At 42.9% G+C, this 70,555-nt stretch overlaps 5 protein-coding genes and 1 long non-coding RNA gene across 9 annotated transcripts in view; 1 reads left to right on the top strand and 5 right to left on the bottom strand.

Moving 5' to 3' along the window:
* The window catches only part of LOC133897682 (transcription initiation factor TFIID subunit 2-like), a 14,888-nt gene extending 9,626 nt beyond the window's left edge, over positions 1-5,262 (bottom strand). The window contains exons 1-8 of the mRNA XM_062338479.1: positions 5,028-5,262; positions 2,146-2,635; positions 1,901-2,052; positions 1,740-1,806; positions 1,307-1,506; positions 1,045-1,198; positions 356-440; positions 175-266 (exon numbers count right to left, since the gene is read on the bottom strand). Coding sequence (XP_062194463.1) covers positions 175-266; positions 356-440; positions 1,045-1,198; positions 1,307-1,506; positions 1,740-1,806; positions 1,901-2,052; positions 2,146-2,635; positions 5,028-5,134 — 1,347 coding nt within the window. The 5' untranslated portion in view covers positions 5,135-5,262. The remainder of the gene's footprint in view (positions 1-174; positions 267-355; positions 441-1,044; positions 1,199-1,306; positions 1,507-1,739; positions 1,807-1,900; positions 2,053-2,145; positions 2,636-5,027) is intronic.
* Positions 5,263-16,764: 11,502 nt separating this feature from the next.
* LOC133897572 (cysteine-rich receptor-like protein kinase 43) lies at positions 16,765-22,746 on the bottom strand. The gene is made up of 3 exons (XM_062338343.1): positions 22,098-22,746; positions 17,442-17,863; positions 16,765-17,336 (listed from the first exon to the last, which is right to left on the bottom strand). The coding sequence occupies exons 1-3, from the start codon at positions 22,549-22,551 to the stop codon at positions 16,917-16,919; spliced, it is 1,296 nt and encodes a 431-aa protein (XP_062194327.1). The 5' UTR covers positions 22,552-22,746; the 3' UTR covers positions 16,765-16,916.
* Positions 22,747-31,820: 9,074 nt separating this feature from the next.
* LOC133897433 (uncharacterized) lies at positions 31,821-34,569 on the bottom strand. Its single transcript, XR_009905904.1, has 3 exons — positions 34,247-34,569; positions 32,282-32,711; positions 31,821-32,186 (listed from the first exon to the last, which is right to left on the bottom strand). It is a non-coding gene; the product is annotated as an uncharacterized LOC133897433 (long non-coding RNA).
* Positions 34,570-34,990: 421 nt separating this feature from the next.
* Positions 34,991-37,466, top strand: LOC133897809 (dihydrolipoyllysine-residue acetyltransferase component 4 of pyruvate dehydrogenase complex, chloroplastic-like). The gene is made up of 6 exons (XM_062338637.1): positions 34,991-35,962; positions 36,059-36,250; positions 36,365-36,452; positions 36,539-36,609; positions 36,715-36,798; positions 37,144-37,466. Exons 1-6 carry the CDS (start codon positions 35,138-35,140, stop codon positions 37,246-37,248), a joined length of 1,365 nt encoding a protein of 454 aa, XP_062194621.1. The 5' UTR covers positions 34,991-35,137; the 3' UTR covers positions 37,249-37,466.
* A 1,647-nt stretch (positions 37,467-39,113) lies between these two features.
* On the bottom strand, positions 39,114-48,448 carry LOC133897405 (DNA mismatch repair protein MSH6-like). Of its 3 annotated transcripts, none has more exons than XM_062338134.1 (21): positions 47,331-48,448; positions 47,157-47,253; positions 46,519-46,621; positions 46,385-46,438; positions 46,227-46,301; positions 46,059-46,127; positions 45,895-45,978; positions 45,519-45,716; positions 44,876-45,381; positions 44,673-44,802; positions 43,383-43,474; positions 43,028-43,203; positions 42,672-42,874; positions 42,482-42,583; positions 41,661-41,823; positions 40,775-41,064; positions 40,564-40,701; positions 40,400-40,479; positions 40,182-40,278; positions 39,974-40,100; positions 39,114-39,837 (listed from the first exon to the last, which is right to left on the bottom strand). In XM_062338134.1, exons 1-21 carry the CDS (start codon positions 48,217-48,219, stop codon positions 39,593-39,595), a joined length of 3,918 nt encoding a protein of 1,305 aa, XP_062194118.1. In that variant the 5' UTR covers positions 48,220-48,448; the 3' UTR covers positions 39,114-39,592. The 3 variants fall into 3 exon arrangements, 2 of the variants coding, with proteins under 2 accessions (XP_062194118.1, XP_062194119.1); XM_062338135.1 differs by having other exon boundaries at positions 43,028-43,200; XR_009905902.1 differs by lacking the exon at positions 39,114-39,837 and having other exon boundaries at positions 40,400-40,445.
* A 19,129-nt stretch (positions 48,449-67,577) lies between these two features.
* Positions 67,578-70,555, bottom strand: part of LOC133897225 (probable ubiquitin receptor RAD23) — a 4,837-nt gene continuing 1,859 nt past the window's right edge. The window contains exons 3-11 of one of the 2 annotated variants that reach the window (XM_062337869.1): positions 70,238-70,291; positions 69,862-69,935; positions 69,390-69,452; positions 69,071-69,248; positions 68,638-68,775; positions 68,430-68,543; positions 68,220-68,338; positions 68,063-68,138; positions 67,578-67,934 (exon numbers count right to left, since the gene is read on the bottom strand). In XM_062337869.1, the coding sequence (XP_062193853.1) occupies positions 67,788-67,934; positions 68,063-68,138; positions 68,220-68,338; positions 68,430-68,543; positions 68,638-68,775; positions 69,071-69,248; positions 69,390-69,452; positions 69,862-69,935; positions 70,238-70,291 (963 nt within the window). In that variant the 3' untranslated portion in view covers positions 67,578-67,787. The remainder of the gene's footprint in view (positions 67,935-68,062; positions 68,139-68,219; positions 68,339-68,429; positions 68,544-68,637; positions 68,776-69,070; positions 69,249-69,389; positions 69,453-69,861; positions 69,936-70,237; positions 70,292-70,555) is intronic. The other variant, XM_062337870.1, reaches the window with a different exon arrangement.

Here is a 70,555-nt window from a genome sequence, read left to right as displayed (position 1 = left end):
ACAATTATATCATTTTGGCACAAAATTGGATGGGAAATGGAAGAATATTTACATGATCATTGATTACATTTACATGAATACGCAATCAACATATCTGTATGACTGGTGATTTAATAACAACAAGAATCTTAACAACAGGTGCTTTTTTTTGGGGGGGGGGGGGGGGGAACAAACCTTGAAACGCCTATATCGTGCCTCGTTATTCCCAAGGTAACGCTTGATAAATAGATCAGTAAGAAAACCAGCCAAACCATCCAACAGCCATTCTGCTCCGGCAGTAAATTATACTGTCAATATCATTTATCATTTTAACTATGTAATAACGTACACAAATTGGCAGGTAGAGATGAATTACCATCATTGGGCTCCTCTGCACTTGTGTATATTCCAAACCATTGCTTTGCAAGGGCGTAAGCTAATTTGATTCTTGTGCCAATTATCTGAACTATTTTACAAGTTAGTAACAGCAGTGCAAGATATATCTCAACAAGACAGGTTTCCAGTCATCTAACAAACATGTTAATCGAAATGTTCTAAAAGGACAGCATAATATGCTAAACAATAGGACCCGAAGCAAGTCCTAATCATGGTTCATGGATCTGTCCGTACTGGCATGAAAGTTTATGAAGAATTATACAACAAACATACAAAATAAAAGGCACACAGACATGCAGAAGTATTACACATACAGTTTCTCACAAACATATTCACAGTGTCTGATGGGGGTAGCAAGCTAATTGATCAAATTAACAAGCATGAAGTGTCATACTGGCAAATCTAGTGAAAACAGAAATTCTGATAGAACAAGGACTTCCACTATAAGCAGAAGTTATGCATCGTTTACTGATGTTATATGCTCTTGGTGAACAAGAAGGGATTGAAAACAAACGGCTAACAAGCAAAATAACTAAATACAGAATTTACCACAATTGAAAAGTATGTTCTAATAATCAACACATACACATTCATATCTCGTGAAAGTGAAAGATATCAAATTGTTGGTAAATCGGAGAGGGGAGCAAAATAAGAGAAACACAGACGCACCTGATCTATAACCTTCTCATCATGCAAGATATCTGAACTGAAGATGCACGTGGAAGCTCCTAAGCTTGTTGGTAATACTGTCATTTCAGATGGAAGAAAAATCTGCTTGTACAAACCAAAGGGAAATGGTGCAGCAAGATAATCTTCATAACAGCTGCAAAAACGACAAGAACAGAAACAGTAAAACAGAAGCTTATTCAGATATGTTAAAAATCAACTCCAAACTAGTATTTTTTTAACAAAATTTTGTTCTGGTTAGCACCTGTACGCATCATGGAAAAATGAGATTGTGTTCTCAAGCTTTGACAAAGCAGGGGATAAACATATGTGTGAGACACTTATGTCATTCCTGTCAGGGAGAACCTCAAGTGGACCAACAACCAAGGATATCCACTGTGCACTAACTGGAGTGTTCAATTTATACACGTAAGTTTTTCTTGAAGGATCTTCCTTGCATAGGACCTGTATGATGTAGCATCAGCAGAATGTGAAAGAAAAAGACCTTCCAAGATCAGGAAACAGTACAGAAAGATATCATCATGTAAAGTTTACAAAGAACATTTGCTAACAAACTACAATACCAAGTGCATAAAAAAGCTTCCTTGTCATTTAACACAAAACTGGTTCTTGTTCCAAAAGGAGGAAGTTATTGTGTATTATGCCTCCATGCATCGTCAATCAAGATTGAATCATACCTGGAAAAGCAAGTCACCGTTGCTGACAGCAACTAAATTCGTGCTAACTGTAAACTCTAGGTCAAATCTGGGCATAGCATGATACAAAGAGAATTATTAACACGCACCAGAAAATAGAATATCAGGATTTACTAGCAGGGCAAAAAATAAACTTCACTTACGGACAGCGTTGTGTGGCACTATCAATGCAAGGAAACCAACAGTGTGCACGTCTTATCTGACTACTACTATGCAGGACATTGCCGACGAAGTGAACGCCAGTTTCAGCCTTTTCCAAAATATAATCTATGTGAATCAGTTTTGTGTTCTTCACCTATAATTTGTTACAACGAGATATCATGTCTGTAGATATCTAAAAACATAAATAGCTTGTAACTAATGTGTATTAATGAAAACTTTATTTTACCTCTTCAGTTTCAGTTTCAATTCCATTTTCCTTGTTCTTTTCATTTCCATTTCCATTTCCATTTTCCTCTTCCTTTTCCTTTTCCTCTTCCACTGCAGAACCATTGCAACCATTAACAGCTTGATCATCAGAAGTTTGAACAGGCTTTCCACCAAGTTCTTCAAGCCTTCCACCATTTTCTTCATGCTTTTCACTGTTTTTGTCAAACTGTTGCTCAGTTATTGATTTGACTGATCTCTCAGATGACACAATAAGATTAGGTACAGCTTCTCTATTTAGAGACGAAATATATGTTGAACATGCAGCATCAGCAGCAGTCTTCGAACATGATATCGAAGACCAATTCGGTTGGTCGCCATCATTTTTCCAATGAGGGGAATAGTCAAACTCGACAGTTTCACCATCCACCAGTATGCTCCTGATCGTCATATTGTCAGCATGTAGAGCAAAAGTGCCATTCTCGGCTAGAAGAACTTTTATCTCGGTATACCTTAATGAATGAACCAAAAACATAAGTTATGTCAGTTCACCCACAGTGTTAATCAAAGGTGTTTATAATATGGATGCTGGATAGAACAGGGGTGGGAGGAAAATGATAACATTGTATTCTCTAGGATGACATGTATTTAGGAGAGAATGGAATATCAGTTACAGCATAGTTAATAAAGAAGCTATTTTTTTTACCAAAGATTCACTAAGTTTTGAGAGTTAGGACCATGGACCACCCAAGTGATTAATTTGGTATATATTGGTATAAAGAGCTTTTATTGTTTGGTTTCCTCAATATTATTCTCTAGTAAACTCTCTTATGCTTAAAGGCACATGCATTGACAGCAGATCACATGTGTATGATTTGAGAGTTTATTACTACAAGGTTGTCAAAAGAGGGCAGAAGGGGTGGGATCTTAATTCACACTGTTAGGAGTATAGAATCCTTTTCTGATTCATTGAGATTCCACCTTGCAATCTTTCTCACAGCAATTAATGGGACAACAACAGTTCATCCAGACTAGTCTATACAATAAATATCCGAACTAAATCAACTTGGTCAAGGGGGGGGGGGTACCCAAAATCCCAAATCCCTCTCCTTTTTTCAGCAATTGATGGACAACAATAGTTCATCCAGACTGGTCTACACTAAATATCTTAACTAAATCATAAACTTGGTCCTCTATGGTTATGATAAACTAAAGACTTGTTACTCTATGGTAATGATAGGATAACGATGAGTAACCATATCTTCAAACAAAATGCAGGTGGTATGTGTATGCTCGTATTATGTATTATTACTTTGTACATAGCTTTAGTGCAATTCACCGAAAGAACAGGATGCTAATGTGCTACTATATTTCAAGTCAGAGTGTTCAGTTGGCATCCTTTGCCCCATTACCTAATGCACTATTTGCATAATCCCAAGCAAAAATGGATCTACATTCAAATGTACAATCTAGCATCTGAAAATCAGCTGATAAATCCATCTGCAACAGGCCTGGAAGTAAATGACTTGCATGCTACAGCATAGGTATAAACCGAATTGCTAATGCCGTCAAGCAATACTAACAGACAGCTAGACCAACTCTGCTAGTTAGAAAAGGCTGCAGTGGACTTTCAATGTGCACAAAAGCTGCAATTTCTCCTAGTTTTCCACCAAACATTTTTGGGTCTGTTCACTCTATCAAGAAACAAGAGCTTGAATTCAACCATTTCAGCTCATTTACTAAGCCTACATTCGCTGTTATTATCTCAATAAGTATTACAAGGAATTATATGCATTTTTTTCTGACAAATAAAGACCTAACATGAATATTTTTCTAATTTCTCAATACGTTAGCTAAGAGCCAATGCAATCCCTCCACTTAGATTGCTCAAATCAAGCGAACTAATTTCAAATGTGAAAGCTAAAGATATCTTCTGTGGACATATTGAACCATGGAAACACATTTTAAGTTCAAGAGAAGTAGAAAACAAAACACTACTACAGAAAATCCAGCTTTCACAAAAACTGCTGATTTCACAGGTACGTATAGCGGACTACAGTGGTAACCAAATGAATTCACTTGACTTTGACGGCGATAACTTACGCTGTGATTTACAAATAGCAGCTCATGGTTTTGCAGGGTGCCAGCAGAGTCAGGTAACACATATAAAATTTATGCAATGATAAATTGGCTGTTTCAGCAGTGTCCCAGTAATTAGCGTCCTCTATTACATGAATCTAGTAAGCATGAGGAAAGGAAATGAATTGCTAAGGAGGAACAACCATCAAAACATGTAGCTAATAAACCTCGCAGGTAACTATCATGGGTTCATAGTAAGGATGGTTATATCAGCTAACCAAACTTCCTTAACAAAAAATTCAAACCTCTCAGGTAGCTAATGGTTGTTGTCCACAGGTACGAGCAGTGCCACTTACTTTCAGAAAAAATACACTTGTTTCATGAATCCAATCCACAAAATTTTGACAGTAGGAGCAATTATCGCACAAATTGAGCAACCAAGCACAAGTTAACAAGGCTACACCAGATACACTGTTACGCAATCACATTGCACAGCTCACTACTCAGGCAGCTGCACCAACTTCAATTAATATCCAGCAATCACATTGCACTATCGGCGACATTTGGTTTTAGGACAGCAAACTAATTCAGCCAACTGTCTTACAAATCAACCGAAGCATTTAAACTCCAAAACGCAAGCTCAAACGCTCGCAGCATCAATACGCTACTCCACGGCAGACCCCAAACCCTAATCCTCGCGCCTCAATCCATCCCCCGCTTAGCACCCCCGAAGAGCAGCTAAACCCGCACACAAGGTTAGGGCACGCGCATCAGGGGATAGGATCGGAGCTATTTCGGCACATTTTAAGCGGCGTCGCGGCTCACCCGTAGATCAGCTGGTTCTCCATGTCGATGGAGAGGCAGAGCTTCTGGTGGAGCACGGTGGCGCCTCCGCCGCCGCCGTCGCCCTTCTGCTTCCTCGCCTTCGCCATTCCGAAGCTCCTCCTCCTCCTCCTCTAGGGTTTGGAAGCTTCTAGAAGGGGGATTGGTCGGAGCTTAGTGAGGTGGTGGTGTGGCGCGGCGCCACGTCATCTCGCGGCTCGGGGGCGGGGGCGGGGGCGGGGCGGGTCTCTGAGACGTGAGAGGAGGAGCGGGGGCGGCTATATAGGCCGGGTTGGGCGAGCGCTCGAGCCCGTCGCGTCCCAGATTCTTTCGCCGCCCGGCGAAGGGAGTCCTGCGTGGACCCGGTGCAGGGGGTGCGGTGGGGACGGGGTGCCTCGGGCCGCGTGAATGACTGACTGGGTGGGATTGTGTCTTTGTGGTCTATGGACTCGGTTTATTCCAGGGTTTGGTAGGCATCTATCTTTTCTTTTGTCCATTACAGTTCATAGCTTGGAGAGTTGGGCTTTTTTGCCCATTTAAAAATATGGCTTCGTCCCACTCAAAACAGGCGTTCCCACCGGCGATGTCTTATCTTTCTCCTCCGCTCTCACTCTTGCAGCGCTCTCTGGTCGTGGCATTATCGTTAGATTCCCGTCTCCTCCGTTGTATATATTATTCACATGATATCTTTTATTATGTGATATCGGTTATCTTTCACTATCTATGATTACGTGACGTCGACTATTTTTCACTAACTATGATTGTATAGCGTCTTCATCTGTATTATTCACCAACTATCTTTCACGGTCTATGATTGCGTGCCGTTTTCACCACCCCATCCTCACAACTGTCACCATCACCAGACCAACCTACTTACTTAAGTATCCTTCTCAGTTTGGAAGCACACTGGTGAACTCTGTAATCGCCACCACTACCTTGCCGCTAACCCCTTTAAAATCGTCATCATTTGAGAAATTAAGCTTGTTTTTGTACGTATGATAATTAGGAAGTATTTAAAAATATGGGTTATGGACTCAAGGGCTTAAGAATCTAACCCATATTCCAGTCATAAAAACAAAGGTGAATAGCAGCATCTCGTTTTGCTCACGGCCTTTACGAATGGGCTTATGGCCTGGTACATTTGTTTGCTCGCGACTGAATAGCTTGTGAATTGGCCGAGATGCAGGAGTTTTTTATTTTTAAATTTGTTAACATTAATATTAAAATAAATAGACCTCTAATGAAAAAAAAAATTGATGCAGGTCGCTCTCTCATAGGGCGGTAAGCACAGTGCGGGGTTAATAGTGTTTTGTCAAAAAATTCATTAATATTAAAATTATGTGATTGACTAATTTCTAAAATTATTTTCAGCCCTAGCCTATACGGTGAAAAAATGAGTTACTTTGTAATGCGCTATTTATATACATTTTATTATTTCATGTGAATAGAGCATTGTAAAAGAACTCACCTTTTCATCATATGGTCTAGGGCTGAAAATAATTTAGAAATTAGTCCATCACACAAGATGAATATTAGTGAATTTTTTCAGATTTTTTAAATTAATTTGGGTCCTAACAATTGTTAAATGTTATAAAGGTAGTCTTTTTTTTTAGAATTTTAGTATAAATTCTACCCATACTTTTTAGGTGAATCTAATTAAAACGGGTTGCACATGAATTATAAGACCACAATTCTGCATAAAAAAAGATGGGAGGTTGATGAAACACTGTTCACATGAGGTAACCGCCCGATCACACTGTTCACATTTGTCGGAGGGTGAACTCCTATCGCAGGGATCCCGAGAGATCCCCTTTTAGAGATTCGGCCGGGGGATGATCCTGAACGAGCTTGTTTTGGGAAATAAGCGGGAAACGGAAATAAATGCAGTGGCTGGTGGGAGATGATCGTCCTAGTGCGAGAAAGATGGGTGCACCGGGGTTTAGACAGGTTCGGGCCGCACGGGGGCGTAACACCCTACTCCTGTGTGAGTGTTATATCTGTCCTTGAAGGGAATTCTTCAAGGATGTATCTGGTTACAAGAGAGAGCCACTTACTGAGAGCTTGAGGCTCTCGTGTTCTAGCTTGGCTTGAGCTGGTTCGAGCGTCTGCGTCCTCTTTCTTTTTCTTCTTCCGGTCTCCTCTTTTACGTGTTCTCCATCCTTTCCTTTTATAGGCGCGCCGACCTCGACATATCCTGAATGGGAAAGAGGGGGTGCCAGTGCCAAGGTGCCACGGAGAAAGGCGTCATCATTCCGTCTTGGCGAAGTGACAGTGGCGGTGGAAAAATGAGGCGCGCATCCGATCACCCGCCACTGTGGATGCCCTCGGGCGCCATTAAGGGGGCCCACCGGGCAGCCTCAGAGGTGCCCGGTGCGCCCACCCTGTCTTGTTCTTCTGCCAGGGCAGGGTGGCAGGCGGAGCGCTTCGATTCTGGCAACGTTATCCCGAGGCACCCGGATGAAACGGGACGGGACCCGTGCATTTAATGGACCCACGCCCCCCTGCCAGTGTGTGGCAGGGTCTGACACTGGGGCGTGGGCAGCTGAGAATGTCAGGATGTCAGGCCGCGCGTGCCTATTAAATGCGGCATTGGGCCTTTGACTGGCTGACACCCCGACGATGGGACCCTTCGGGTCGTCGGACGATCTTGCGTGAACCTTCGGGGAACCGAGTCCTCGGGGGCTGCCACGTGCAGCCCCGAGCACTCTCTCCCGAGCACTTGGGTGAGACCTTCGGGGAACCGAGTCCTCGGGGGCTGCCACGTGCAGCCCCGAGCACTCTCTCCCGAGCACTTGGGTGAGACCTTCGGGGAACTGAGTCCTCAGGGGCTGCCACGTGCAGCCCCGAGCACTCTCTCCCGAGCACTTCCTTCCCGATATTTGGGCTCTGCGGATCATCGGGGAACTGGGGTGCTCGGGGACCAGAGGCGGCGGCTCCGAGCACCTTCTCCTGGGACTTAGCTTCTTCTTATCTTGCAGGGTGGTGACATGTGGCGGATGGCTGGCCTGGTCTCGGGACTTAGGAACCCTTGGTTCCGAATACACCAATAACATTATTCACTGGAGGGCGTTAAGAGCCTAACTGTTTCATAAGACGACGGTAAACGCCTATTCTTATCGTTGTTTCTATCAAGACTATTTATTTAAATATTATATTAATGTTAGAAAATAAAAAAATAAAAATAAAACTCTAGATGCAACGCCTTATTATTATACGGAGCACAAGCCTAGAAGATGGGTTGGTCCGATGTTATTGCACATGGGCCATCTTGCTGTGGTAGCAATTTAACATTGAGCCCCGTACATCGCTACATGATGGAAGCCCAAGGCGCACCCAAGTGAGAAATTTTTTATTTTTATATTTTTTAATTAGAAATTGCAAATATATACGTCCGTTTTAAAAAATTCTAAATCTAGACTTCAATGCTCTAAAAATTTAAAACACTATCGAAATAGACATAAAAATCTAAACAAATTCTATAGTGTAGAGGATATTATTATCTCGCTCTCCAAAAATTTCAGACCACAAATAATTATTTGAGTTGAATTTTTTTAAGCCAGATGATATTAACCTCTACACCACATAATTTGTTTAGAAATTTTCATGATTATATATGTAGTGTTTTGAATTTTGAGAGCATTGAAACACAATTTTTTTATTTCTTACCCACAAGAGTCTAGATTTATAATTTTTTAAAACAGACCCATATATTTTATTTTTTTTATTTAAATATGTAAAAATAAAAAAGCTCCTCAAGTTGTGTGTGAATCCTATACTTGGGTCAGTCGGGTGGGAGCATCATATAGGCCAATCTATGGATGGCAATCGGGTATAATGAGTACGGGTAGTACTCACCTATACTTGTACCTGCCAGGTTTTATACGCCCGCAGGTATATCCGTGAATGTCCACAGGCGTAGAGCTGGAGTCAGACGCCCATGGTGGGGATGACAGGTGACGGTGGTGTTGGGATTGGGAGGCAGCGGCAGATGGACGGGGCTAGGGTGGGCGACGGAGTGACGGGGTTGGGCGGCGGTGAGACTAGGAGGCAGTGGCGGTGCTAGGATGGGGAGGCAATGACATGGGGAGAGGGAGACGAGGACTGGTTGCTGGGGAGAGGGAGACATGGACCGGGTCGCAGACTCACGAGGTAGACTAAGAATTGGATCGGTTGGCTATGGGATTAAGGTTTGAGAATTGGGCCCACGTTATACGGTAAACATCTTTCACAGTATGGGTATGCATTACATATACCTATAACCATTTATCCATCAGGTAGTATTTTTCACCTACGAACGTACCTGTGGGTACCAAATACAACTCATACCCAATCCTATTAGAATATTTACACGTGAGTAATTAGGTTAAATTGTCATCCCTAGGTCAGCCCATGTGTGGCTCCCAGCTGGCTTGCGGGAAGGCTAGCCAAATGAGATTTGGGTTATTTAATTTACATACTTTAAATGTATTTTTCATGCTCAGGTAGCTGATTTTCTTATAGTTGAAGAACGGGTCCTTCGAACTGCAGATGGATTGTTGTCTGAGAGCCATAGTCGTATCGAGTCCCTTACGTTTGTCACCGGGTTTGGTTTTCTTTCCTCCACTTTTCGATGACTCGGATTTGTCCTTACTAGATTGAAGGTTTTTAGTGCGCACCTATGCTTCTATTCGTTTTGCGCACTTGTCGGCTAACTTCAAGAGCTCTTGACCATACGGATCTTCCAAGTAGTCATCTTTCCATGTAAATCTGTGTCCTGAATACCTCGTTTAAAGGCGATGATTATCGACTCGTCGGAGATGTCAGGAATTGTGTTACGCTTGTCGTTGAATCGGCGGATAAAATCTCGAGGAGATTCACTGCCGCCTTGGTGTAGTTGGTGGAGATCGTTCTCCGTTTCTGGTCTCTCGAATGTGCCATAGAAATTGGCTATGAACTGAGCCTTGAGTTCCGCCCATGAACTAATCGACTTGGACGACAAGTTTAGCAACCAAGACCTTGCGGGTCCATCGAGGGCGGTTAACAGGTAATTAGCTATTACTCGATTGTCACCACTAGCTGCTCGAATAACAATGGTGTAGATCTGCAAACACTCGTTGGGATTGATTTTCCCGTCATATTTATGGATCGGGCCCGCTTTGAACTCGAAATGACGTCGGGGAGATGGTGGCTGGTTTGAGGAAGAAGAAGAGGTGGTCGAGGGGCTCAAGCTCGACGGGGACGACAACCTCCAGTGGGTTGCCGTGGAGGAGCTCACCGGGAACCTCCTTCTTGGCCTCCCATTACTCCTCCTCCTTTCTTTGGCTCGATTGGGGAGGGAGAGGGTGTAAGAGAGAGGGGCTGCTGCCCCTGTTGTTGGCGTGAGAGAGGGAGAGAGAGCAAAGGTGGAAGAGAGAGGGAGGGGAGTGGTTGGCTAACTCTCATGATCTCCATGTGTTAGAGAAACTAACCCGTTTTAGTTGTGAATTCTATTCTTTCTCTTATGAATTACTTTCTCTCAACTGATTGACTTTATACGAAATGCTCTAGCATTCTAAAACAAAATTACACAAAATTAAACATAATGTTTAAGAAGCATGATTATGCTTAATTACGTGATTACGGTTTTCCTATTTTGTAATGTGTGTTTTCATGTTGTATAATATGTGTTTTCCTCTTTTTTTTCCCGTCGACGAGCCCGTTGGGTCACTTCGGCAAGTTGAATTGGTCCGAGCATCGGCACATGGAATATTATTTAAGATGCAACATGTTATATGTTATATATATATAAATGGATTCTGGAGTAACATTTAACAAAAGATATATCCCTCGGGGTGGTACTCTCTCTATTTCATAATATATCGGGCCCTGTTATGATCAACCTTCGTATTAGAGCTAGAAATAAGCCCCACAATAATCCTATAGAATGAAAGAAAAGAAACCTAAAATTCTTTCAAAGAAAATAGAAAAGGTTTTACACTATTTATTTTCATGGGTCTTACAACTCAATGAAGCATGGTATCACAAATAGTTACTGATGAAGATTTAATAATTAACAGTATATCAAGAGGATGGAGTACTATCATACACATATCAGTAACATTATACAATAGGTTTAATAACCGTTCTAAGATATGTGCAGGTATTCTAAACAGTTCATCATGTTATATGTATATGAAAATAATCCCCCAGATTATAAAAAAATTCTCTAGACAATACAATCTAGAAAGTTACATTGGATACTCCGAGTACAACACACCTGCACAACCGACTGCATAAGGTGGGGTAGAGAGAAGAGTAAAAAAAAGAAGGAAGCAGATGTACGATAGAAAGCCAAAACAAATTCATTGAGGTCTATTATTCTAAAGTAGCTCTAAACCTATATAAAACATTGTTTATCCTTATTTTAAATAAATATTTGCATAATTGATTTTATTAATCGGTAACAGTTAAATTACATATATAATTATATTTTAGATCATATACTCCGGCCATAAGCATTATGTTAGGGACCATGCACTGGGTTACAACCGTGTGCCGTTGGATCGATAGGATGGAGTCTACGGCCCATGCGAGCAGATTGGAAACAATATGGAAGGAGCCTTGCAGTAGCTGAAGTGAATATCGAACAGAACACTGAACGGGCTGTGTCTCCTTCCCCTGTTATCTTCCTCCTCGGTTCCTCGTGTTTCTCTATCATGTTCTTCTTTCTCTAGGTCTCCCTACCTCTAGTCTTCTTCGATTCCCCTTGCTTTGCTACCTATCCCCAACTCCAGTCTGAGTTGTAACAATCTCATTTGTATCGGGTTCTATTTGAGCTGTTGAATCATCTACGGAGAGAGTTGCTAACACATTACAGCTGAGTGCCAAATACGATTGTATTATTAAGATTATCCGCACAATTATGCAGGCAATTAGAACATAACTTTGGGATGTGGCACCTCCTAGCTGTCCTCCAGGATACGAATCGAGTTAACATATACACCTAAGTTAATTATCACGTATTGGATCGATCGATATGATATATATTTTATGATGCTAGTAGGATACGCCTCACACGACGTGAGATCATGAGAAATGAGGCAGCTAATATATTAGAGAATGGCTAGATGTCTGTTGATAGATTTGGATGTGCCGATATGCCAAATCTGTTGAATTTAGGCTGTCGGATGAGCCTTAAACGGCCTCCGTGACCTCCTCCGCATCGTCCACTCCGTCTGAGCCTTATCCACTCGCGCGCTGCCTCCCTGCCCTCATCCCGCGTGCTGCCTCCCTGTTGCTACGCCGGCGTCGTGCCCGGCTCTGACGCAGCCCGCCCACCTTCGTCACCAGTCCCTCATTCACCCCTCGTCCTCTCTCCAACTCCCCTCTCCCTCCCTGCGCTCCCCTGCCGTCACCGCCTCCCCAACCGGCTCCAACGACGTCACCATCGCTGGATCCACCACCCTCGACCGTCACTACCACTAACTACTCCAATCTCAACGCCTTTGCCGCCATCGTCAGCCCAACTGCCATCCACCACCACCGCTAGGCTGACGAGCTCTGCGGCCATCTTCTAGAGCCGAAGGCCCATAAATCCCCCTAAAAACCCGAACCCTAAAACTAAACCTAAAGCTCGTCGGAGATGTCAAGCTCGCCAGAGAAGATAATGGCTTCGCCAAAGAAGATGAGAGCTCACCAGAGAAGAATGATGCACAAATCTCTAAACGGATCCTAAAGCATACAAATAGCATTTTCAAATATATTATCACTTCTTCTAAGGTCCTGTGACCATTTTATCAGCTGATACCTAGCTGTCCTCCAGGATACGAATCGAATTAACATACACACCTAAGTCAATTATCACGTATTGGATCGATCGATATGATATATGTATATTATGATGCTAGTACGATACGCCTCACATGACGTGAGATCATGAGAAATGAGGCAAATAATATATTAGAGAATGGTTAGATGTCTGACAGATTTGGATAGATCAAATCTGTCGAATTTAGGCTGTCGGATGGGACTTAAACAGCCTCTATGACCTTCTCCATATCGTCCACTCCATCCGAGCCTCATCCACTCGCGTCTTGCCTCCCTGCCCCCGCCCCACGTGCTGCCTCCTCGCCACCATGCCTGCGTCGGGCTCGACTCTGACGCGGCACGCCCACCTTCGCCGCCACTTCCTCCTCCGTCGCTCGTCCTCTCTCCACCTCCTCTCTCCCTCTCCGTGCTCCCCCGCCGCTATCACCTCCCTGACCGGTTCCAGCGGCGCCACCACCGCCGGATCCGCCGTCCTCGACCACCGCCACCACTAACTACTATAATCTGATGCCCCTACTACCATCGTCAGCCTAACTGTCATCCACCACCACCACGGCAGATAGCGCCCTCACCGTCTCGCCGTCCCGCCTACCACCACCGCCGGACCGACGAGCTCCTCAGCCATCTTCTAGAACCGGAGGCCCACAAATCCTCCAAAAACCCGAACCCTATCCCTAAACCTAAATCCGTTGGAGATGTCAAGCTTGCCAGAGAAGATGGCCGAGAAGACAATAACTTCAACAGAGAAGATAAGAGCTCACAAGAGAAGAATAATGCACAAATCAGACAAATAGCATTTTCGAATATATTATCACTGCTTCTACGGTCCTGTGATGATTTGATCACCTGATACCTTCGCGGGCTCCTGCGCTCGGCCTATAAATAGGAGCTAGCCCCTGCTGCATCCTCATCGATCGCAAGCTAGCAGCAGCAGCAAACACTAGCTTCTCCAGATCGATTCATCTTTCTCCAGCTAGCCACCTCAAGCTCAGCTGGCAATGGCTTCAAGTGCCGCGCTTAATACCGCCGCTGTTCTCATGCTGGTCCTGTTTGCCGGGCAGCTGCTGATGGCCACGCCAGCGGCGGCGGCGGCGGACGGGCGGCTCCTGCAGGGGTTCGTCAACAGGCGGACCCTGCTGCAGGCGGACCCTGAATGCAACGCCGCCAACTTGTGCGACATCACCTGCTTTGAAGTCTGTATCACGAAGTGCAACGGCATAACAAACAGTAAGGTTGCGGTGCTTGATTGCCGCCGGGATTGCTTTGGTAAATGCAAGATCAAGGAGACAAACTGAGGCCGTGCAGAGGAGGAAACTGCGCCCATTGTTGCACTGGTTACATGCACGCGTTGCCGGCCCCCTACATATATATATTTGGTTTGATTTCACCTCCTAAGTCTTTTTTTTAGGGACGTCTTAAGTCTTCTTTCGTATGTGATTATTGGCTTTGATGTTGGATGAATATTTGTTTCCTTTCCCTTTCAATTATCTTGTGTCAGAGGTCGAAGTAATTTCCTATTTTGCTGAATGTGGTCATATGTATTATGTAACGATGAAGTATTGGTCAATAGTATATTTATCTTCCAGTCATTATGTCACTGATTATTGCCTGGCTTTGATCATCCCTCGGTTGGTTTAAAGATACCCCCCCCCCCCCACACAAAAACGTGTAAGTTAGCCTTCGGTTTGATACACTCGCTAACATGGCAATTGTACCATTAGAATTCTTGTGAAAAACTAACTTCCAAACATTGTGGTTTCACAATATTGCTCTTACGTGGCTATTGAAATATATATATATATATATATTCCTGCTCTTCAGAAAAGTCAATTTTTATTTTAACTAACATTTAATTAAATTATAAGAAAAATATCTAGTGTATAAAAATTATACAACTAGATTCATAATTCAAAATAATTTTATACTATATATATTTTGTAGCTATAAGTAATATATTTTATGAGAAAATCTTAGTTAAAATCTAACTTCAAAAACCAAACTCAATTCTGAACTGATGGAGTAACTTGGTACCTCGATTAGAGATGCAAATGGAGAATTCCTCATCAGGAAACGGCTCCCCATCCTCGTCCCTGAACGAAAGAAAAATCCCCATCTCCGTCCTCACCGGATTGTCCAGTGTGAGTAATTTGTACTCACCGGGTTAAAATTTATACTCACCGGATTGTCCAATGTGAGTAAGAAGATGCTCACTAGATTATTCAGTGTTAACAGAAAAAAAATAGGTGGTTAGATAACAGTTAAATTTGGATATTTAACATATAAATACCCACCCACTTGGTTTCATTCAGCTCTCTTGCGACTCAATAAGTGCTCATACATTGTGTGTCATCAAGAAGTAAGAGAGTGCATTTGTGTGAACTCAAAAGTTTTTAATTAAATGTTAAAGACATCTTTAATGCTTGAAGAGTAGCAAGTGTGCATGTAGTTGTAGTCTAGGCTTGATCTTGATCAAGTGAAGCTATTGGCTTATTACTCTTGGTGGTTGATAATACCTAACCAGTTTTTGGTGATTGGAGGTATCTCGGTGAACTCTCGGAGTTCTTATGGGTGCCCCGAGAAGAGCTATGCGCTTGGTTTAATGTCCGTTAATTTGGAGATGGAGAAGTGACAATCATGAGTGAGTATTTGAGACTTCGTGACTCAAAGGGAGCGATATCCTTTGTGGATGCTCTAACGAGGACTATGGAAGAGTGCCAATTCCTCAATACCTCAGAAAAAAAATAATGTTCTCTTATCCATCTCCTTACTTTCCCGTATTTATATTTTAATATTTTACTTACAAGCTTTACTTTCTACAATTACTTTGTATTCTAGCTTACTTGTTTTTTAAATTGTCCAATTCATCTCCTCTCGAGTCATTCAATCCTGGCCCTCGCCTCGATATTGTTTTCATATTGAGGGATTAGTCTGCCATCAATGGTAGATTGGGGAAGAAGGTCAGCTGGCTGGGAGCATGCTAAGTTAGTGAATGGTGGGTCGATGGCTCAAATGTTCCGTTCATGAATATATGGACTTATACATTGTTTAACTTGATAGTCCTATGGACTGACTCTAAATTGAAGGTGAACGACTATGTATATATATATAAATTTTATATATTTGGGGTTCTCCAGTGAAACAAGAATGAAAGATGGACAACCATCCCATCCCCACCATACATGAGAGTGGCATTTTCTCCTATTAAACCCTATAAGAAAAATTAGTCTCGTTCACATCCCTTAATAGAGAAATTCCTAGTTGGGAACGAGGATCCACAGCCGTTGACATCCCCGACCTCAATCCTAGCTGGTCTGCGCCATGCGCAAATCGAGTTAGTACACGTAAGTCAACTCTCGAGCAAATATGATCGATAGATATAATATTACGATGTTAGTGATACGCATCACATGTATGCATGCGAGAAACGAGCGAGACTAATTAATCACTCCCTCTACACTTCTAATGCACATATCGTCTACCCTCTGATGCGGTGGACAACACGACCGCGCTCCGAGCCGGAGAGGGTGGCGGCACAGAGGAGGTTGGCACAGGAGCTGACCATAAGACAAATTGATTGATTGGGTTCTAATTGATTGATCATGGGGTGTTTTCGGAATTGAATGATGGTTTCCGATTTAATTGGTAATTAGTTGGGTCTGCATTTTAGGTATAAAAGGAACGGAGAGCAAATTAATTGGTAACTAGTTAAGTATGGCTAATTTATCTCTTAATTTATTTATTTATTTTTATAATTAAAATTGTTTCTATATTCGTAGCTGGTAATGAGATGAAATGATAGATGGTAAAAGTGAGTAAATTATTTAATTTTAAGATTTTTAATAGATGATAGGATAGTGTGAGAATAACTGACGTGAGAACCAACTCATATTTTATATAATAGAGATTAGTAAAGAATTTTAAATTAGTTATGATATGGTGGTACGATGTGTGATGTCATTAAAGCATTTTTGGATGTATGATCTAGGTGGATGGATGACTGAGATTTTTTAGATCCGCTAGTATAGATCTACAATCTTAGCACAAACAGCAGACGGAAAACGAGACGGCAAACGAATTGACGAATGTACAGTTGAGCTCGCGCTGCTGCTACTCCTGCTCTTCTCGGTGCGAGGGCAAGCCCTGGCTCATCATGGTGTGTGTGCTCGAAGTTGTCATCGCGTTCGACGCCGACGCCGACGCCGACGCCGACGCGTGCGACGTCGCGGACGTCGACGGCGAGCTGGTGCCGGACGAAGACCCGGCGGAGTAGTGCGAACCACGCAGACCGTGGGACCTCCGCCGGTACCGCGACCCGGGCACCCCTGGCCGCGTCGGCTCCTCGAGCGTGCTCTGCTTCTTGGACAAGATGATCATAACGCGCTTCATGTCCGGCCGCAGCCGCGGGTCGGCTTGCACGCACAGCAGCCCGATGCGAACGCACAGCTCCACCTGCTCCGGCACCGCCGACGATTTCACGGTGGGGTCAAGCAGCTCCTGGCTCCGACCCTTCCTGTACAGCCTCCACGCCTGCATGTATGGACAATGCGTGCATGTTAGTGAACCATGGATGCTGGATGAAGATGAGGAAGGTCGAGAAGAATGGACGCATGCATTGGCATTGGACACACGTACATATTCGAGAAGATTGTCGGCCTCGGAATCGAGGGGCGGGACAAAGGCGGAGTTCTTGGACCCGGAGACAATCTCGAGGACGACGACGCCGTAGCTGAACACATCGGCCTTGGTGGAGAGGTCGCCGTGCATTAGGTACTCCGGCGCCATGTAGCCGTTGGTTCCGGCGACGCGGGTGTGGACGCGGGAGTAACCGTCGCCGGCCTCAGGGAAGAGCCGGGCCATGCCGAAGTCTGCGATCTTGGGGACCCACCGTTCGTCCAGGAGGATGTTGCTGGCCTTGATGTCGCGGTGGATGATGGGCGTGTGCGCGTCCTCGTGGAGGTACAGCAGGCCGCGCGCCACGCCCACCACCACCTCGTGCCGCCGCGGCCATGTCAGCTCCGCGCGCCGTGACCGGCCTTCGTCGCTGCTGCTGCGGGCTGCACATTGCACCAAAAGGGCGAAGCAGTTTCAGAGCCACATACCGTAAAACCAATTAAATCAGAATTCTTTCGGTTCAGAATGAAAGAATCAGAAATCGGTTACAGAAGTAGTAAAACGCGTAAGGGACAGAATCTTCTCTCGGAATCTGGAAACTAGGTGGAGGGGCGCGCCCGTGAAGGTTTGCCGGCATCGTGCGCTCCATTCTAGCACCCCCAAATTATTTTCCCTTTGCTCCTCCGTTTCTCTCTTGAGCTCGCTGATGGATATCGCTCACCACCCGACGCCGGAACCCATGCGCGGCGCCCGAATGCCGACCTGGTTAAGCTGTGAGGGATGGGAAGAGCATACGTGCAAGCAGCCCGATCCGTCTCATTCGAGCCTCCCCGCTCGCCTTCGCAGCAGCAAGCCAGCGACGTGGGCGTGTGTCGATCCCTTCGTAGCTGTGCTTGCACGCGCGCCGGCGGGATGGAGATGGAGGACGCGGCGAGGCGCTGGCGGCGGTATGGTTCTGCGCGGCGGACGTGGCCTCGCTGGCCATGTTCTCCGTTTCTGTCCTTCTCCAAACGAAACAGGACAACACATAGGCCACCTTCCTCTACTCTGCTCCTCTCTCCGGTGCCCAAATCAAATCCACCACCACTGCACTCCTCTAAATCATCCACGCCGCCAACCTGCTCCTCCAAATCATCCGCCGCCCCTTCTCCTGTTCTTCTCACTCACGGCAATTCCCTCCTCTGCCTCTCAACTAGCACAGAGCACATCCACAGCCGCCTCACCCTTCTCCTCGATCCAATGTAGCAGCCATCCCAACCGTCTCCTCGCCAAATCCAAACCGTCAGCTTAGACTGTCCCCAACAATATTCCATTCATTTTGTTTCCTTCTCGATTGCCTTCCCCATTTTCATTCCCTTTATTTCCTGTTATCTCCAACAACTTCCCTTCGAGGGAAATCGCGAAGGGAAAGGAGAGAGAATCCTGAGCTAGAGGGAATGACCCTGGGAATCTCTTCGTGACGGGAACCGTGAAGGGAATCCGTTGGAGCGCTGAAGGGAACGAAAATCCCGTCGTGAAAGGATTTTGGCCCCTGAAGAGAAACCGTTGGACACAGTCTTAGGACGCAGCCAGCGCCGCAGGCCCTTCCTCTTCGGCCATAGACACAGCGCCACTATCCTGCGCCTCCCCCCACTCGACGGCAACCGCGGCGGCTCCATCGTCGGTGGCCTCGACCCAGTTGGTGCCAGACATGGTCATCGCCAACCCTGACGACCGCAGATACGCCAGCGAATGAGAACTGCAGTAGGAGGACACATGTCGCCCATCGACTCACGGAATTAGTATATAATAATAATAATAATAATAATAATAATAATAATAATAGACAGAGAGGGGCGCTGAGGCCTCCGGAGAGGCAGTTTTCCTTCCGCCATGAAAGATGTATAATAATAATAATAATGGTGGAAGTTGTTAATTTTCAACGACTATTTTCTCCACCGCTTCATCACTCTGCCTCTATGCCCACCAGCTTCTTTAAGGCTGCAGAGCATAAATTCTCGTCAAAAAAGCTCATCGACCAAAGCTCCGAACCCAAACCTCTTTTCACTGACGGAATTTGAAATCTTATGCGATTTCAGACATATGAAGATTAGGAAACGTGTATAATAATAGATACCAAACCAAGCCCTTTCGGTCGATGTTGAACTCAGCATGGGCTGAAATGCAATATGGCCTACCTGGCTCCGTCCTCCTGGCCCAGGCAACCAATGTATTTGGGTCCATCCAAGCCCAGATGAGAGAATACTTTTTGCACGAACAGTCTAACGGTTATCCAAAACCCAAAACCGCTTCACGTTCCTCTCCAAAAGGAGAAGGAAAAGAAGGAACGCCGCCCCATGCGCTACAAAATTCTTAACCAAGGCACGCTCTTCCAAGAATTATTTGCGTGTACGGTAACTCACATAGAAAGACCCACACGGGGACACGGGACACCGATAAGTAGTATCCTATTTGCTTTTACATGTCACAATTTTTAACTTTAGCAAATTTAATCCTCTGTTTTTTTTAAAAGATTTATAGATATTTAAAAATATACAATACTAGGAAAGTTTGTTTTATAATAAATCTAATACATTTCTGAGTATCTATAAATCTTTTTTAGAAAAAATAAATGATCAAATTTACTACAGTAGAATATGGTGATAAATAAAAACAAACGGAGGTAGTACTTTTTCTCGTCTCTCATGACCACACATGGGGTCAGACGGCGACGTGTCTGCCGTCGCCTCATAGGCCAGGTGAAAGAATGGAAAAGCAAACAATAACTCAAAGAAGCGCGTCCGTCCGGCGAGCGTGTGTACACGGATACAGAGGTAGCGATCAACCTGAGGCACGACGGGGTCCGACAAAGCCCAAATAATCCCATGCGCGCCCACAGTGGTCAGGAAACCAAACAAGAGCACCACAAGTCCAGGCATGCAGTGGCGCAACACAGATGCCGTGACGCACGGATGACCTTGGACGGGTCGAGAGGGAAAGCAAGCGAAGGTTTTGACCAGGTCAAAGCAATTTAATGTGGCAAAGTTGCTGGTCATTTTTTCTAGGCCATACAAAATAATGGGATATTGACCAGCAACTCGCTCACCGAATATTGACCGGCAAAAATAATAAAATAATAGCAGGCGATAACGCACGAGCGCAGCCATTCAGGCATTCCATGCCATCATGGTAGCGTTGAGCATGAAAATGTGTAACCTCAGTAGTCAACTGTACTATACAGCGGCGGACTGGTAGCGTTGGTGACTTCGTTGTGCCCGTCTCTATTACTAGTTGCAACAACCAACGTTGCATGACTTTGTACTACCAACCAGGCGTTGCAAAGAGAAGACTGGTTTGCTGGACCTTCTCCGGCCATAAATGATGGCATCAGAAGTTCGGTCGAAGCTTATGAATATGAAAAACAATTTATATAGAATTCTATTAAGAAAGATCCTCGTAAGATATTATCTATATTATTTATCTTGTAATTTAATGGTTATGCTGAAAAGAAAAAAAAAATTGAATGAATACAAGACCGTGTCTTTCGTAAAACAAAGTTCTATAAAATTTGTTTTTATAAATATGATCGTCGGTTAGTTACAAAACCTAGCAGATCTATGGTCATACACTGCTATTGTGCAGTCGTCCTTCCCAAAAGGTAAGGCTAGCCATAACAACGCGTGCTGCAACATCCAGCATCAGTGGACCTTCAGACAACCGTGCCCAACCCAAGAAACGAAACAAAGACAAGGAAGATCCCTACGTCATGCATGACGAATGCGCTAACCTTATTATTCTCGTTCGTGTATCTAGGTCCGAAAGGTCTAAAGCGTGCTCCACGTACCAGATTGACACGAGATAACATAAAATTATACCTCATGCGTATCGTCTCTAGGAATGGACGCCGGTGCTAGGGATACCTAGGTCAGGCCGGCGGTCTGATTGTACCTTGCTGGCTCAGAGAATACAATCGATCGACCAACAGATTGCTACATTACCTCAGTGGTTGGCTCGTCCCATTCATGTGACAATTAAGTTTTCGTTTTCTATGATAGAAGCACATGTGACATATTCTAGTTTAACATATGAACATCCGAACCGGCTAGACTGAGACATCCGATCATATTTTTTTTTCTGATCCTCCACTTATGGTGACCGATTTTTTCGTCGAACAAATAAAAGTCTGAACTAGAAAATTGTGCTTTATCTGGCCGTTTCCTCGCCTGAATATGAATGCGCGCGTCATTCTTTTCCTGGTGCAATATGTGTTCCATGGTGGATGTGCTTGTACTGGCAGAGAAGCGGATGGCATCTCGTCAGCCTGACCTCGCGTTCACGCAATCAAGCAAGCGTCGACCCTAATCAACGAACGACGCCGGCCTGAGCTGTAGGCAGCAGAACAGCGACTTTTCTCTGGCGCATTGATGCCCTGCATAAAATATCCCCACCAATCGCGCATCGGTCTCCTCTGTTTCGAGCACACAGATTGCACTAACCGATCTCTGGTCTCGTATACCAATTGCGTCTCTAATCTCTGCTCTACGAGCTGGTAATCACTAAGTTTCTCCGGTGTCTGATCGCACGGACCCGGAAATAATCGGCCCAATAGCGTAAAATTGGAGTAGTTAATCAACCAATCGACCGCATAATGATGGACATTACTCGTAGTGATTAAGAGAGCAATGGAATGGGACTCACGGTTGCCGGGGGAGAAGGAGAAGAGGATCTTGTCGAGGCTCTCGTTGGAGACGTATTCGTAGACGAGGAGCTTGTCGTCGGCGCCGCGCGCGCAGTACCCGATCAGGTTGACCACGTTCCGGTGCTGCACGCGGGACAGCAGCGTGGCCTCGTTCCGGAACTCCCGCGTGCCCTGCCGCGACCCGGCGCCGAGCCGCTTCACGGCCACCTCCCGCCCGTCCTCCAGCCGGCCGCGGTACACGGGACCGAACCCGCCCTGCCCGAGCTGGTTCTTCTCCGCGAACCCGCTCGTCGCCGCGGACAGGGTCTCGTACCGGAACGCGCGCTGCTCCCGCGCCGCGATCGCCTCCAGGTCCGCCTCCTCCTCCCGCCGCGCGCACTCTGAGGCGGCCCGGTCGCGGCGCGAGGAAGAGAAGGGTCGGACGAGACGCTCCAGGAGCGCCCGCGGCTTCATGGTGGCCTCCTCGGCCAGCACCCACGCGAGGGTGCGCGTTTGGTTCGGGGGCGGTGGGTTTTGACGTGCGCCGGGCAGGCGCGTGCTTGAGGCCTGGCGGCCGGTGCGGTGGCCTTCGCGGAGGTGGGGGCTTGTGAGGATGCAGTCCGCGCCGACGGTGGATTTGGCTATGGATGAAAACGAACGGGAGCGGTGGAAACCCCACTAACCTTCATTTTTTACGTTTTCTAGGAGAAAATGAAATCGAACTCGACAAAACCGGAAACGGTACTGATTTGAAACTATCCAATATAAAAATAAACCAATATAAATAATTTAAACCGAATACACGTACCTATAAAACTATAACTTTAAATATCGACATAACACATAGTTAATTCATATCAACTAAAGTAATTCATACCACACATACATATACAACGTAATAATATAAGTTTCAATTAAAAAACCATCATATTGTAACTCGAGTACTCGATACAATACACAATCACACAAAGTCACTGAGTCACAAATAGACACAGTCACACACTGATACACAATCACACATGTTACAATAATAACCTAATTAAATAGTAAAACACTGAGACAAACAATCTTTCACTCAACCTACAACTCATAAATATCATTTATTATGATATATCTTGATCACTTCATGTTTCTTCATTCTCATTCACCTACAATTGAAAAAAAAAAAGAAAATCCCAACTACAAATTCTCGATTAAAAACGGATAACAACCCTACGATCGGAAAATAACAAAACTGTTTTTATCCTATTTTCACGTAAGTCCAAAAATCCAAAAATAACAAAAAAATGTAGAAAACAGATTAGAACGGGATGAAATTTATCCCGTCCGTTTTCATCCATATGTTTGGGAGAACTTCTATCATCCTGGTTTTTAAAATTCTCGGAACCGAAAATATGAACAGATTGAAGATTTGTTAATTAGATATCTTATTTTTATTACTTTATGTTATACTACGGATTTATTCGGTAAACTCCAAATCTCACGTAAATCTCGTAGTTATCTTGGTCTGCCGAGAGTCCGCCGACCGGGGTGGAGTTGGATTTGTGGAGTTAGACCGGGGGTGCGCGCCGTTGTCGCGGTAGGAAAGTCTAGTCGACTGCGCATTGACTAACGCCGGGGTTCAGACGGAGAGATAGAGAGAGAGAGCCGCTCTCGTCCGCGGCGCGCGGTGGCATGGACGACGAGACGTGCAGGTCCCTCGCGGCCCCGCTCTCCTCGTGGAAAACCGGGAGGAAACGGGGGCACAGCCGGTTGGGTCCGGTCCCCGTCATTGTTCCTGCAAAGGAGCAGTAAGCTGTGGTCGTCAAGGCTGACCCACGTACGTTTCCCAGGCAAGCCACGCACACGTGTGGGTTTTTCTTTTTTTCTTTTTGCGAAAGGGGATTTGTATTACGAAGAAAGCGTATTGCATCCCGTCCTTTTACAGAAAGGACCCTAGAATAAGAAAAACATAGAAACACATCCAGTTCCTCTCCACCTCTTCAACATCTTCGGAGCCCTCCGCCGTGAACACACACCGGAGTCGGAGTATGGTCCACCTATCAAGTCGACGAGAGACTTCAAATCTTAGATATTCGGAAGATCCAACTCCTCAGACCTTCAACCGGGACACATATGACACCTTAAATGAGCATCGGCCGTCGTCTCGTCGAAATCGACAGAGGAAGAAGATCGGCGCCATCCACCATAAAAATCAAAGCAAGTGACCCAAAAACAAAGTCAGACGTTGCTGACAACATCAGCAACTCGAAAAAGCAACCTAACAAAAGGGTGGCCAAGAAATCCACCCTATCGCAACAAAGCAAACATATACTCATAACGTCCTGAGTTTTAACATGTAAATTTATTACAAATTTCACTCCATATTAAAAAATTAATTATTTAAACCAATATAAAACCAAGAAATACATATATATACTTGTATGTATATATTTGAATATATTATTTCTTGTTAAGTATTCCAAATAGCACCAAGATAATTTCTGAATTAATTCCTGTTTTAAATTGGTTCATATGCTTTAGTTTGAGATTTTATGGTTTTTCGTATGGAGATTTGAATTTGAATATCTCTCAAATTCAAATCTACTCTTAGATTCTATTCGGCTCAAATCCAATTCAAATTCAATTTCCTTGATTCAAATCATCTTAGGAAGCTCAAGATTCAAGTTCAAATCATAATTCAAATATATTTATTTGAAATGATCCAAATCCAAAGTAAAATTCAAATTAAAATCTCTCATCTGAATTTAATTCTAAAACCAAATTCCTTTTCCATTTTCTTTTCTTCCCTGGGTCAGATCTTCTCCCTCGCGCGACCCAGCTCCCGCGTTCACAGCCTCCTCTCGCGCGCGCCAGCTTGCCACCCGCGCTCGCCTGTGCGCGATATGCGGCGTACGCGTGTCGTGCATTCGTCGCTCGCTCGCATCTTCTCCTTCCTCACTCCAAAGAGACGCCGCGACGTGCTGTCCCGTGCCACCGCGACGGCCACCTCTCCGAGAAAATTGCCGCGACACCCCACCGCGATCTCCGCTCTCTCTTCTCTCTCGCTCTCTCTCTCTCTCTCTCTCTCTGCTGCCCATGCTCACACGCCCATATCCTGCCACCGCGCGACTTCCGCATCCACGACCGCGCGTGGACGGCGTAGAGCGCCCGCGCCGAGGAAAATATGGTGGGCACCGCTTCGCCACCTCATCACCGTGCTACCGTCGACGACCACACAACGTCATGCACTGCACCTCCTTGCCTTGCTCCCTCTTCCTCTATAAATAGAGCCGTTCGACCTCTCTCTCTCTCTCTCTCTCTCTCTATCTCTCTGTTTCCCATTTCGCCATCCACGCCACCGCGTCGCTGTCGCCATTTATGCCGCCGCACCTCCGTCGTCGCCAACCTACCACCACGTGCCGCCGAGGAGCCTCAAGACCTTGTCGCCGTTCCTGTGTCGCCGTCCGTTCGTCGGAAGCCTGACAAGCCCCCGCCCGCATCAGTAGTCGAACAGCGCCGCCACCGCCTTTTCGACAGATCACCGATCGCCGCCTTGCTCGTCGCCATTTCTGCACTCGGTGAAACTCCCGGTCCCCTCGTGCGTCCGCGTAGATAGCATGTCACCGCCCCGAGTCCTTCCTTGCCCATTTTGCTGTGTGCCGTCGTGTGTTGCCTTCCGCCGTCGTGCTTTTGCTCGTCGCTGGCGTGCTAGTGCTCCATGTGTATGGCCGCCCTTCGTGCCATGTTGCCTAGGGGCCTCAGACCCAATTTCTTTACAGGTTGGCCCCTCCCCGTGCAGGGGAGGTGATGCCCGATCCTTCCCCCATCGCTGTCTCCCCTCCGGTCATCATCTGGTGCTGCCTCCGCCATTGGCCGCCGAGTTCGCGGTATCGTGCTGAAGACCGGCGTCCATTCGTTGTCGATGAACTTCGGCGAGAACCTCCCTCCGGCGAGCTTCCCTACGTTGCACCGCCGCAAATCCCTTTCTGGAGATCTCTTTTCCCCCTCCTCCGACTGCGCACCCATCCGCACACGTGACCAGGCCGCCATCAACGCGCTGCTCAGCCTCGCCGAGTAGGCTGGCTCGGCCCAGTAGCGACCGGCCTATCTAGCTGGCCCAGTCACCCAAAGGTCATGCCCTAGTGGTTCAGCCTAGCTTCTTAGCCCATTAAAACCAGCCAGCCCAACCCGAGTGGGCTAGTATTATGTAGCCCAATATTGTGCAGCACAAGACCGACTTGGACTCGGTCCAATCCGAGCTTATTTCGGCCTAACCAGTTACTGTTCATGTGGGTCCCACTGAGTACTGTTCATGTGGGCCCAAGCTACTGTCCAGTGGTTCCCACCTGTGGATTCCACCTATGAATAGTTCTATTTCATAATTTCTCGATTTAATTTTTGATTAAATCTTCCGAGAGCGATAACTTCTCCGTTCTGGCTCTGATTTCGGCGATTCTTTCGCTGAAATTCATCTAAAATCAAGATCTACTTATCTATCACATCTGATATCTATTAGGGCTCATTTGGATTTTCATTTGGTGTTATTTAATTCTTCTCTAGTATAGTCATTATTGATAGTAGTCGCAATTACAAAGCGACTAGAATTCTGCGAGTGTTGTGCGGGAAGTGTCAGGAGCGAGGAGGATCATGACTACAACAAAGAACTCGAAGAGAACTTTGGAGAAGGCAAGTCCTATCTCCTTGATCATATTGAACCTATGTTTTCAAATAATTTACATGATCAACTTAAAATTGGACTTATATCGCATGTGCTATGTATTGTGTTTTTACAAACTATTTGTAGTAGTTATCCTATTAAACACTTGCCATGTCATAAATGTTATCGTCCAAAACACATATCACCCTAGAATTACCTGTTGTTATCTATATTAATGACAGATGACGTCTTGATATCTAGCATACTTAGGATTGAATACGTCTCCTCGGAGATGTTATTTTGAAAACCTCTCCTCAGAGATAAGATTTATTGTTATCAATGATAACTTATATAATATGAATTCTTGATGGTTATGAATTTCGTGATGGTTGTGAAATTCTTGATGTCATGTGAGATATGATGGGAGGTGTGTAAAAATAGGTGAAAACTGTTTAACGAGGGTAGGTGGAGTAGTACTCTGGTTGAGGATGCTCTTGAGGGCTTGAGTCACCTATGTGGTGTTTATGGCCAGAAGATACCTACTCTGGCCGCTTAAGGACCGAGTCTTGCGCCGTCATGCTTAGCCACCCCTGTGCAACCATACGTCCTGAATGGGAAGAACTTGACTTTTTTTCACCGAACTGAGTTGGGCATCATATTAGGAGGCTGAGAGTAGCGAGCAGTCAAGTGACTATGTGGTCCTCGTGCAGAGACCGGTAATTGATTAAAAAAGGAACCTAGCATTCAATACAAGACCACTAGTACTTGGGGGTAAATTTCGTAGAAAAACCCGGCAGGAAAGCTGTTTGAAAGGTCTCGGTATGATTCTCTCATCCGCTTGCAATGGATAGAGGCTGAGCATATTGCGTGGGTACAATGTACAGCCTCTGTAGAGTGTAAACCTATTTAGATAGCTGTGCACATGGTCATGTGCATGCGAAGGTATGGTCATGCTTGAATAGACTACATGTGCGTGTGTCTTGATGAGTGAGCGTGTGGACTAGATATCTGTGTGATGAGGTTCATGGCTCTGTGGTACTAGAAGTACACCGAATGTGATGATAGAGACTGCGGAGTGAGGTGTAGCCCCTCCCAGGACAAAAACCCCGATATAGCTTGTTCTTTGGTTTTGAACTACTTAAAATGTTTTAAAGCCAATCATATATGATACAATTGAATACATGCATAAACTATTTCATGCTTAAAACTAAACCGTAAAGCCTTACCCTTGAATTATACCTTTATGCATCTATCGACACCTTGAAGTAGTATAGGGCTTGCTGAATACCTTCCGTACTCATTCCTGCTGTTATTCAGATGAGAAAGCCGATGCTGACTTCGCCGGAGGTGAAGGCATGGATGAAGAGTAATCTTAGAAGTCACGTTTGCACCCTAAGCTGCTTGTAGCTTGAGCTTTTGCTTTCCGCTGTGTTTTGTTGGCCTCTCGGTCAGGTTTGTAATATACGGTATGGTTTGTAAACCTTTTATACTCTGAACCATAATACTTATATACAAAATTTGACTGTGATACTACTACTGTTATACTGTACGTATCAGCTACTTAATCCAGGGACTGATACAGGAGGTACACGAGATCCTGGGTTTGGGGTCTTACAATACTAATCTCCGAAGCCCATTGTTGATGAAGTGGTTGACGCCGTACCAAAGCACAGCACCGACGACGCCATCAGATCTGCAATGGAGGAACCACCTCGCGCATCGCCGAGGAAAGCAACACATGCTACACCTTCGCCAGAAAAGGGGTTACAACGGCAAAAAACCCAACCGTCGGTCCCTGGATATGCAACCATGGTTAAAAAACCGACGGTAACCGCTCAAAATTCATGATAATCGACTGTCGGTGATCTTTGAACTGGGGGTTCCCGAGTCCCGAGGCCAGGACAGCACATTGCTACGTGGCGCCATCCCTCGGGGACCATCTCCCCGAGGGCTCGAGAAAAGCCAGACTCAGGAAGGGGTGCTCGGGGTCAAGAACAGTTGGTCCCCGAGTACCCAGAGTTCCCCGAGGACCCGAGAAGAGCCAAGTCCGGGAGAGAGTGCTCGGGGCCAGGAACAACTGGTCCCCGAGTACCCAGAGTTCCCCGAGGACCTGAGAAGAGCCAAGTCCGGGAGAGAGTGCTCGGGGCCAGGAACAACTGGTCCCCGAGTACCCAGAGTTCTCCGAGGACCCAAGAAGAGACAGATCCGGAAGGGGGTGCTCGGGGCCAAGAACAGTTGGTCCCTGAGTACCCAGAGTTCCCCGAGGACCTGAGAAGCCCATTGCCGGTGGACCCCGTAAGGGCTCCACGGTGAGGTTTCAATCGATGGGAAGCCCGATGTTGCATTTAAAGGGGAGCGTGGCCGGTCATATCCAACCACTCCCCCCCCCCACGCCTGTCGTACTGAGTACGTCAGTCCCTGCCACCGCCTGGCAGGAAGGCGTAGGGACAATTAATGCGACGGGTCCCATCGCACATCACCCTGCGGGGCCTATAAAGGAAGACGGCTTGAAGATATTGTTGATGGGCTCGAGGCGTATCACCTGTCACCCTGCCGCGTCAGACCATGTCAGATCTGCTCTGATCGGGCAGGCATGCGGGGATATTCAGCGGCTGGTCGGTGCCCCCCTGCACCTGCTAAAGTTGGGGCGTAATAATCGACGGGACAGACCAAATGGCGCATTTTCAACCCCTGTAACATTAAACTGTAGACCCATAATGGTTGCTTTCCATTTATGGTTTACGAAAACTTGTGCCCCCGATCTGGGCACGCCTCCCCTCCCCTCGATAGGATAAAGGGGGGGGGGAGCACTTCGTAGAAAGAAAGTAGAGGAGAAGTTAAGGAAGTTCAACAAGTTTAGAGAGACCGGCACTTGAAAATCGAAGCTCAAGACTTGATAGATAGACAAAAAACCTTGCAACACAGAGATCCAGAGAAAATCATTCCAAGAGTATTAATAACATACCAGACACACAGGAGTAGGGTATTACGCCTCCGTGCGTCCCGAACCTGTCTAAATCCATTGTGCATTTACTCCTACTAGCCGACGATCATCCGTTCTGCCTAGATCTCATACATTCGCATTAATCCCACGTACGAGGTAGATCCAGAATCAGCCCCCTGGCTGAATCTCAAAGGGGGTCCCTCAGGATCCCCGCTTGCGATGTTCATCTACCGACACCGACCTTCTCGGTCCGGTTCAGTTTGAGAAACCGAATGGTAACCGAATTTGAATCCAAAAAATTCAAAAAATTCAAAAAAAATCTTTAAAAAAACTAGACATAATTCTAAGACCTTCTGGGAAATGTTTTTTCAAAAATAATGTCGTTTGCATCATATTCTATAGGGAGGAAGTTTGAAAAAATGAAAAAAATTGAAGCGTGCGGCTTAGTTATTAAATCATGTTAAGGAAAAATTTAACATGAAAACACATATTTTTCTTGTATAAAAAGTATTTTAAGGGAATATTTAAAATTGATTTCACTTTATTTAGAATTTTATTAATTTATCTATGATTTTTACAAAGTTCACAAGCATGAAGTGAATATGTTAAGAAACAACATTGTAATTAACTTTTTCATATCTACTATTATTTTTTCTACGTAAATCATAGTATAAATAAGCTAATGAAAGTGGTTTTACTAATTTTTGAGGTGTGATGGGTCAGTTATGAATTAATCTAGTCGCAACACATTTATACAATCATGCATGTTACAATAACTAATTCATGAGTTCATGTATTTTTAAAAGACATAGGATCATGTAAGAAGACTAAAAAAATTAGTTTCATGATTTTTGGATTAGCAAAGAGTAAACTATGCATTTAACTTGGTTTAATAAATACAATTTCTCACAGAAAATTTTGAACGTTTTTATGAGTATAAATACTTTTATCATATAGATCATGTTACAGGAAAACCAACAAAATTTGTTCCACTTGATTTGAAGCTCGGATGAATTAGTATGATTTTACAAGATTGAGATAATTTTTGGATTTTTTTGTTAAACTTCACTAAAAATCGAGAAAACTGCTCGATAAATCGAGAAAACCGAGCAGTTACCGACAATGCGGAAAATTCGAGAAAACCGCTCGATAAATCACAAAAACCGCTCGGTAACCGGTCCAAACCGACCGGTTACCGAACGGCTAAAATCGCGATTTTTTTTTTCAAATTTCAAATTTTGCCAAATAAATTTTGTCCGATTTTTTTTGAATTTTTGACCAGTTACCGCGGTAATCGCGAAGGAGAAAGATCTAAAAAAAGGGGACTTGGATAGGATTTTGACCACGATCAAAAGATAGGAGGGGTTCTCTTTCTTTCATCGCCGTCAAAAGCGAAGGCTACCGCTTGCTGCTTGCTGATCGCAGTGTTCAAAAATGACACGAAGCTAGATATGAGTAGATCTTTTCCAGTTCTTTTTGAACATCTTTCTTTGCAAGAAGCTGAAGTCAATAATGGAGGATTTGCCGGAAGAGTTCAACTACCATGTGGTGGACTTCTTCTATCTATATACGTTTGTTGTTATTTCCGGACCTGTGTTGAGACTTTGAGGCATGGCCCAGGTGTTTTTAGCGAAGCCGTCTCCTCTGCTCTACCTCTCGGACAGGTATGAAAGCAGGCAAGAATGAAATTGGACGATCTCAGCCCAGAAAGTGAAAAGAACGGGTCGGTTGCTGTTCTTGCTAGTGGCCAAGCCAGGAAAGCAAGGGGAAGCTAATACACGATGAACTGTGGACCCGAGAGGAAGAGTATAGGACTCGCACCTATATTATGAAACAGCTTTCGGTTACCACCAAAGCTCGGTAACCGAGCTCCGATCGGTAAGGTGAACCTTGTATGCAACACCCCATCTCCTCCACCTTCCAAGAGGTCGTCGGCGACGAGGAAACGATGATAACACTGTCGGAGAATAAAAGCCCCAAACAACAACAACTGCAGAAGAAAAACTAGTGCTACCTTAACTAGATCTAAGCTAATATTAGGGGTTACATACACCGGCTGCTTGAATCCTTGTTCCCCATCCCTACTGGCGTCGGAACGACCGCCGGAGGAAAGAGAGAACAGAGGAGATCGGCACGCTAGAGCGAGCGTGTGGATTTGTTTTTTAAAACATATTATAATTCATATACGTACATATATATTTGCATCACCACACAACGCACTCATACGCACGGATTGACACGATCTGAGCAACAATTTGATGAAGCTGCACCGCTGAAGAGCTCTTTTGGTACTCTAGTTACTACCCACTAACAGTACATCAATCTTTCTATATAATGATGATACACAAAATAGTACAATTTGAGAAGATTATCCAAAACTTGAGTTAAAAAAAGGAACAACAAAATGCTACTGTACAAATTGAGTAGCTGAGCTGTGGCGAACCGTGTCGTGCTCGTGCTAACAGAACAGGTACGAACCAGGCTCCGGCGGCTGATGTAGGAAACAGCAAATTTCAAGATCTGCATCTGAATTATGAAACGCAACTCAAATTTGGACCAAATCTGTGAATACTTGAGACCGATTAGATTACCCATTTTAAAGACCCCAAATCTGCGAATACCTGAGGCAGACTACAATACAAGTATCACTCCAAATCTGCTCATGAGCTCATCGGCCTGGCCTTCGAGTTGGAATTGCACGGGAGATGTACGTATCAATCAGGTTCTCAGTAGAAACTAGGACAGCAGACAGACGTACCCGTCAGCCAGTTCCGCTGGACACATACACGTTCCTAGGAAATGGGCATCTTCATACCGGTAGGCAAGATTTTGAACCTGAGCCGGAGGTCGTTGTCCACGTGGAATCGTGGATGCACAGTCACCAGTTGCCTCATGCTTGGGGAAGTATCCAAAGCTTCCTGTCTTGACCATGAACTCATGATGCGTGCCTGGCTTGCCTGCTACCAGTTCCAGGACTTGATCGCTACAAGGTCTATGCATTTTTATCTCCCTTTGATCCATCCAACATACATGATGGGTGACTGACAGTAACTGCAAATGATGCGAGGCTGACTGTAAACAACGCTATAAGGAGATCCAAAGAAGAACCATCATGGATAGGCCATGTTAACCACTTGTGTTGCAAATCTTGTTCCAACTATGATGTCAAGGAGACAAGGGATCCGCAATGATAACTAAATTTGTTTTAGTATCTTTTTTTATCTAGAAAGCTTACAAATATATGGAGGTTAGGAAGTTTATGTTTAATTCATTCCCTGTATTTGAATTGCTCAGCCACTAAACAAATGCGCTGAAAAGCCTATTTTGCCATTTCTAGATGTGATCATTACAGAAGAATGTATACGTGTACCCAGCAATGACAAGGCAAACAGTCGAGAGTCAAGACAGAATAATTGGTTCTTAAATTTAGCTCAGAATTCAAACATCCTGCAGCAAGAACTACTTTCTATTTGACAGTTGTTTCGCAATAGCATCATAAAAGAAAAAAAAAGAGAAAAAGAAAACACTCCCCAACTGCTACAGGCTAGCATTAACCTAGAACTTTCCCTGGACTTCCACAACACTCGGTTGCACGGGCTAGCAGCATTGCCGGTTGCCATTCTAAAAGATTATTGTGGAATCGTATCAGAAGCATGAATGCAAAACGAAGGCAACAGCATCCAATATTTATTCCACCGACTGTAAAAACCCCGTTTGCACATCAAAGACAGACACACAAGATCATCAAATTTGGAACACTCCCAAGAGTGATGACTGATAAGAGGAAGCTAAAGCTTCCCGTGCTTGTGGCGTGCGACCTCACCGTCGTTGGGGAAGAAGCCCATGAGCCACCCGGCCGAGTTCTGGTAGGCGTACATGAACCGCCCATCACGCCAATCAGGTCTCCCTCACCATCGACGGCCCGCGTATGGATATAGGGGTGGGCAAATAATCTAACACCCGAACAAAGAAATCGAAACCAAACCGAAGTAACTGAGTTTTACAGTTTGTTTGGTTTACGGTTTTCTGTTCGATTTCTAAAATGGTGCTAACCGATTTTCTTTTCTAATTCGGTTTTTTAATTTTTAAAAAATCAAACTAACCTAATAAACCAAATTGATGTATATACTATAGAAAACACTCCTTTTGCCCAAATCATTAAGCTCAACACAATAGCTATACCTAATTCCTCTGACCATTTCAACTTCGCAACCACCGCAGCCTGTAGCGCACTACCCCTCATGCCCTGCCTCTCGCCTACGTGGTCCCTCTTCTCTCGGTCCTTGCCTATGCGGCGAACCTCCATTTCTCCCCTTCAAGATTTCGATTACAAACAAAAATCCGATGTAATCGAACCGAAATAAATAGGTTAATTAGGTTCAATTTTTTATATTTCTTACTGTAAATTGGTTTTTAGTTTCAAAACCAAGTTTTTTATAAACTTAAAAATCCGAACCGAAATAACCTTATTAATGCGGATCCCCGGCTTGATCTGTACATTCATTAATCCCCCAAAAAAGCAGTGAGATTTGACTCGATACATAGGAGCTAGGGGTTTCAAGGTAAGCAGATGAATAAAGACCTACCGGAGAGGTAGCCAACATTGACGGAGACGGCGGCGGAGATGGTCGAGAGGCGAAGGTAGTCGAGGCCGGAGAAGTTGCTGACCACCTTGGTGAACGCCGGGTTCCGATCGACCATCGGGCACTCTGGCTTCACCAACGCGGTGATGTAAGTGTTCATCTCGTCGTTAAGGTAAGATTGGAACTTGAGAAGAAGAGGCGGCGACGGTGGCGGCCGTCGAAACTCCAATCGGATGGTTGACGGGGACCAAGTGTGTTTGAGTCGGGGACCATGTATTGGTGAAACGGTAATTCTAGGTACTATGAGGATCTCTGTGTAAAAACTTTTAGACTGCCTGTCTCAACTGATTAGGACCATGAGAGTCCAATCGAACGGTCAAGGGAGGCAGAAAATAGGACTGCGATTATTAATCGCGATCCAAATCTCAGGGGTCAAACAGTAATACGTGGTAATGTGAGGGTCTCTTATTACAAAATCGCTATAGCAGAACACCATCACGATCTTCCCTGGGAATAATCCATCGGACGGTCAGAAGCAGTGAAGATGTGGATCCCCTCATCCCCATTTTTATCCGTGATCCGCTTCCAGGTGGGCGTTAACGGTATTACGGTATAATTCGAGGACTCATAGGAAAAAAACACTGCACCACGCCACACAGGCCGATCTACACCGAGCAAGCTGGATTGGACGGACACGAGAGATGCCAAGTGTTAAGGAGAAACAACTGGCTGGCACCTCGGGCCCACATGGCAGTGGGTTGGCCGCCTTAACGCTCTGGTTCGCCTCCCCACCTCGTGCCGCCGCCGCGCTCGCCGGATTCCCGCTCGCGTCCTCCTCGCCCCTCGTGATTCCTGAGAGGTGGTTTGTTTCGGTGACCAATCCACCCGTGGGTCATGGCGTCTCTGGTTTCTCCCTCGCTCTCCCTACCCACCGTCCAGGGGCGCTCGCGCCTTGCGGCAGCGCCGCGCCGGCGATGGAGGATGTTGGTGGTGCGCGCGAAGGTGCGGGAGATATTCATGCCGGCGCTGAGCTCGACGATGACGGAGGGGAAGATCGTTTCCTGGACGGCCGCCGAGGGCGACCGCGTCGCGAAGGGCGACCCCGTGGTGGTCGTCGAGTCCGACAAGGCCGACATGGACGTGGAGACCTTCCACGACGGCATCGTCGCCGCCGTCCTCGTACCGGCCGGCGGTACCGCCCCCGTCGGCGCACCCATCGCCCTTCTCGCCGAGTCCGAGGAGGAGGTCGCGCTGGCGCTGGCGCGCGCCCAGGCCCTCTCCCAAAGCCAGGGTCAAGAACCCCCTCCTCCCCATGCCGCCGCCGCCGCGGAGGCGCCACCTGCTCCAGCGCCAGTGGCGGCTCCGACCAAGGGCATCGCGACGCCTTACGCCAAGAAGCTCGCGAAGCAGCACAGGGTGGACATCGCCGGGGTTGTCGGCACCGGGACACACGGCCGCGTCACGGCGGCTGACGTTGAGGCAGCTGCTGGCTTCAAGCCGAAGCCAAAGGTTGCTCCACCTCCACCCCCTGCCTCTGTTGGTTCCGCGCCTCCGGTGGCTGCGGGTGCAGTGCTTCCACCAGTGCCCGGTGGTGCGGTGGTGCCGTTGACGACAATGCAGACGGCGGTGAGCAGGAACATGGTGGAGAGCTTGTCAGTGCCAACGTTCCGGGTCGGATACTCCATGATCACTGATAAGCTCGACGCACTCTATGAAAAGGTGCCATTTCTATTTATCTTACGCACAGCCATAGCTTGAGGTTCTGCTCAACTGTTCATGTGTTTAGTAATTGTTGGATTGAAATGGATTGGATAGGTTAAGTCGAAGGGGGTCACAAAGACAGTGTTGCTGGTGAAGGCGGCGGCTATGGCACTCATCCAGCACCCTGTTGTGTACGCCAGCTGCAGGGATGGGAAGAGCTTCAGTTATAACAGTAATATCAACATTGCAGTGGCCGTTGCAATCGAAGGTGGCCTTCTTACGCCAGTCTTGGAGGATGCGGATAAGGTTCGTGCTTATTGCAATGGCTGTTTTGTCTCTTAAGCAATGTAGCGTTTTAGCTTGTGAGTGCATGATAGATGATACGCGCGTACTAAATAGCTTCAAAAATTTATATGGCAGTTGGATATATATCTGCTTGCGCAAAAGTGGAGAGGGCTGCTCAAGAAGGCACGCACGAAGCAGCTACAACCAACTGAATACAGCTCAGGTATACAATGTATTGTCTGTATTGTCTGGTGTGTTAACATTCATTGTTCACAGAGTTTGCTTACCTGAAGATCTGATGATGCGTAGGGACGTTTACACTGTCCAATTTGGGTATGTTCGGGGTGGATAAATTCGATGCTATCCTTCCACCTGGTCAGGTGGGTTTCTCCCTGGTGTCTAACTAGTTAGTATGGTATACTGGTAAAATTGCATTTATGCAACATGAGGACCAACAATAATTTTGTGTAAATGGCTCAATTCAGGGGGCTATCATGGCTGTTGGAGCTTCGCGACCTACTGTGGTGGCTGACAAGGATGGTTTCTTTGGTATCAAGAACGAAATGCTGGTTAGTTTGTTTATCACATCTATACTTTGTGTATGACGAAGCTCTGGTTAGTGACTGTTGTTTAGCATTCTGTCTTTTGCATGCAACTGTGAAGATCAATGTGCGCGCACCATAGCACATCTAATTGGAGGATATTCCATCATATCTACAATAGCTAACCTACAGTGATGTGTTATGAAATTTATTTTGGCGATAGGAACTACCATTGCTAGACCTTTAAGCATTTAACAACAATCCCATTAACAAAAGATAAAAAATACCATGCCATTTTGTTCGATAGTAGCAATCAACTTTCCTTGCAGCAATGCTGCTTATGATCTAACAAGTTGATCCTGACTTTTTCAGGTGAATGTTACTGCTGATCACAGGATTATCTATGGTGTTGATTTGGCAGCATTCCTGCAAACGTTTGCAAAGATTGTTGAGGATCCTGATAGCCTCACATTGTAAGGAAAAGTTCCTTACATGTCTGTGATTTGTTTTGATTCCCAATTGGGAGACAGTAGCAATAAATAATAATGCTATGGAGAGTTTGTAAAGGGCATTTAAGTAGACTAATGAGTTTCTCTCAATGTTATTTCCACAAAGAAAACTTTGTTTATAGTTTATACAAACCTTAAAACACGGGCCTGCTTGTTATCTATACCATGTTTCTTTTCCTGGATGTAGATATCCTGACTGAAGAAACCATGAATAATTCTACCCACTTAAGAGCATTAATAATGCACAAGGAATTCACTTTCGAAATATCTTGTTTTTGGCTTGGGTGATACTGGTAGTCAAGAAATTCAGGTAAAGCAGATCTTGGTCAGGAAGAGCATAGCCTCCCTGGTAACAGCCTGACCTTTCATCTTTAACAAAAACGGCCTGACCTTCAAATTCTTGACCCGTGGTGAAATAATTAGTATGGTAACAACGCTTCTGGAGAAGAGCCCTTCTGATCCTCTGGTAGCATCCGTTGCAGTCTATGTTCATCCTGAGGGTCATGCAGTAGAACTGCACCACAGTAGATACCACAGGGATACATCACTGCCTTTCAAGTTTCAAAAGCCATTCTGCTTGGACTGAAAGAGATGATGGTGGCAATTACCCTGTAGTCCATGGAGATGGACGAGCTCGGCGGCGGCGGCGACGGCTTCGACTGACCGGGAGATGTTCAGAGTGTGGAAAACCCCAAGGAGAGCGAGGACTTTGTCAAGGGCAGCATAAAGTAGGGATTTGGCGTGGGGGTCGTGGCTTGATTCTTGCTTTGGTGTGCTTTGCTTTGCTTACAACTTGTGAGTTGTGAGCCTCTTTATCACTTTATGGTCACTCGATCGATTCATTCCCGTGTGAGCTCTATGTGCGTTGGAATCAGATTCTAAGGCAGTGCAGGGGAAATGTAATGAGCTCGATGTGCGTTGGAATCAGATTCTAAGGCAGTGCAGGGGAAATGTAACTCCACATGGACTCGTGGATAAATGGCTTATCTCGGCCATCTAGGAATTCATGTGAAACAATCCTATCTATTGATTTTCTTATATATCTTATAATATTTTTAACTAACTCTTAGAAATTTCCCTTCCTGCAGTGCAGCCTGGCTTCCATGCACAGTCCTTTTCTCGCTTCCACACAGCTTTGGTTCCGCATGCTATTCTTTGCCTCGTTAATTTGATCGAGGACCTGACCAACAACATGCTTTCAGATTTACTCTCAGATTCCCCGAGTCCTACGATATACTTGGCAATTGATCTACTTTCCGATTCCCTATAATGCCCGCTTCCGCCTTGTACAATCCTTGGTTTAGGACGCAAGTCCAATTTCTTCAGTGAACTCAAAACCTACTCCATCTAACTAAAGATGTACTTCCACTTAATAGCTAGTATTTTATTTTCTTGCGGATTCGTATGGCAAATGAACTTGAGTGGGCAACCATTGGTTGCATCCCTACTTGTGATACTGTATATATAGAGCCTCAGAATAAGCTAGTAGCAGCATACCACAAGAGATGAACGACATTGTTCCTTTAGTATTTTGCATGGTCCTGTGGTACGAACTACGAGAACTGATTTCTCTATGTCCAGGACTCCAGGTAAGCTAATACCTCTATTGTAACTTTGTGGTGTCTGCTATACAGAATCTGCTACCTGATAACAATTCACTTCACTGAAACCCCGCTAAGGACTAAGGAGCCTATTTGGATCGAGGGTACCTTGTTGGGAAGTTTCAGTTCTAGTTCAAATTTCTACTAAATACAAACCTTTCCAACAAAATACCCTCATCCAAACACAACCCAAGGACAAAAAGTTTCAGAAAAGTACAGACATGGAAGGAGCTAAGCCTAAATTGGTTTGCAATAGTACTTAATGATTTCCATTTTCCAGTAACCATATACACCTTTCATGTAACCATCTACTCTATAATTACAAATGGGAAGATTTTGCAGAGCTCAGATCAAATTTGAGCAACATCTTTTCTCTAGTCATTTGGCCGGTCAGCACTGAACTAAGCACACAACTGAGCTCGAAAACTATCCAGAACAGGTGATCATCCCTGGGCTTTTGGTAAGTGAATTGGAGAGCGCAGAAAATTGTTGGAAAGGAAAGTAAGCTCCATAAACATTCAATCGTCTCAATCCATGGTCCGTCCATGAATCCTGACCCAGTTCTTCATATGGGCTTGAACCTTGATGATTCCAAAATGAGCTTACTAAACCTATGCCAACACAGCACTCTCAACATGACACCAATGCAAAAAAAGCCACCAAAGTAGCAAAATTGAGGCAATCCATTAAGCAAACGGGTCGTCTGATCGCTTAATCTTCCACAGCTTGCACCTTGGCACACTTCTGTACTTCACAGAGCATACTTAAACTTTCTGCCTGATCACCATGACGATGCCATGCCTTCACAATACGGAACAAATCCCTAATGGCAGAAAATTTATCCTCACTCTGCGCACTGACATGCTTATCTTTGGTCATACGGTGTCGCTTCCCATAATTGGCCTCAAAGTCACTTGACTTCTCGTTAGCCATTTGAAGCACTGAAGCCGGTATTCCTGGATATCCAGAAAACAATATGAGCACACATATCTTGACTCCTTTTGAGTTGACACATAAGGCTTTAGGAAAAAGAAACAACTGAATTTGAGAAATAGATGTATCGAGAAATAAACATATTAGCTTGGAAATTACCTGCCAATCGAGCAACATTTACACCATAGCTTTTGGGGCATGAACCAAGTGTTAATCTATAAAGGAAAGTCACTTCTTCCATTCCTCCTCCCACTCCTACCTCGCATGCCATATGACAAAGTGATACCTGTGATGTGCAAGTTGAAATATGCAGGGTTAAAGGGCTTGGATAAGGTTGAATTCACTGCCAAAAAAATGAATCAATTACCTTGGTATCCTTGTGTTCCACTGCTAGCCTATGATAGTGCGTAGAAAACAAGCCTAGACACTGCACATGATGAACAAGATATTCTAGAACAGACGCCCTGTCATAGTATGGCAGCAAATCAGTGATCATAGTGAGCATAACAGAAAAACGAGACACCAAAAGAATGAATAGATATCAGGAGTACTCAATTTAATATTATGATATTTAATTCAACTTACGCAATAGCTTGTCCATCAGAAGTTGATGTACCCCGTCCAAGCTCATCTAAAGCGACAAGAGAATTTTTGGTAGCTGATGACTGAAGCAAAAGTTGCACAAAAGTAATAGATGAGAAAACATGCAAATTAATACTTGCCATCCATATCAGGAAGGAAAAACTTACAAGCACCGAAGCAGTCTCCATGAGCTCCACCAAGAATGTACTTTGGCCAGCCATAATATGATCCCTTGCTCCCATTCGAACAAATATATGGTCAACAAGAGAGAGCTCAAGGTTTTCGGCAGGAACATCTGCTCCAATCTGGCAAACAACTTGAAATAAGTCCTCACAAACAAGCAATTTTGGCAATTGACAGATAAAGATGGTGGATTACCTGTGCCAATATAATGGTAAGACAAACTTGGCGTAAAAGAGTTGATTTGCCACCCATATTCGGACCAGTAAGAACAATAAAGCTGGCGTTCCCAGGCCCACCTATCTTAACATCATTTGGTACAAAAGAACCCTTGCCTAAGGAATCACTTCGTAGAATGGGATGCCCAAGATTTCTTGCATGGAAAGTAGGAGTATCATCTAGGTCATTTGATTCTTTGATAGTTGGGCGGCATGTTGATCCCTCAAAATAATCACTCGCAATAGCAATACTTATCAAGACATCAAGCTCTGCATGACAAAAAAAAAATGGCAACAATACAGAGCTTTAACTATGAGACATTGTTAGTAGCACAACTAGCATGATCACGTTTCCTTACTAGTCATGCATCAAATGACAAACGGTGTAATATTTAGTCATGCTAATTTTGGTAACCAACATCACTAATACTTGTCTGCACTTGCACATAATTCACACATAAACACACTTCTTTCCTAAGATGGAAAAGACAGGTTAATATATATTTGCTGGAGGGTAATCAGCTGGTCTACAAAGCATGCAAAATCAGTAAATTGCTGTCAATAAATCCCTCCAACCTTAAAATGTTTTAGCGACATTGCTTCTGTCTAGCGGCTAGCAATTCAGTTAAAAAAAAACAAAAATCTCCAACCACATTCTCAGTAAAAATTTCAAATATCATGGAAGATCAGGAGTGCAGTAAAAGAATAGAGGGCAATTAGATGGAGGAAATAGCATAGAACATTAGGAGAATTGTTTTGATTGCTTTTTTTTTCTTTTTCTTTTTTTTAGAGGAGAACAATGCTAATCTAAGGTAAACCAAAATTGGTATAGAGCAAGAAAAAAATAACATCAGATGAGGTGTTACCAGCAACAACAGAAACCAATTGTCTCCACTCGCTGTGATGCTCAACAAATAGCTGAATCAGCTTCTGAAGAATGCCTTTCAATTTTGATTCTTTCTCCGCCTCAGCCTTCGAAAGTTCTGATATTAGTTCTTTCACTTCTGGTGTCCAGTACCGATAGAAACCCTGTGTTCAGGCGAAGTAAAAGAAATGCACAGTAATTTAGTAGAGAGTTAATAGACGGCAACAGCCTAGTGAAGGGCAAATATGGAAAAGCAAAAGGAATGAAAGAAAGAGAAACAGAGAGGAAACAAAGTTCAACCTACAGGCCCCAGTCAGTCATTGTATATCTATATTAGAAGGAACAACATCATGCCCTTATTTTAGGGCTGGATCTTGAATCAGCATTAATAGAGACCTCTTAGATCAGTTGCCGGAAGAAACACAAATATCAAAACCAACACCAAGCAAGTTGTCCAACTAAAAGGCAAGGGACTAACCTTTGAGGCATGACCATTAAGTGTACCCTACTTTATGAGATCACAATAATGTTGCAACTACGCGATTAGAGTTTACAATGCTAAGTTTATCAGAAAGCATCACCAACACCTTAAACTAGATACTTTGACTAATGCCCAATTGATTACATATCTCCATCATCATCTCACATTAGACTTTAATGTAACTTAAGCTAAATTACACAGTAATACAAGTAGGTACAACTACTTGTAAAACAAGGAATAGATACATATTGCACAAACCGAATAATATACAACAGCAGAAGTTCACTTATATAATTGTGTACTTATTGTATTCAAATACAAGAAAAAAGCTGTTCCACTACCTTTTTTGTAGACTGCAACTCGTAATTTCCAGGAACAGCACCTCCCAGGCTCTCAGGCACTTCAATGAGGTAGATATCCTTTCCAACATTAACATAATTAACCTGCACCATTATCGACAAATTATTAGCACTTGGCAAAGAGACTATTAAATGATGCAAAGTTTGAAAAAGAAGCAAGATGTAGTGCTACCGATGCATGACGCAACAGCTTCCGTTGCTCCTTCAGGTATTTTTTTAGACTAGATTCGATCTCCTCTATTGCATTGCAAGTGGCATCATATTCAGGATCACAACCTTCACGAGGTATGATCCGACCATTACGATCTGCTTCTGACCAATCAAATGCATCTCTGAAGCGATCTAAAATAGCTGATACATTCGGTAGCCCTTTGCCTGCAAAAAGTTAACGCTTGCAAGGTTACCTAATGTATTAAATGCCGTTAGCATAATCTAAGAACTAAGAAGCAACCAGACAAGGAAAACAGTGACAAATGCATCAAGCAATTGACATAATTTGTAGAACATTGAAGATAATTGTTATCCTACCTGGTGAGAGCAAATCATTTAGTTGAGATCCCTCTGTGCATATCAACATACTAATAGAAGAACATGTTTGGAACATCTGCTGGCAACCACGAAGAGCAGTAGTGAACTGTTGAAGCAGTCTCTTTGATGCATCTTCATAAAGAACAACTGATGAACTTCTCCTGTTTTCATCACTGCTGAGAAAGTGTAGCATGAGTCATTCAAGTTACACAATGATCCAGAACAAAGATCACAATGAAGAAAAGCAGCGCAAAACATAAAGGAACAAATGGCAGCATTCAAAGGCACAACAATCCAGCTTGTTGCATCAAATCTGTACTAATTAATAAGCATGCAACGTGATATATTAAATTACCAGCTAGAAAAAAGACGTGCAAGCAGGCGCTCCATATCGGGGAGCCTAGACAAATCCTTACAAAAGTGAACAGCATATTGATGCCCAACTCCCTGAAAAGAAGAATAAAACATTAAAATAACAACAATTTAAATGTTGACAGAAAAATCATAGGAAACACGAAACATAAAGCTCTATGCTGGAGTATTTTCTATTTATACAGTATACTACAAACAGATGTACAATCAGAATAGAACATTCATAATCTATGGCAGAGTTCAATACATAAGGAGGAAACTGCACATGTTCCCACTAGGAATAAATGACCATCATACCTCATGAAGAACATAAAAGAATAAAAAATATAGAACTCATTGATGAACTTCCTTTGCATCTCAAAGACGACTTAGTATAGTCCCAGTGTGTTCTTTAAGCCACAAAACAAAGCAAAAATCAATGTAGGGTGGAAAATAAGCACTTAATATCCTGATGATAGTTAGATTTAAATAACAATAGCCAAGTTCGAACCAGAAATGACATGCTGAAACATATAAGACAATAACAGTTTCAGATAATCTCAGAAATCAGCAGAGAAACTTGCAGAAAAGATAGAAGCCGGCCAGCAATTATGACCATATTGAAGGAATAAAAAAAAAAAAACTCGACTAGGGGGAGAGATGTCCGCTCTAGTATTAATATGTAGAAGGTGAGAATCGAACCCTAGTTGGCTAGGTGACAACCACCTCCACTAGCCAATGTATCTTAGGGAGATTCTCCAAAACTCGATTGACCTAGGAGGAACTAGGTGGCATTATAAATAAGAAGAAATAGACACCCAAATTCGTGTCGAAGAGGACTCAAACCTGGGTGATCTAGGTGTACATCCACACCCACAACCAACTGAGCGTAGCTCAGTTACTAGAAGGATGAATTATAAATGATGTGTACCCGTTGATTACATCAACTAAAAACAAAAAAGTGTTGCCTATTTCAGTTCTGGTAGCATATAAAAAAGTGCTTTTATTCGATTTCATAGAAGTAATATTGCTGTCATTCTGTAGTATAATCATTTAACAAAAAGTCAATAGTAGCCACATAGAGATATTTCCTAAAGTTATCACACAGGTCAAAATCGAAATTCAGATATAACAGATCCAAGGGCTTAATTATTTTCCATTGTGGCAAAGAAAAAAGAAGATAATTTATGGTTTGTGATGCTCTGTATATCCTAATTTGGGATTAGTGAACACTACCCTACAAAGCAAGATGGCACCCATAAATTTAGGAAATCTTTTTCCACAAAACAGAAACCTTGAAAGTAGCAATAGCACTTTGACGCTGTAGTATTGCTCTGCGATCATACAATGGCCTCGCAATCCACCGTTTGAGCAGCCTCTTTCCAAATCCAGTAACACAATGATTCAATTGTGCATACAGGGTCCTGCATGAATACACATAAGTGCTTTGACACCAAAATATTTCTAACAAACTAAACAGTTTGAAGAAAGCGTTACCCTGACAGATCACCAGTTCTAAGATTTTCTAAAATTTCTAGATTTTCCAGTGCTGCGGCATCAAGTATCATATGCTTTTGGATGTTGTTGATGAGCCCCGAGCATGCAAGGGGCTCAAATTCAGCACATGGAAGTACCTTCTCATCCAGAAGGGTTTGCCTTAAATAAAATAAACAACCTCCAAGAGCAGAAAGTCCATGTGTCCTGTCACCTAATCCGATTAGCTCACTTAATAGGTTAGGAAGACAGCCCACACTGTTTTGTTCATCATTGACAGTGTTTGATTTTTCTGCTGAGCTGTAGTACTGCTTTATCTCATGAACAGTCTTTTCTGCATCCCAGAATTCTGTGGATGGAAGCAGCTCATTTACTAAAGGCTCCCTTGTGTTGTTCTTTAATGCCTTTTCAGTTTCTGGACTCAGCATTTTAGCTGGCTTGATGATTTCTACAGGCCTCATTTCAGACAAAATCGAACATAACCCATGGCGCTCAGGATCATCATGGAACTGAAAATCAACAAATGCAAATTGTAAGAGGTTACACAATCCACAATTTGCCTCTTGAGCAATTTGTCTAGTTTCATCATATTATTCTGCAGTTCAATACAAACGGAAATGGGCCCTAGGATCCTATAACCACCAACCTGTCCTACAATAAATTTGCTTGTAGAAACATCAACTATGCAAACACCAATGATACAAGCGTCTTGACTCTTCTTTGAACTATGTTGATAACTTTCAGTCACAGACAGGAGATACGATGGATCTGGGTTCACCAGCAGGGACTCTCCTTCTGTCAGTGTTCCTTTTGTGACCACTGCACATATTTCACGCCTCACCACCTTCAGAGAGTAAAGCATGCCAAACACTGTCATGTTTCCGGCACATTAAGTTCTGAAATTACATAATAAACATACAGGAACAGAACATTGCTAAAAGAATAGCAACATAAATCACTGACACATTTAGCAGACAACTTTGAGATTGTCATATTGGTTGACACCATGAGATATAACAAACCTTATCTTTTATACCCATCTCCTTGCGTCGAAGTTCAAGCTGCTCTGGCGTTTCAGTCTGCTCCACAACCAGAACTCGATAACCCTGTGATGCAATGAATCTTATTACCAAAATGTAATGATGTGAAACTAAATGAGAAACAAATACATAAAATCTGTATTGACCTTCTTAGCTAATTTTTCCAAATTTACTGATAAATTCTTCTCTGGGAATCCACAGTGAGGTTGTTCACCCTAAGGTAACATGATGGAAAACGAACAAACATGATGGAAAACAGTGAGTTTTGGGTAAAAGCAGAAACAATAAGCATAACCATAAGGAGACATTCTTGCCTTCATGTACTGAAGATCAAGCTCCTTCGCCCCAACATGAGCATCCATCTCAAATAATTCGTAGAACTTGCCCATCTATTTCAAATTCGTAGTATAATCACTAAACAAGAGAGGCTTCAATTAAGTGCCCAATAACCAGTGCAAAAATATAAATGTACCTTGAAGAACAAAACCTTATCCATGTGCTGTGATTTAAATTCCCACCATTGCCTCTATTTACCAAAACTAACAGTTAGCACCATACAGGTTGCGCAACAGAAAATGAGGTGTATATATCACATGGACTTCTTACCTGTCCACCTGTCAAACTCTTCAAGAACTGGGAAGACAAGAAAAGGGTTCTTGGATCATAGCCAGGGTTTCCAGGACGTCTGCCTTTTGCATCTTTGCGCGCTCTACAGTTTGAAAAGATTATAACAAGAAAATTGATAAGGTTAAGATAAACATAGCATGTATGAGCCAGATATACTTTCAGAATAAGAGGAAATAGAAACATGTTCCTTTAGAGAAATGAGAAATATGATGAGGTAAAAAAGTTTCTACTCGACATGTGAAAAATATGTGAGCTGAAATAACACAATAACATAATTGAGGTCCTAGGAGTGATCAAAATATGAGTTATAGTTTTACGCACTTAGTAGAATGTACCATTGTGTAAATGAATCAACATTAGGAGGCTCAGGTAGATCAGTGACATCAGTATTGATGATCACGAGAAGGAATTGCTCCCTTGCTCTACCAAAAGTTAAAAGCACAATTTTTAAAGAAAGTCATGAAAAGAAATATTAATGCTGTGATGCAGCATTTACAAATCTAGTTTGGACGACTGACTATTTTGAATATTATATGATGTTTTCACCAGGCTGTAATAACTGCTTGGTTTAACATTGCAAAAGAAAAGAATCAATCTAGGATTCGAAAAGCACTCACTTGCCAAGGAATTTAAATTTTTCTGCATCCCGCTGTCCAAAGCGCTCAGCCGCCTCTCTGGTAAGAGCAGTGGGTACCTTCTCTGTAGTTTGCTCCCCTGTAACAACAAACATCAAAATAAAAAACAGAACAGCCAAGCTCAAACTCATCAACAGTTCAGATTACACCACTCACTCGGGTCACAGTTCATTGGCACTTCTGATTCAACTTTTCCAGTGGCATTAACTGCTTCAAAGCTGAACTTTTTAGCGCAATCCAAGGAGCCAACATCCACTTTTTTCCTCTTCGAAATTGTTGATCCTGACGCTGATGTCAAACCAGAATCCAATGTTGAAGGCGCTGAACCTGACATCAGCAAGGAATTCCTCGACTTTCCCTTTCGTGATCTCGCCGCAACGTCCTCATCCTCTTCGTCATCCAGCTCCACCTCGGAATCATCCTCCGACACAGCATCCGTCTTCCAGTTCTCGTCCTCGGTGGAATCCCCTGCTCCATCCTCCTCATCCGCCGCAGCCGGTGATTTTGCCACCGCAGTATCAGACATCCGCCGGAGACGCCGCAGCTTCCTCGCCCGCGGCGGTGGGGTGGACTCCTCACCGGTGGCCCACTCGAACTTCTCCTTCCCGAGGTCGACCTCCTCCTCGTCGCCGTCGTCGTACTTCACGCGGTGCCTGCAGGAGCCCGCGTCGTAGGCCTCTACCCTCCCGTCGTACCACGCGTCGTCCAGCGGCCAGTACACCCGCAGCCGCCTTCCCACCACCTCCGCCGAAGGCGCAGGCGCAGCCGCCGCGGCGGCATCCCTCTCCTTCTTATCCTTCTTCCCCTTCTTCTCTTCCTGCGGCGGCGGCGGTGGCTTGGGAGGGGAATGGGAGGCCGCGGCGAGCGGGGGCCTCCTCCTCGCACTAGGGTTCAGCGGCGACGGCGATGGCTTGGATGCGCCATGGTTCGGGCCGGAGGGGGAAGGGGAGGGGGAGGGGGAGGAGAAGAAGGCTGTGATCTGGCTCTGCTTCCGCACGAGCGGCGAGCGGCCGTTGCTGAGGCGGCGCGACGCCGACGACGACATTGCAGAGGGGAGCGAAGGAATGGTTGCTCCTTTTCTCCTGGGTTTAGGGTATTGCCGTTTTGCCGGGGAATTTGTTCGCGGGAGGGGATTAGTAGGAAGGAGAGGCGGGTGACCGGGGGAAATGGCGGGAAACGGAGGTGAGGTGGGGAGGGAGCGAGGTGACACATCAGCGGCCACCGGAGGCGGCGATGGTTGCCGCGGAGCGTGGGGAGGCAGCTGTTTAATTAAGGAGATCATTAACCCTAAAAATAAACACCATTTTAAGCGGAAGCACGTTGACATGTATATGTGTTCGGTGACGATATTAGAGTTTGACGGTGAGATTGAAGAGTGTTGGTGTAGATATAGATGTTGTCGATGATGACGACGGCAGCGGTCTTCAAGTCGATTCAGCGTCTCGTTGGGATCGAGAAAAGTTTGTTAGAGGGTTTTGGAACCTCACGGGATTAATTGTACACTGCTAGACACCGGACCCCTCTCACTTATATAGCGCTGCTCGACTTGGGAGCGTAACCATATGTTGGTTGCGCCTTCGATCGTGGCGCGTACGGAGATGGGACTCCCCCCATCTCTCGGCCTCGTTAGTTAGGATACATTAGCTCAATGTAGCCGAGATCAATTCCAACATTCTTCCGCTTAATCGTAAGGCTGACATCATAAGGCTACTCTCAATGAAACAACACTCCAAGGCAAAGCGTTACAGTGGCTAATGATATACCGCTGAAACCCAAATACCTATAGTGTATCACTCCATCTCGAAATGAAAATTCATTACTAATGGGAGTTGGTTTGCATTATGATCCTCTTATCCAGAATCATAGGCTTTCCACTAAACCCATGCCGGCAACATGATAAAAAAATATAAGGTGGTAAGCCTTTAGTGAGCGGATCCACAAGCATTGACTTAGTACTTATATGCTTGACACTTATTGTTTGATCTTGGATTCTATCTTGCACAACATGATACTTAATGTCGATGTGTTTGGCAGCACCACCCGACTTGTTGTTACTCGTATAAAAAAACTGCTGATTGATTATCGCAGTATAATGTAATTGGTTTTGTAAGGCTGTCGATCACTCTTAATCCTAGGATAAAGTTCTTTAGCCATACAATCTGCCTGGTAGCCTCATAACATACCACAAATTCAGCTTGCATCGTTGACGATGCCGTAAGTGTATGTTTGGAGTTTTTCCACGAGATAGCTCCTCCAGCGAGGGTGAAGATATAACCTAACGTGGATTTCTTAGTATCCACACACCCCGCAAAGTCTACATCCGAATAACCAACAACTTTGAGGTTATCAGATTTTCTAAATATAAGCATGTAGTTTTTAGTGCCTTGCAAATAGCGAAATACTTTCTTAACGGCTTTCCAGTGGTCTGATCCTGAATTTGACTGATATCTGCCAAGTATCCCGGTCACAAAAGCTAAGTCAGGACGTGTACATACTTGAGCATACATAATGCTTCCGACAGCTGAAGCGTAAGGAACGGACTTCATTTGATCAATTTCATATTGGTTCCTCGGACATTGAAATGTCCCCAACTTATTACCCTTAACAATAGGAGCAGACGTAGCAGAGCATTTATGCATGTTGTATTTTTTCAGTACTCTGTCAATGTATGCCTTTTGAGACAAACCTAATACTCCTTTGGACCAATCTCGATTAATTTCAATGCCAAGAACGTAAGAGGCTTCACCGAGATCCCTTATATCGAAATTAGAAGAAAGAAATCTCTTGATCTCAAACAGCATATCCTTATCACTGCTGGCCAATAAGATATCATCTACATAAAGAACTAAGATGGTGAATTTTTCCCCTTTGAACTTTACATAAATGCAGTTATCAACTTCATTTTCTTTAAAACCAAAATTTCTGACGACTTTATCAAACTTAAGATACCACTGCCTGAATGCTTGCTTTAGACCATAAATTGATTTCTTAAGGCGACATCCCAAATGTTCCTTACCTTCGATGATAAAACCTTCCTGTTGAACCATTTAAACTTCTTCTTCCAAGTCACCATTAAGGAATGCTGTCTTTACATCCATCTGATATAACTCTAAATCACAATGCATCATAAGCGCCATAATAATTCTAAAGGAATCTTTACTTGATACAGGAGAGTAAGTTTCATTATAATCGATCACTTCTCTTTGCGAGAAGCCTTTAGCTAGGAGCCTCGCTTTGAACTTTTTGATGTTCCCCTTAGAGTCATACTTTTTTTCAGACCCATTTACAGCCTACCATTTTGGCTCCGTTAGGGATTTCTATTAGGTCCCGTACCTCATTATCGCTCATAGACTTTAATTTATCCTTTATGGCATTAAGCCACTCAGGAGAATGATCACTCATCATGGCCTCTTTATATGAGTTGGAATCTTTTACCCTCCCTATGTCATTAACATCCTCATTCATGTAGATAACGTAATCGTTCGAGATGGCAGGTCTCCTATTACGCTGTGATCTTTTGATCGGTTCATTATGCACTACATTACCAGGATTGGGTACTGCAGGGGACTGTTGAGGTTCATCATTAGGTGCATCGTTAGGAATCTCAGAGAATCTCAGTACACCTTCTCCATGACTCTAGGGTTCTTAATATTGGGGATTTTTGGGATTTACGGTTTCGGGTAAAAGGGGAAATTTGGGTTTGCGTTAGGTCTCATCAAAAAATGGTCGAATCCCCTCCTTCTCTATGCTACCCGAGGCCAAAACCTGTCGACCTACCCCCATACTGACCCCAAACCACACGAGCATATTCAAACATGCACATAAACACGATCAAACTGAAAGAATTCGACTTTAAAAACATGAATGAGTGTCTAATTCAAGCCTAATTAGGGCTAATTCACATCAATTAAGCCTTAAATAGAAGCAATTAGGGTCTAAACATGCTTAATTGACAAAAACAATACTAAAACTTGATCAGTTTTGGGCCTAATTAACATGAGCCGAACCTAATTGACATCAATTGAACTTAAACATGATCATACAAGACTCACCGATCATCAACATGGCTTAATCCAATCAAAATTAAGTCTAATTGACCACTAATGAGTGTCAACTGAACACAATAAAGCCTTAATAAAGTATAATTGAGTCTGATTAGGGTTAATGGTTGCTCTGGTACCATTGTTGAACATTATTAAGCCTTAATTAAGGAGATTATTAACCCTAAAAACAAACACCATCTTAAGCGGAAGCGCATGGACATGTACCTACGTTCGGTGATGACATTAGAGCTTGACGGTGAGGTCGAAGAGTGTTGGTGTAGATATAGATGTTGTCGATGATGACGACGGTTGCGGTCTTCAAGTCGATTCAACGTCTCGTTGGGATCGGGAGAAGTTTGTTAGGGGGCTTTGGAACCTCATGGGATTAATTGTACACCGCTAGGCGCCAGAGCCCCCCCCCCCCCCCATTTATATAGCGCTGCTCGACTTGGGACCGCAACCATGTGTTGGTTGCGCCTCCGATCGTGGCGCGTACGGAGACGTGACTCCCCCCATCTCTCGGTCTCGTTAGTTAGGATACATTAGCTCAATGTAGTCGAGATCAATTCCAACAGCAGCTCGGTGCGGGAGGTGGTCATGGGGCACTGACAGGTCGGTTGGATTTGACATTTCTGTGGGCCTTTTAGGATCATTAGTTAGGGTTCTGCCTCTCGTGCAGGTTCAAAAAATGCATCTAAACCCGTCAAATATCACAAATATCGGTTGATTCGGTGGGTACAAATTTAAAATTTGATCGGTTTTTGTATTTAAATTTAAAAAATTCAAATCAAATTTAAAAATAAAAATTCTATAAAAAATTAGGGACAATTCTAAGAGTATCTGTGAAATTATTTTTTTTTAAAATGTCATTTTCATCAGAAAATATGCGCTCAAACATTGACAGTTCGAAAAAAAGCCGAGAAATAGAAAAGACAGAAACGGCCTGAATGCACAGTGTAAATAGTCCGTTTTGATCCAGCTCTATGGGATAAGGGCAGGAGGACAAATTTTTCCCCTGGGTATGATATATGCATGAAGTAGATGGTATGATTAAACAAAACCTAGCAAATCTCATGTTATATTTGTTTATATTTTTTATGATTTTTTGTGATTTTTTTTTATTTTCCTTGAACTTCAATGAAATTTGAGAAATGCGCTCGGTAAATCAGTAAATTTGACCAGTTTTCGACAAAATCATTCAAAATGCGATAAATGTGGATAATGCAGAAAATTCAGTCGATTTTCGATACAATTTGGTCTGTTTCGATTCAAATCGAGCGGTTACCAAATGTCGATTCGATCGGATTTTTTGTCTGATTTACAAATTTGACTGAGTGAATTTTCCGATATTCGCGAATTTTGGAAATTCATTGGGTAGCAATTTCAGGTGGTCAATTAATTTTATAAACCCTACTCTGTTGTTCATTTTTCTCAGCCTTGTCACATTTTCTTTCCTAAATCGCTAGACCCATGACTCAAGCAGCAGCATAACTTCTCATGTATCAAGTCAGGATGCAGATGCATCACCATTCCCTCTCTCCCGAGCATGCAGAGCTAGATTGAGCCTGACTTGAAGTACCACCATTCCCTCTCTCCTGAGCATATAGAGCCAGGCTGAGCCTAACTTGAAGCACCACCATTCCCTCTCTCCCGAACATGCAAAGCCAGGTCGAGTTAGTCATGTACATTTAGGACCATGACTGCTCCAATCCAACCCAAGATCTCAAAACAACCATCCATCCCAAGTAAAATCTAGATGGATTGAAACCATATGAGATGAGGAATCTAAATATTATGAAAGCATCAATATTCAATATATGACTAAGGGACATATGAACATATATAGGCCATCTCCAGTGCATCCATATATGTGATGCCATATAATTTCAGCCGGCCATGCTTCTTGCTCTGATTGTGGGAGGTTTTGATTGGTTTCATCAAAAATAGGTGAGACCTCTTTGTAATGCTCCAGAAAATCCAGTGAATAGTAGGGCTACTTACCTGACTGATTTTTTTTAGACATTAGCTTCGCAGCTGATCATGTACCATACACACTTTAGCTTCGCAGCTAAACTTTCTTGCCCCTTTTGACCTGCATCATAGACACCAGAGCAGCAGTACTTTCGAGACAATTACGTTGTAATTTAACTGAAACAACTTAGAATCAAGTGGTTTGCCCATACATAAGAAACCCAAGAAAATATGCTAAGCAACCTACTGAAAATGCACAAGCTGATTTTTTGATGATCCATAGAGCAATAGTGCTCTACGATGCCTAAGACTCAACATTAGGATAATGATATGACTTTTGGTTTCTTATCCAACATGAATATAACAAAAATAATATCTCCACAATAACATCCTAGAGACATCTATGTATAAGAACAGCTATGTATACAATGTTCTTAGTGAAAGTCTGATCGCTAAATAGCGGTTCTTATTGTATCCGTAAGCATCAACATAATAATTTTTGTGTTCCTTTATAGATCACAATCATTGGACCATCTTTTTCTCTTCTTTGGTTTCATGGAAACAAACAATAGCAGTTTGTCATAATACTGAAAGGAAGATTTTACATACATAAATTTACCAGTTGGAAATTCCTTCCCATTAAAAATGCCCAGCATGTTAGACCATAGATTTCACTAATCAACTAGACAATAGCTTTGAAACCTGACTAAATTTCAAATGGGAAAATGCCATTGCTTAGTGGTAAGGATGGTAGAGATGATCAACTATTTAATTCATCTATGGAATCAAGAAATGTCGCTTTCAATATTGAATATTTTAGTGTTGTTGTTACTATTCAAAATAGTATTGTAATAATATTAAATTAAGCTTTTACTGTTTATACAGTGTGCGAACAGTACTAAATAGTATCTAAATAATACCAAATAGTAATTCTCGAATATAAAATTGCACGCAAGAGGTAGACGAGTTGTTAAAGTATATTATAATATTATATCCTTACACCATCGCACGTTAACGATAAATATTAATAGTCATTCTGTTAATAGTGAATAGTAACTCAAATTTGAATAGTAAAATTTATATATTCTGTACCTTAAGATTTCAAGATAATATCTAATTACCTAGATTATATTAAATAAAGGAGAAAATGAGCTCCTCTCACGACTATAAAAGGAGGCTTCAAATAGCAGAAGGAATGACACCACCAGACACCAGCCACCAGCCATCTAGCAGCATCTAGAGAACAGCGAGAGCGTCCTTAGCACTCTCTCTCTCACTCCTAGTATTAAGTCCACCTTATAAAATAGTTATATTGAAGGAAGGATTTGTGCCACTACCGCTGTAAGGTAATCCTCTGTGTGTAAGTATTTGAGGGTTCTTGAAAGGGAAAAACCATTTATAAGCTATGTTTGTGGAAATAAAGTAGTGTTGTCTTTGAAAATTTCTTGGTCTTCTAGTTTGTCTATATAATATAAGTTTTTATGCTATATACCTTATAGGAGAAACATCTTCGGTAGTTCTCAGGTAATCTCTGCATCTGGCATAGTCATAATAGGGTAATGAGAACTCTGTGTCCGTAGAGAAGTGTTCTCTTTGGCTGGAACTGCTTGGGGGTGATGATAAAAACTTATCACATATGTTCATGACTAGGGATATCTAAGGAAAGCTTTGCTACTACTGAAATAAGCTAGTGATAAGAATGGTGAGTACCGAGTAGGATTTTTACGACTATTGTGCAACCGGCTGAATTGTTGGTTTTACCAAACTGCAAAGATCCTGAATAGCATCACTGAATACTACTGAATCAAGAAATGTCACTTTCAATATTGAATATTTTAGTATTATGTTACTGTTCAAAATAGTATTTTAATAATATTAAATTAAGTTTTCACTGTTCATATGGTGTGTAAACAATACTAAATAGTACCTGAATAATACCAATCCAAATAGTAATTCTGGAATATAAAATTGAACATAGAAAGTGGATGAGTTGTTGAAATATATTATAATATTATATCCGTACACCATCGTACCGTAACGATAAATATTGCTAGTCATTCCGTTAGTAGTGAATAGTAACTCAAATTTGAATAGTAAAATTTATATATTTGTTTCTAGACATTGTTCTACTTTGAGAGAATAATATTGATATCAGAGTCTAGTCATCATTAAAAAGCTAAAATATCTAAATTTAGAAGTTAGTGCAGGAAAGATTATCAATACAAAGGATAATATTAATATTATGTGCATATTTAATTCCTCCGAAGAACATAGTTGGTATTTATCTCATAGACAACTAAATCTAATTGTTGACTTATTACAAAACTTTTATACACCTTGGGGTAAAAGAAAAGACGACTTGAACTTAAAATTAGATATATTATATAAAGAACATAAGCAACTAGAAGAAAAATATTCCCTCATACATAACAAAATAAATTTGGCCTTACAAGTCTTAGGAGAAAGCAAGACCGAGCAAAATAAATCCAGTCAAAATAGTGATTATATTAAAGAAGAAGTTATGTTGTTATATAAGAAACTAGACTCTTTGCTGATTCTAGATAAATTATCTGATAAGAAGTTATAGATGCTTTAGAAGAATCAAAGTCTTTATATAAAGATATAGTTAATATTAAAAGGCTTCTAGAAGAAATCAAGACATAAGTTCTCTTATAAATATACGTCAGAACATAATCAAGCTTTGAGAGAAACAAAAATAAAAATACTTAGATGACCATATTGGTTTTTCTGATTATGAATCACCTAAAGAGGACTCTAAGGTAATAATAAGCGGGAATAATACCATTCTACAGTTGCTAATCTAGATTTTAAATATAATTAATATTAGCTTCATCTGGAATAGTTGCATCCACTAAAGCTATAAATTCACAGAGATGGACATATCTAAAAGCTTCGTCAGAAAAGGCAAAACACTCCAGCTAATAAACCAAAATGCATGACCCTTAACTCTAATGGATAGGCTAAAGGGTAAAAGTAAAGATATAGATAACCTAGAAGAAGTCATAGATGTAGAAAAAGACCTTGAGAAATATCAGAAAGATACTTAAAGAAAAATAAAGGCTCAACAGTTTTATCAAATATGTATGTTTGAAAGTAGAATGAGTTATATAGGATATCTAAAGAAGTAGAATTAAGTGTTTTAATACAACCAGTATAATTAAGAGTTGTAAGTAAACAATTTGAAAATGGTATAAAGTATTCGGGATATAAATATATTCACCAAGGAATGTATATCATAGGAATTAAGGGTATGACAAGGAATAAATTAGGAACAAAGGTTCTAATAATATTATTAGATAAAAGATGAGATACAGTAAATAAAGCCGCATTAGGATTCTTAGAACGAGATATGAACGAAAATAGATTAATAACTTACATAGCTCCAGACTTGATGATGCCTAGAAAAGAATTTATAGAAAAAATGAGCTTTGGCTTTCTAACCAAAGGATACGAAGAATTCAAAGGAACAAATTTGTTAGTAAGCATAACATTTATAGGAAGATTGACTAATAGAAGTAGAACTAGATATAAGGTGAATGCGAATGATATAACTGAAAGCATGCAATCAAAGGGAATAAAGTTTATGAGTCCTTTAAAGATAGACTCTGAAGATAGAGTAGGAGAAGAATGAAATATACGTGAGTTAATAGAAAACAAGACTTTAAAACAGCCTGAAAACTATATAAGTTACCAAAATAGTAGAGGAGATACTAATATCAGATTCATAAATTATAAGTCAAGAGATTTGTATGATTTAGACTTTGTTATATCATAATAAGATATTGAAGATAATAGGCGGCCAAGTGTATCTGAATTTATGGAAAATACGGAACTAGATACTGAAATAAATTATTATGAAAAAAATTAAAACAAATATCTGTAGAATATAAGTACACCATGACAAGTGAATGGTCTAAACTAAGAGATAAAGAACTTTATTTTTATAGAGAATTAGCAAGATTGTGAAAGTTAAAAAAGGACAAGAAGTTAATTTAAGGAAGTTTAGAGATTAAGAATGAAATAAATAAACCTACTGAAGATAAAATAGAATATGCCGATGATAAAGGTAAGCAAATAATTGATAGTAAAATTACAAGTGAAGATGAGCAGTAGGATATAAACGACAATTTATTACTAGAAAGTTATGAAGAGGAAGATGAAATAATTAATGAAATACATGTTGAAAGCAACACTTATGATGTCTTAGAACAATATAGTGATTTTATAGATTCCCTAGATGAAGTAGGATTGCACAATCTAGATAATGCAATGGAAGCAATGGAAGTAGACATAGGAAAGGGAAAATGGAGAAGATATGGTGAAACTTCAATAAAAAATGAAGGGGAAATGAAAAGACTATCTAGAATATCAGGAAGATGGCCTCCAGAAAAACAAGACTATCCATATAATTATATCCCAGGGCAATATACATATATGGGTCCAAGATGCCAGCGAGTCACCAAGACTCCAAGGCGTCGACATACCAATTGCTACAAGCTACGATCACTCCTAAATCTATTCTTCAAGCTGCAACACCTAGGTACAACTCACTCTAGGCCTATAAGCACTAAACACTCTCTAATCTTGTGCTTGATTGCCTTGGATGATCAGTTTAATCACTTTGGTGGTTTGGATGTCTTCTCAAGTGTATATAAGCTTCCTCTAGACTCCAGAAGCATGCCACACATTCAAATGACTGAGTGGATGGGTACTTATAGCCTCAAACCCGCTAACTACCTATTTTCCCAACAGCTCAGAAAAGCTGTTAACACCGGATGATTCGGTGAGACTGGTAGTACTAACACCGGATTATTTGGTGAGTACAAACTCAGAAACTAGCCGTTGAACTTCCACTCAGAGTCTCTATGAACACCGTACAATCCGGTGTGCCTTTAAATTCATCACTGGACCTTCCGGTGAGTTATCTTGAGCCATCCGAGCCTTTGCAGTCTCTCTGTGTAAAATGCTTTGGTGCATTCATCCGGTGTTCATTTCATTCACACTAGACCATCCGGTGAGTTGAGTTTTCTCTTCTTTTCCCTAGAACTGCTTCGGTGCAACTATCTCTGTAATCACTGGACTATCCAGTGAGTTAATCTTCATTCTTTAGCACTTGCAGTCCCTTGTGCAAGAAATACTCTGGTGCTATATTTCGGCGTGCACAAACCAAGCACCAGACTATCCAGTGGGTTGATCTTCAGTCTCCTGCACTTGCATTCTTCTTTGCAAGAAATGCTCTGGTGTTACCCTGTGCAGATCATCAGACTATCCGGTGAGGTCCTCAGCCTTCTCCCCTTTGTCAAAAATACTCCGGTGAGTTTAACACACAGAGCACCGAACTATCCGGTGAGGCTATCAGCCTCTGTGCACAATGCTCCGGTAAGTACAAACTCCTCTGCACCAGATCTTCCGATGAGGTCAATTCTCTTGGGACTTCTCTAATTCAATCAAACTTTGTCCCGGTTGCGGTGGCTTCTTGATGTATTCCATCTATAAGACCTACTAATATATATTCTTGACAAACATGTTAGTCCCAATGACTATGTTATCATTAATCACTAAAATCACAATCATGGCTTAATATGGTCATTTTCGCTACAATCTCCCCTTTTTTGGTGATTGATAACAACACAACCAAAGCAAGTGGCAAATAATAAATAATACTAATCATAAAGAGCACAAAGTCTTACTACATTACTTGGATACATGTTCTTACTATTTAGTCCTCATTTGTTGTGACTCCCCCTTTCTCCATTATCACTATCTCCCTTCATCAACCCATGCAAGAGCTTCTCCCTCTTTATCAACCTAGTTGCCTCATGTTACTTCTTGTATCTTCTTCTTCTCCCCCTTTGTCTACTTCGGTATATCTAGATATTTGTATCTTGCTTCTTGCTTTGGTCATCAAACTTCTCCCTCTTTGTCAACAATTTCAAAATAGGCTATAAACATATATTGAACTTGAGGAAAAGCATTAGAGCACATAGGAGAAAGCTTCATAAATCATGATACAATGAAATGATACCAATTAAAAATATATACCAATTGTAAGGATAAAAGGAATTGATATCATTTGAAAAAGACAAACAATGATCATAATTCATGAAACTCACATGATATAATCTAAACTCCCCTTTTATGTGTGCATACATATAATAAGACCCATTTGTGAATACTACTTGTAGGTGTAGAAATATATGCACATCTAGACAATAAGCAGAGGTAGAAAGTTTAAGTCATATCATACATAGAGGTAACTTAAATGTAGAAATGAATTGATAATGATACCAATTGAAATTTTTAAGTATTGCATACCTTCAGGGACGTGTTGATTTCTCTATGAGACTACAAAAGATATTAGTAACACATGTTAGTCTCAAAATCGCAATCCATAGGATATACTCCGTCTAGGTGTGTGCATACAAGTTTTGAATACTTGCGAGATATATGCACTTTTTATTAATAACAATGGAAACAATACCCTATAGATTAGTTCATGGCACATAAAAGATACCAATTGTGAAACTAATGCCATAAAAAAAACCTACAACTAATAAACCATGTAGGTTGCTCATGGGCTAGAAATAAACACATACCATACGAAAACTAGGCATTGCAATAAATTAAAATATGCACGTGCAATCCTAGACAAGGCAATGGTTCAAAAATATGAACAAAAGTCTAGCTACCATTACCTCATTACCTTTAGATGGGGATTTGGGTATATGATGATCATGATCTTCATTAAAGCGTCCAATCTTATACACTTGACTTCTTTGCTTGAAGCTTCACTTTATTTTGTGAGCCAGATCTCCAAATCCACATAGCCGCTTCGAGCTTTAAGTCTTCTTTGGAACTCAAATCGATTGGGCCCCTTTCATATTGCTGATAACTTCCTTGAGCACCCAAATGAGTTAGTTTCACCTCTATTTTTTCTCCCAACCATATGTGCAACCACTTTGCCATTATTTTTCTTCTTAAGCTTGTAGTGGTTGCTCTTGGTTTTAATCTTATAGTTGGGTTTGGTGTCGATATTGGAGGTCTTGTTGGAGGGGTTTATTGATTTCTTCTTCTCCTTTGTCTTCTTCTTAACTTGCTTGCATTGGAAGGTGTCGGTGACATAGGAACCAGGGGTCCCCTAGTCCCGAGGCCAGAACAGCAGAGTGCCACGTGACGCCCTCCCTCGGGGGTTATCTCCCCGAGGTCCGAGAAGATCAAGTTCCGGGAGAGGGTGCTCGGGGCCATGAACAGTGGTCCCCGAGTACCCGAGTTCCCCGATGACCCGAGAAGACCAAGTTCCAGGAGAGGGTGCTCGAGGCCATGAACAGTGGTCCCCGAGTACCCGAGTTCCCCGATGACCCGAGAAGGCCGAGTTCCGGGAGAGGGTGCTCGGGGTCATGAACAGTGGCCCCCGAGCACCCGAGTTCCCCGAGGACCCGGGCAGTCAAGTTTCAGAAGAGAGTGCTCGGGGCCGTGAACAGTGGTCCCTGAGCACCCGGTTCCCCGAGGACCAAGAGAGGGCATATCCGGGAGAGAGTGCTCGGGGCTGCGAATAGTAATCCCCGAGCACTGACAGTTCCCCGAGGGCTTGAGAAGTCCTTCGTCGGTGGTCTCCACAGGGGCTCAGCGGTGAGGTGTCATCTAGTGAGAGGCACGATGCTGCATTTAAGAGGGCGCATGGCCTGTCATTTCCAACCACTCCCCCCACGCTTGCTGTCAGTCCCTGCCACGGTCTGGCAGGGAGGCGTGGGGAAATTTAATGCGTGGGTCCCATCGTGCGTCATCCGGCGCGCCTCTGGATAACGTCGCAGGGCTTGAGGCACACCGCCTGCCGCCCTGCTGTGTCAGGCTTGCTCTGACCGGGTGGGCACACGGGGCTGCTCAGTGGCTGCCCGGTGGGCCCTCCCCATATTACTCGCCGAAAAGCAGAATGATGATGAACAAGACCGGACGGGGGTGCGTTTTTAACCCTCCCCGTCACCTCACGCAGCAGCCCATGATGGTTGCTTTCCATTTATGGTGTCTTGGACTTGCGCCATCCTTTCTGGGTACGCTACCGCCCCGATGGATATATAAGCGGGGCGGGCTCCCCGGAGAAAGGAGGACACACAAGACAGAGAAGACGGAGATCGAACAAAGCACATCGGATGAACTCCGGTTGACAACGACGACGGGAGCACGAAGCTCTAGACTTAGACAAATATTCTTGTAGCACAGCAGATCCTCAGAGAGACATTCTTAGAGCATTTATAGCATACACACAGGAGTAGGGTGTTACGCTCAGTGCGGCCCGAACCTGTTTAAAAATCCCCTGAGCATTTACTTCCTCCTGCATCCGATCATTCCACCCCACCTGCATCTCGTTTACTCTAATTTATTTCACGTACGAGGCGGGTTCAGAATCATCCCCCCGGCTGAATCTCAAAGGGGGTCCCTCCGGATCCCCGCTTGAGGAGTTCACCCTCCGACAGAAGGACTTATGACATTCTTGATGACATTTGAAGCATGTCACGGTGGATCCCTTTGTAAGCTTCTTCAGCATGGTAGCATGGTTATCTTGAGGAGGTTGGATATGGTTTTTTCCCTTTAATCTTGTCAAGTCCTTCTTGAACTTTTCAACTCTTGCTTGAGCTCATCATTTCCTTATGCAACGAGTTCATTAGATGGTTCTACAAGAACATTCTCAACATATATCTTATTGTAAAGGAGTGAGCTAAATAAATCAATTAAATTATCATAAGAAATGAAAGCATCTACCTTAGGATTAAAATTAAATAGAGAGGTAGATTATTTCAAATAGACCTTAGATTGAGATTCAATACACACAAATTTTTCCTTAAGCTCATCATGCTCCTTGCTTAGCAAATTGAATTTGCTCGATAATTGTTCATAATTAGAAACATATGTAGCATGAATGTCATTAATGGCATTGAATTTCTTAAGTTCTTTAGATTATTTTTTAATGTCACTTTGTTACTTATTGATCAAATGAAGTAGTTCATCATAGGAGGGAGAATCCTCATCGGATTCATCATCACTTACATCACTTTCTATACTCTTGGTCATAAGACACTTGTGTGATGATGACTTGCGTGATGACGAACTTAAGGAAGAGCTTCTCTTGGAAGAGTGGGTGGCGAAGCTCTCATCACTTGAGCTTGAATCTTCATCTTCACTCACCATCTTCCCATGTTTCCAAATGTTTTGGCTCTTTCCCTTTTCTCCCTCTTGCTCTTAGTCTTCTTCTCCTTCTTTATGCGATCAATTATTTTGACGAAGTCTTGCATGAAGATTCAATGATCAATCTTGGTATTGATCTTCCTGATATTCTTCTCTACTTGAGAGATGAACTTGATGACTTTGGGATTCATTTCTTCATCACTTAATATGATTTACTCATCATCTTCATTGCACTCTTCATCTCCATCATTTTCGCTTGAGCTTGACTCTTGCGCTTACCTCCTCATCTTCGCCCTCATGTGTGGGCATGGTGCTTGCTTACTTGTAAGAGCAAGATTCTTGGCATCTGATGAGGAAGACGCTTCGACCCCCATATTCATGGTCATCTTATGTGATCTTGCTGAGCACTTGACTTGAAGTTATCTTCTTGATGTCGTTGTTGTCGTAGATGATATAGATTATCAACTTGTACTTTGTAATAAGAGTTTGAAGTATTCTTCTCACTACTTAATCATCATCAATTGGTATCAAACCTAGCACATTGATCTTATTGACAAGAATATTCAAATGTGAGTACATGTCATTAGCTTCCATGGGCAAATTGTTTGATGATATTGAGTTTAGTAACAAACACATGATATTTCTCATTACGCATATCCTTTGTGCCTTTATGTATTTCAATGAGACTATTCCAAATATCATATGCATTGGTGAGAGAATAAACATAATTAAATGCATCAATATTTAAAGATGATAAAATGATACTCTTTGCCAAAGCATCTAATTGTCTCTACTTGTTGGTGATGTGAGATCTCATCCGTTCTTCGGTGACTCTCTAAACATCTAGACCTTTGACTTGCAAAAAATAAGACATTAGAATTTTCTAACGGGGAAAATTTGTGCCCTAAAAAAGTGGAGCATTATGGGTATCTATCACAACCCCGGACATCACAACTCTAAGATGTTAAGCCTATCAAGAGCACGAGACTCTGATACCAATTGTGAGGAACGGTGACGTCCTAAGAGTGGGTGAATTAGGATACTTAGAAACATAAATTAAATTAGCTCTAAAAACTTCATAAGATAAACATATCTTAAATTCAATCTAAATGTGCTCTAGGTTTATCTAGTATGTCTACTCTACCGCTTAAGAGGATTGCAACCTACTCTAGCAAGGTAAATTGGAAGTTTATAAATACGAAAACGTAAATAAAGTAGAGAGACAAAGTCGGCACAAGAGATTTTTATCTCGTGGTATCGATGGCATGAATGTAACCCCTAGTCCATATTGGAGCTCCACAAAGGATATACTCCCGATCACTAAGTCTCTTCCGATTACAGCTCTTGAGCTACCAAGTCACCAAGACAAGGTCTTAAGCACGATGAGTCACTAAGATAAGGTCTCACAACTAGCTCCTCTTCTGGTCACTTGCCGCCATGATCACTTTGGAGCTTGAGCCACCAAGGCAAGGGTCTCTGCGTCTCCGTACACGTGTCTTACCGCCGCTCCACACCAAGTCGGAGGGTCAACAAGCTTGAGCCACCAAGGCCCAAGATTTCGACGAGTCACCAAGACTACAAGGCATCGATGTACCACTCGATACAAGTTAGGATCACTCTTTGATTCATTCTTCAAGCTGCAACACCTAGTTACAACTCACTCTAGGCCTATAAGCACTAAACACTCTCTAATCTTGTGCTTGATTGTCTTGGATGATCACTTTAAGCACTTTGATGGCTTGGGTGTCTTCTCAAGTGCATATAAGTTTCCTCTAGACTCCAACAGCTATCACATCTTCAAATGACTGAGTGGAGGGATATTTATAGCTTCAAACCCACCAACTAGCCCTTTTCCCAACGGCTCAGAAAAGCTGTTAACACCGGATCATCTGGTGAGTACAAACTTAGAAACTAGCCGGTGGCTTCCACTCAAAGTCTCTGTGAATACCGTACAATCCGGTGTGACTTCAAATTCATCACCGGACCTTCCGGTGAGTTATCTCGAGCTATCCGAGCCTTTGCAGTCTCTCTGTATAAAATACTCCGGTGCATTCATCCGGTGTTCATTCCATTCACACCGAACCATCTGATGAGTTAAACTTTCTCTTCTTTTCCCTGGAAATACTCCAGTGCAACTATCTCTGTAATCACCAAACTATCCCGTGAGTTGATCTTCATTCTTCAACACTTGCAGTCCCTTCTGCAAGAAATGCTCCGATGCTATATTCCGGTGTGCACAAATCAAACATCGGACCATCCAGTGGGTTGATCTTCAGTTTTCTGCACTTGTATTTTTCTCTGCAAGAAATATTTCGGTGTTACCCTGTGTAGATCACTAGACTATCCGGTGAGATTCTCAACCTTCTCCCTTTGTCAGAAATACTCTGGTGAGTTCAACACACAGAGCACCGGACTATCCGGTGAGGCTATCAATTTTTGTGCACAATGCTCCGGTGAGTGCAAATTCCTCTGCATCGGACCTTCCGGTGAGATTAATTCTCCTGAGACTTCTCTAATTCAATCAAACTTTATCCCGGCTGCGGTGGCTTCTTGATGTATTACATCTATGAGACCAACTAATATATATTCTTTATAAATATGTTAGTTCTCATGACTATGTTATCATTAATCACTAAAATCACAATCATAATTTAATAGGATCATTTTTTTCTACAAAGACCTATTTTAAAGATACTATTGTGTTACACATGTATAAAATGAGCCCGGTTACGAGTCTAGACCTCTCCTAATATCTCCTGGACAGTCGTCTGTTGTTATTTCTCTTGTATAATCTTTTCATTGTGTTTTATCTTTTTAATATATTAGCACAGTAGGGGATCCCTACTGTACAGTTAAAAAAACAAGCAGATTTTAATAAACGCCTTACCTTAGTGGAATTTATTGTTTAATCTTATGTTTACTATGTAAACTGTGGTAATTTCACCATTATTGTACAGTGACATTTTTTAATGGAATGTAGACTTAAAAATGGTCTCAAGAGATAATCCTTGTTATAGCTAACCTTTTAATCTGAATCATTCTCGCAAGTTCATGTTAACATATTAACTCACAACATACCTTCTTCAGGTACAAAGTTGCTTCTGACTGCAGAAGAATACTAAAGTCACAAAACCAAATGCTGAAGACAAGCATCTCTCTCTAGTGAGTGGCAGCATTGCAAAATCACCAGGAAGTAGCTCCTCACAGAAGGCAGGCAAGAGACGTAGGTCTGAAGTTGTTCGAAAAGCAAGTGTTCTGCCTGTTGAACCTCCAAAAAGAATGATGCACAAGCCTTGGCTGCAACGGAGAAGCACGAGCTTTTCTCTCCAGCGGGCTGCAACGATGCAAAGTCACCGGGAAGTAGCACCTCAAAGAAGGCAGGCAAACAACATAAGCCTGAGGATGTTCAGAAACCCAGTGTTCTGCTTGCTGCAACCCAAGGAAAACTGAAACTGACGCAAGAATTGGTTCCAACAGAGAAGCACAAGCTTTTCTCTCTGGAGGGCTACAGTGATGCAAAATCACTGGGAAGTAATACCTCAAAGAAAGCAAGCGAGCGTCATAGGCCCCAAAGCGCTGAGAAAGCCTGTTCTCAGCCTGCTTACCCTCTGAGAATACTGAAGAAAGGCTTGGTTGCATCAGAGAAGAATGAGCTTTTCCCTGTAATGGTTGCAGCAATGAAAAATTACTGGACAGAAGCTCCTCAAAGAAGGCACGTAAGCAACACGAGCCTGATGATATTCAGAAAACAACTGTTCTGCCAGCTGCCCCTGGAAGTATACCGAAGGAATATTGCATCGGAGAAGCAAAAGAGAAAATGCAAAAGGAAGCCTGCCAGGGAAAAGGAGTATGCTGTGATGAGTCTGTGGCTGAATTACTATGAATCAGACACATCAAGTGGATCAACCGAGCCCCTTGTAAACAAAAGAACAGAACGAAGAAAAAGAGAATTCAGACTTATTCACGATCAAAGAAGAAGATCAACTCTGCGCCCTTGGACGACTCTAGGATAAATGCCTCGGCCACTAGCCACAAAACTGAGACAGAGCCTTGTAAAGATGAATCGGCGCAACAGTCCCGGTCACCATCTCCTTGCTCGGCCATTGTTGTTGTCACTACTGCTAACCAGGTGGTGCCTCAAGCCACTAGAGATCAGTCCAGGCCATGAGCTCCATGCTTGGATACTGCTCCACTTCAACTAGCAGATCCACCCGGCTTGGTCCCTCCAGATCAAAGCACTGGCCTTGACATAATAGATATTTCAGACGATGACTGACCTTACTGCTTTTCTATGACGATATAGTTTGATTGTTTTTGGATGGTTGCTGCGTTGCTGGGCTCATTGGTAGTGATCCTGCAACAGGCAATATGTTGTACGCATGAGCAACCAGGTCACTGGATGTTGACAGTAGGTCATAGTATTTTGGAAGTGACATAGGTCCGGTTGGTTCTTACTGTAGAGAAGTAGTAGCTTATAGAATCTAGGGTTACAATTCACCATTTGAATCACTCCAGCAGAACTTTTTAAGAGAGAGCATTTATCTGTGACGTTGAACTGTCTTGTGAGCATGATGCCAGACTACTAGTGCTACAGCTTGAATGCCTTTGCCTGAATTCTTCTGTTAATATTTCAACCAGCGTATGAATTGATTCTACGAGGTGCTGGTACAAAGCCTGAATGTACGGACGTGTATGGCAGATTTTGTAACGAGACACTAAGGGCACGTTTGGTTCTATGCTCACCTCGCGTTGTCGTTGTCGAGCGAGGCTAGCCTTACTTTTGACGGAGAGCTAATTTGGTTTGCTCGGGCTGTCAAAGAAAATGCTAGCTGGAAAGCACGAGCACCAAGACTGCTAGCAAACGAATCAAATTTCTGATTACTTGCCCAGCCAGGCAAAGCAAGCGGCAATAAGGGATCCAAACACGCCCTAACTGATTTTAGTTTTTTGCTGCTGGAATGGAACTCAAATGTCATGCATGCTGGAGTTATATGTGAATTGAGTTCAGCTCCTTAAGGCATGTTGGATCTTACTCTCATGCATCGTTGTTTGTTCTCACACTTGATATATCGAGAGTCTGCGAATGGTTTTCTTCCTAGGAGAAAGGAGAACCCATGACACTGCGGTTAAACAGTAATAAGCATGGGTACAAAACGAAACCATGGTGTCCGTAAAACTATCAAAAGCAGATCCAGTAAAACTGACTCATGACCTTTATATCCCGTTATAAAAGTCTGTCTGTAATGGTAATCTAGAGTTATGTACTAAAGAGCAACGCCAAACAAAAAGAATTCAAGACAAGCGATAAATAATGGACGAGACAAATCCCAAAAAAAGTTTTCCTAAGCCTGCCCTACAGCCTTCGCATGATGCAGAGCTTGACAAGTGTTCTGCCTTCTTATAGTGGCCCTCCGCCCAGTGGCCCGTCGTCGTCATTGAACTCATTCATGTGGTCCAAGAGGTAGTTCGCGGCCAGCTGCTCATTCTTGTTGCAAGCAAAGAACACTTCCAGGACAATTGCCCGGTCAAATCCCATCGCTTCAAGCTGCGTACCAAGAATGCAACTATGTTATCATGTGATGCGATAAACGGGCATGAAAGTCACCACAGCAAGTCTGTGAAAATGCAGATGCAGGCACATGTGCAGCGGTTTCTCAAGATCCGTTGGCTTACACGAAGGATAGCTTCGTTCTCCTCCGGAGTAACCGCTATGGTCTGAGCTGCATCTGCAATCTGGTCTAGCATATCCCTGGTTCAGGAATTACAAGAATATCAAACAACGTGTTCAACATAAGTAAAAGCATGGGCTACACAAGGAAGAAGTGCAAACATTTCATTCTCTTCATCACCCTCAACTGGTTCATTGATCAAGCGCAGGAACTCGGCTTGGTTTTCCTGAATCAGCTGCATAATCTGGGGATTTTGTTTCCCCAGTTCTTGAAGCAATGGCTGCACATAAATGATTAATGGGTCACTGGGCTGTAAAAAAGGGGCGGGTTGTTTTGGAAAAAGAGGCAAGGCAACAAAGCTAGAAAAGAACCTGTAAAATTGTAGGGTTAGCCTGCACCAAAGCAAGCAGGCTTTGGAACTGTGCATTATTACGCAAAACATCAAGATTTCCTGCTCCAGCATTAGCAGAAGCATTTGGAAGGGCCTGCAATTCAAAAAAGGGCAAACATCATAACTAAATTCAACTAGCTGCAAATGTGTATGAGAGAGAGAGAGAGAGAGAGAGAGAGAGAGAGAACCTGAGGAAAGAGGTCCAAAGGACTAGCATTTGGTCCAGTGGAAGGCACTGCAGCTTGGGCTGGTTGTGAAGCCTGGACAGGATTAGCTGGCTGAGAACTCGGAGGTGGTGCAGAAGCCTCCATCTGCTCAGGAATCCCCTAAATAAAAGATGAAAGAATATTAGTGTGCCATAAAACATCTGCAAGCCAAAATTCTGTCATTATGTTGTGGATTAGGAAGCTGCCTAAGCTTCAAAACGAAATGAAATCATCTGAAAGAGATTCGAATCAACAAATGTACAGTTTAAACATCATACAGCCTCACTCATCTAATGTAAGCAAGGCATACCATATTCACTAGCTACAAGTATTTATGAAATTGTGCACACTGAGAGTTCATCAAGGAAGACCTAGAACTTTAGAAGCTAGTAAGGGCGGAGAGAATCATTCTTACAGAATATAAATAATCAATAGCCCGATCAGGGTTGTTGAATGCAGCCCGTAGAGCACGTTGCACAATCTCTCTATCCCATGTCCCACCACCCATTTCGAGAATTGATTGAATTGTTGCCTCTATGTTGCTGCCAGCAACAAGGTTTGAGGCAGCCTGACCATAAGGATCTGCTTCAGTGCTGTTCAAGTGACAAAATCAAAGAGATTATGTGAAAAGCGATTCACAACTTTTAGCAGCTATTCTTAACAGCAAATATTGATACATCGCCAAACAGGAATTAAATTATCTAAGATGGAAAGAAGAAAAGTCAGGAACTCACGGTACAGCAACAGCAGGAGCTGGGGAGGTTGTGGCAGTTGAAGCAGGAGCACTGACAGGTACACTATTTCAGTAAATGTAGCAAGGATAGAGTTAGCTGGCAATGACAATAGTAGTACAAACCAGTCACCAGGCATTACACTACTTTTTTTATTATTGCATTGTTAACTTGACTCAAAGTTAACAAGGGCTCTGAAAAAAGATGAAAGATAACTTGTAATCTTACAGCATGACAACTAGAGTGCCAAGGCATCACTCAACACAACGTAACTTTATTTGGCTACAATCTGAAAACTAATATAGAAGAAAAAGGTCATCTTTTCAAACCATAATTGCATTCGATATGTTGACTTAAGTAGAAAAAAAGAAGACCTGAAGACAACACAATACAAACAATTGAACAGGATCTACACAGTGCACCATAAATCCCAACATAAATCAGATTTTACCCTAAGGTTTAGTTAGAAACTCACGTAGGTGCTGGTGCAGCTGGGGCAGCTGCTGGTTGAGGTGCAGGAGCAGCAGGGACCCTCTGAGCAGGGGGTGCCTGCAAAAGTAACTTAAGTTAAAGCCTAAAACCCCAACAGCAAAAAATTCAGATAATATTCTAGATAAGGACATAGTTCAGCAGACCTCATCTACGTTTTTCCTATTTGATAAACTAAAACTGTTCCATACGTTTTTGGAGTATTAGATGGAAAATGTATATTTGCAAATATATATATAAAAGAGTAATATAGAACAGAGTTTCTGGTATATTATATGGGTAACGGAAATTTGTGTTTTGAAAGAAAATGAAAACAAATCATGACAAGTAACCAGTCTGACACAACCATTCTAACATATCACCTGATTTGCGGATGCATTGGATGTAGCTGGTGCTGCACTAGATGAAGCCTTGTTCTGTGAAAGGTTATAGACTTACAGTTAGAAAATGAGAATGAAAGGAGCTATCTGGTGACAAATAATATAAGCATTCCTAAACCAACTGTAGGCATTCTATATTCATACTAGCCAGCATGTCTTATATAAAAAGCATTTAAAAAAACTACTGGGCAGTTTTCCGTCCATATACACATACACTTCTGATTAGTCAACAATCATAGAAAGTGAACTATGGATTCTTTCAAAGCAACTAACAGCATTCTGACAGTTGGGAGATATAAA

The sequence above is a fragment of the Phragmites australis genome, chromosome 17, assembly GCF_958298935.1.
Source record: "Phragmites australis chromosome 17, lpPhrAust1.1, whole genome shotgun sequence".
NCBI classification, from domain to species: Eukaryota; Viridiplantae; Streptophyta; class Magnoliopsida; order Poales; family Poaceae; genus Phragmites; species Phragmites australis.
Note: the sequence above shows the minus strand (reverse complement) of the source record. Positions and strands in the feature narration are given on the sequence as shown.

Bases quoted from the DNA above. Each gene is read 5' to 3' on its own strand.
- LOC133897572 (XM_062338343.1), bottom strand. From the start codon at position 22,551: ATGAAGCCGCGGGCGCTCCTGGAGCGTCTCGTCCGACCCTTCTCTTCC. The intron at 17,864-22,097 runs GTGAGTCCCATT...TGCAATGTGCAG, and splicing joins CTCCTTCTCCCCCGGCAACC to CCCGCAGCAGCAGCGACGAA. The intron at 17,337-17,441 runs GTACGTGTGTCC...CCATACATGCAG, and splicing joins CCGACAATCTTCTCGAATAT to GCGTGGAGGCTGTACAGGAA.
- LOC133897809 (XM_062338637.1), top strand. From the start codon at position 35,138: ATGGCGTCTCTGGTTTCTCCCTCGCTCTCCCTACCCACCGTCCAGGGG. The intron at 35,963-36,058 runs GTGCCATTTCTA...TGGATTGGATAG, and splicing joins TCGACGCACTCTATGAAAAG to GTTAAGTCGAAGGGGGTCAC. The intron at 36,251-36,364 runs GTTCGTGCTTAT...TTTATATGGCAG, and splicing joins TCTTGGAGGATGCGGATAAG to TTGGATATATATCTGCTTGC.
- LOC133897405 (XM_062338134.1), bottom strand. From the start codon at position 48,219: ATGTCGTCGTCGGCGTCGCGCCGCCTCAGCAACGGCCGCTCGCCGCTC. The intron at 44,803-44,875 runs GTAACGCTTTCT...GTATTCATGCAG, and splicing joins AGAACTGGTGATCTGTCAGG to GACCCTGTATGCACAATTGA. The intron at 39,838-39,973 runs GTAATTTCCAAG...CTGGATATCCAG, and splicing joins AAATGTTGCTCGATTGGCAG to GAATACCGGCTTCAGTGCTT.